Raw genomic sequence first — 71,912 nt, forward strand, 5'->3', positions numbered from 1 at the left:
ACATATGGCAAGAGTTCGCGTACCACAAAACGATTTTTGTACCTTTGGCCCCACAACACAGTTTAATTTACCTTATGTGCAGTCTAAACGCCAAGTCTTATCAGTATTGATTAGTATTAAAACGTTAAAGAGACAGTACTTACCTTTCAAATGATATTTTAGATGGTACATAGACGATCCTTCCTTACAGGTTCAAGCCACCGGACGCGTGCTACATTGAGCTCATGAGGTTCCGAGTGCGGCCCCCAAAGAACAGAGAGCTTCCTCTTCAGCTGAAGGCAGTGTGGGTCGTTACCGGCAATAAGGTAAGTTTGCCGTTAATTCGTCAAATGATACTTTCAAAGCGGTTTCCATTAGCAACAAAAGGTTAGGGGTTACCGTCGTATTTGTATCATTATCATCATCACCAACAGCCTTTTACAGTCCACTGCTGGACTATGAGCTTCCTCCACTATAATGGAGGGATTTGCCATTGTCCCCATGCTTGGCAGGCGGGTTGGAGATCACAGTCTAAAAGATTTTTTTCAGAGAGCGCTGCTGCCCGTGATCTGTTTGATGTGTAGTCTAAGTCGCCTCTTACGACACCCGCGAGAAGAGTAGGGGTTGGTGACAAATATATTCTAAAGCCTGGTCCGTGAGCACGTAGAATTTTGTCCAATAACCCCAAGCTACCCATCCTTATCGCTTGCGCGTAATTATATTGCTGTCGCGACTGTGCGACGGGCGCCCGCAGTGAGTGTGCGAGCGCGACAGCAACATAATTACGCGCGAGTGATAAGGATGGGTAGCTTGGGGTCATTGGACAAAATTCTACGTGCTCACGGACCAGGCTTNATAACCCCAAGCTACCCATCCTTATCGCTTGCGCGTAATTATATTGCTGTCGCGACTGTGCGACGGGCGCCCGCAGTGAGTGTGCGAGCGCGACAGCAACATAATTACGCGCGAGTGATAAGGATGGGTAGCTTGGGGTCATTGGACAAAATTCTACGTGCTCACGGACCAGGCTTTACTCTGTCGTGAGCACACGGCGTATTTGCATGGTTGAGCTCACAGTTTCTCGGCTCAGGTGGAGCTGCGCGCGGACGCGCTGGTGCCGGGCTTCGCGTCGCGCAAGCTGGGGCAGGTGCCGTGCGAGGACGTGTGCATCCGCTTCCCCATCCCCGAGTGCTGGATCTACCTGTTCCGCGTCGAGAAGCACTTCCGCTACGGCTCCGTCAAGTCGGCGCACAGGTAGGTACCGCTTAGATATTAAAAAGATAAAATTACTTAGCTTAAAATTTCCGCTTGGTGACGCCGGCACAAGTACCCAACTACACTATCACACACAATACCTGCACGCACTGACTGACTGTGTTATAGTACAAGCAAATGCAAAAAGCACCGCCCGCCCTCCCACAAATCGTAAAGTACTTAGTACATACTTACTTACTTAGCAAGGCGTTACTTTGCGATTTGTGGAATTTTTACAGGTACCGCTTCTTGTGTGCACATGTGTTCAATACTTGTAGGGCATAAACACTTGCTAGAAGGCGGAAATGTATCACCCTAGAGACCCACCCTAAACCTTCCTAACGTCAGGTATGGTTGAATTGAACCTTTTATGTAAAATACTAAACAAATAATTAATGTAAAAAAACGCAATGAATTGCAGACGTACGGGTAAGATCAAAGGCATCGAGCGGTTCCTGGGCGCCGTGGACACGCTGCAGGAGTCGCTGATCGAGGTCACCTCCGGCCAGGCCAAGTACGAGCACCAGCACCGCGCCATCGTCTGGCGCATGCCCCGCCTGCCCAAGGAGGGACAAGGTACACTTTCTGCATGATTATTTTTGACATCGAATTGTAGGTACGTGCACAAGTATAAGATTATGATTGACCAATCTCGGCGTTGCAGGCGCGTACACGACGCACAACCTCGTGTGCCGGATGGCGCTGACGTCGTACGACCAGATCCCGGCGGAGCTGGCGCGCTGGGCCACGGTGGAGTTCACGATGCCGGCCACGCAGGTGTCGCACATGACCGTGCGCTCCGTCTCGCTGCAGAACCACGACGCCGACCCGCCCGAGAAGTACGTGCGCTACCTCGCGCGCCACGAGTACATGTGAGTGTCTCCGTCTCTCGTCTTGTACTGTCTCACGTCACGTGTGCCGCCGAGCTATAAAGCCTTGATCACACGTACCGAGTAATCGGGCGAAACAGTGCTCTCGGCCGAGTATTCGGTGCGTATGAACATAGCGCCGAGTGATCCGCCGAGTGCTCGGCCGAGCAAAGCGGCGAGACAGTAGCTCGACTCCCGTTCCACTTACTAGGCCGAGTGTCCACCCTCCCGCTTCCCCGCACTGTCTCGCTCGCTCGCTCGGCAGGTCTGAACGTGCACTGTCTCGCCACTCGCCACTCGGCCAAATGATTGACGTCACGTCCACAGATTAGAGAAAAAGAAAAGTCTCAATAGAACTGAACTGACTGTGCTAATTTCAGAACACGTGTGAACAGCTACTCGTTTACATCACTGTCTCGACCGAGTAAACATTTGACTGTCTCGCCCGTTTACTCGGTACGTGTGATCAAGGCTTACCGAGCGCCCCCGTTGTTGCAGCGTGGGCATCGAGCGCACGTCGGGGCAGTTGGCGCCGGCCTACGAGTGCGCGGCGAGCGTGCCCGCGCCCGCGCCCGCCCCCGCGCCCGCGCCCGCTCTGCCGCCCGTGCCCTCCTCGGACTCCGACTCCGACTAAACGCCGCGCCCTGCGGCCCTCCGCCGTCTGAAGGGCACACGCCACGCGAAACCTCAACGCGATCAGAGTCCCGATTACGGTAATTTTTAACGTCTACAATCCAGACACGCTTCATCGATTCTGCGATACGATTGGTCAAAACAGCTGACGTACGCTGTTTACGCTGGCGTACGTCAGCTGTTTTGACCAATCGTATTGAAGAATCAGAAACGCGTCTGGATTGGAGACGTTAAAAATTACCGTAATCGGGGCTCAGTTGCGTTTCCTGAGCCCGATTGTAGTCGAAGGACCCGGTCCCGGCGTTTATGTCGGAAAACATTAATATTGATGCGCGTGTAATGATCTATGTTATTTTAATGTATGATACTTCTTTGTCATGTATGTATACTCATTAAAATTATATCACCTTTCGCTTGCCACTAAGTTGAGTGATTAGGTTAGAAACGGTTTATTGGAATAGATATCCAATCTAGAATGAGGACTGAAGATTACATGGCTGTTCCTGATTGAGACCGGAACCTCCGACAGAACACGCGATGTGTGATATGAACGAAGTAGGTGTTGTAGCGAGTGGCCACTATACGAACGAACGTTGTAACCCCATTCTCGTGTTGGATTGTAACATACGGAAGAAAGCAAATCAAAAACCTAAAGTATTAAGACTTGATAGAGTAGTCCAAGTAAAAAGTGAGATTTGGAATGCGAATATACTGTTTAGTGAATGAATACGAGTAAATTATAATGAGAGGTCTTGAAGTGCTTAGTTGGGTGTAAAAAAACTAGAAGAAAATTATATGAATGTAAATAAGAGCGCTTGAACGTGACCAGTATAAAGGTAGGGAGTAGTAGTAGAGTTTTAAGTACGAGTTTAAGCGTTAAAAGTTGTCGTTTTTTGTTTATTCTTAAATGTAGAGTTAATTTTGGCAGGCCGTGAGCGAGTAAGTTTGTTATTATAAATAATTCAATATCCGTCGGAAAAATCCCACCGACTTCATGATATTGTAGTCGCATCACATACTCGTAATATCTGAATAAGATACGCATAATTACTATGGTTTTAAATAAACCTACACCTATATGGATTATAAAAATGCTATTCTGCAAATAAATAACTTATTTATAGACATCTCTACACTGAATTAATGCCTTATTCTCGACTATAACAATAAACTTAAACCTTACGTTAAAGTATGTCTATCAAAGATCTCACATGAATAACTTATTATGTAATATCAATATTATCTATTCCATTTTTTGCATTAATTTCTTATACATAAAAGACTATTATTTCATTATATTAAACCTATAAAAATCAATATTACTGTTGTGTAAAACGACTTGACAAAGCTGTTTATTTTTTTCTCTAACGCGTTTATGTCTTTACCTTGAAAACTACAAAGCTAAATATTTAATTTGTATTTATTATCATAGTACATTCGTGTTACAAAATAAAAGTATTGTTCTTCATTAGTAGATATTAATAGCCATACTAAAATTTACTAAAGATTAGATTTACACTAATAATATGTATTTTCATACCGTTACTGGTTGATTTACCAATAATAACTATGCAAGTAATGATATTTCTATTAAATCATATTAATAACTTTGAATATAACGTGAAAGTAAGTAAAATACCTTGCGTAAGCTAGTGCGTGAGCCAATCTGGCTATTGGAATACTACATCAAGTGTTTCGTAGAAGCCCGTAGCTACGGAGAGGCCGTCGCGGTCGGTCGTAGCAATGTACGCGGCTGCGGCCGTAGCTCGTAGCACGCGCCGCGCTACGACGACGCTACGACGGCGCTACGACGCCGCCCGCCCTATATCTAACATTGTGATAATAATAATCTCCACTTAGTTGTTGATCTGTTCTTAGAGATTTAAGCAATAAAGCGAACCTATTATAACATAGGATGTAAGTATAGCCGTTTTTTTCTTGTCGGATATAATGTATCAAATACAGTAGTCATAAATTAATTATAGCACAAAATATATATGTGTGTAATAAAAATCTAATTGAATTCGACAAGCGCTGCCTATTTGAGTGTTACGATAATAGTTCCATTAAATGCTGATGTAGTGATATTGCAAAAAATGGTAAGTGATTGGCAACGAGTGGCGCGCCTCGTGCAAGAGTGAAGAGCATAATATCTTCATAAATGCATGAATTGTTATGTTGCAGTATTAATGTTAATTTTATAATTGCTCGTTCATGACATTACATGTATTACAGTAAAAACATTTATCATAGAAAAATATAATCATTGTCCAAGTAAATATTTATGAGTGAGCTAAAACTTGAATGTACCTATCCTTTAGATTAGGTCGTGTATAAAGCTTGGTAGTTAAAATATTTTATCTTTACCTACGCGGTAAAACTGGGTATGTACATGCCTATACATATAAAAATATAAATTATGGAAAATAAATTATATTTATTGATACAACACACGTTTGTTTGTATGAATATAAATAGTTAGGCTGTTTGAGATGTGTTGCATGTACTACTACACGGTGGACCCTGTTCTGTTAATAAATAATCATGACTGTGAACCTTTGCTCTTTGTTTACCCCATCACACCCCAAGACCTACTAACTACTAAGCCTATTTATATAAATAATTCTCTTTGACGGGGAACTCTGTGCAAAGAGAATGCCCTTGAATGTTTGATGGAACAAACACCCCTCGGGCATTACAAGATAAAACTTTAACATTACATGTATAAAGAAATACAAGTCCAGGTCTTCATTCCATAAAGTGCTTAGTACTCATCTAGGAAGAAATAGTACAAAGTAACCGAACGCCTTCTTACCGAAACGATTGAAGGTGGTAAAACAAAGTAGCGCATTAGAAATAAAGCTTTCGAGTCACCGCTGAAGCTCTACATATTTTCACGGATGAATGCCGAGCGAGCGTTGAACCCGTCGCGCGGTGACGATGCCCGATTGATCAATACCATGAAAAATGGATCCCCCGTCCCGACAAAGGACGGGTATAAATACACGTAAATCGATATGCAGACGACGCATCCAGTGAAATAGCGGACGAAGGCACGCTACATGATTAGACGGTCGTATTTATGAGTAACGAATAAGTACTTATGTACTTAATTAACATGCGTCAAAACAGAACAGCCAGAATACAGGTACAGAAATCTCTGATAAGGTCTCTACAAAAATATAAATACCTATACAATGACCTATTTCAAAGTTACCCAAAAAATATTCGTTTAATCGATTAACACTTAAATCTACTTGAACAGAAAATACAAAGACAACATTAAATTAAACTCTAAAGGGTATGGGAAACTTGCCAAAGAGAATACATATGACATCATCACCAGTTGCAGTGAAACCGAGATCGAGTCAATATGTTTCGATTGCAAGGTGAAAGCTATATCGAACAGTCCATCAGTTGTCGATATAGTAAAAACCCTGAGTTTTAACACGATATCGAAGTAATAAGGCGATACCAGTAAGATTGGCCAGTTCATCCGAAGATAGGTGACGGGGGAACATTGTGTAAGGTGAGTGCAAGGCCGTGGTCGCTCCGTGGCACGGTGGCCTTCGGGCGAGTCAAGAGCAGTGCCGTATTATCCATAAAGCACTTTAGGCCAGTGCCTAGGGGCCCACTATGACCAGGGGCCCAGCACTCCCGATTAAAAAATGAAAAATAAAAAACATATGTTAAATATCAGAAAAGGTCAATTTTCAAGAAGTTTTAAACGATTTTGTATCTAAAAAAATTAGAAGTATACCTTTGCAATGTTGTGACTAAAGTCTGTTGTTGATAATGATGGTACCTTCATTCAATTTCGTAATGTAGACAGTAAAAATTTCCAAATTGCGTTGTTGTGGTCTGAAAAAGGGGGGCCCGAAACGAGTTGTGCCTAGGGGCCCCGAGATGGTTAATCCGGCCCTGGTCAAGAGGGCGGCGCAAGTGGGGCGCGCGGGCCGGGCGCAGGCGCGTGTTCCGCGCACGCGCGCCCGCCGCGTCGATGGCTGACATCACGCGGGGCTCTGCGCGATGAGCCCGTCACCATCAGGTACGTTCCGAGCTGAACCGCCGCCTCGGGCCGCGCGGGGTGCCCCTAACCTCTCGTGCTGACCAACCCTTTTGGGAATATTTTCGTGAGTGAATTTCGAAAGGCTGGCGGCCGCGGATCGCCCGTAAGGCGGTCCAATGTGATCGGTCGTGATCGGTGCTCCCGTCGATTCCTTTTTTATTATAGAAGATCTTTAACATGGTGATACAGGATTAAGTGACAGAGGAATCGCCAAATCTTCATGCATAAACTTGTTCCGACAAATTGTTGGTGCCATGAGAATATCAATGACATATCGCGGGAGTGTAGTGCGGGATTATCTAAATGACGTGCTGTCGAGTTGTAACGCCCGTAGCGATATGGTAGTCGCGTGACTTACAAACGGGCCCCTTAGGTTATAAATACAGTATGTGGTATGGCTATTACTATAGTGTCGATTACACAATGGGTCCAAATTATATTGTCGTGTCTTTGATATCAATGTGTTAGCCGTTCCGTTCAATTAATATAATTTTAACAAATTAATGCAAGTAGTTTTTTTTTTAATTTGTTGTCTTGAGTATAATGTAGAGAGATATGTAAGTAGACACATACATCACCATCATCAGAGTCACATATAATAAGATATTTAAAGAGAGAGATGACATTCCAGTTCCTTCCAATAATATTATGATTAAACTTTGTCGCAAGTAATAACGTTATTCAGTAAATATTATGTTTCAAATAAATATTTACTAACGTAGGAGTTATAAATAAATGTCTCAATAATGATATTGACGACACTAAAACTCATTAAATCTACAAAAAAAATGTGGTTCCTTAAAAATTGCAAAAATGTTTATATGGATAAATTCTCAATACAAAAACACAACTTAGTTCAACAAGACCTAAGCAAATTAACTTGCATGAGATTCATCTTCAATTTAACAATTTAATTTTATGACAGACAGTATTCAGAGAGTGGAATAAATAGATTGTCCCCTTGAACAAGTGGCACTTTTTGATCGCTGCGAAAATCGAATCCGCTGACGGAGCGAAGTAGTTCCTAACAAAATAAAACCGACTCCAAAAAACCTACACTAAAACGTAGAAAAATAATTACTAATTACCTACTTATTTATTAGGACGAATTATTAATATTTATGTAGGTATACCATGATTGATACTTCTGGAGTCGGTGCCAAGATTATGAAACATGTAAAGTTTGCCTGCACCGACTCCAAAAGTATCAATCATGGTATACCTACATAAATATTAATAATTCGTCCTAATAAATAAGTAGGTAATTAGTAATTATTTTTCTACGTTTTAGTGTAGGTTTTTTGGAGTCGGTTTTATTTTTTTTTATAAAATTTTACTTATTTCTTGCTTTTTAGTTAACTAATTATTACCTTGATGTTACCACTGAAGGTAGGCAGTACACTGAGACCAAAAAAAATTGGTTCATAATCGGCGGAGATATTGCGTATAAAAAAGTTCATCCCCAATTTTCCACCCTTGGGGGTTGCTTTTTTTATTATTAAATTTAAATGGGACCACCCTTGAGGTATTACCTATACGCCGAAAAAAGATTTGTTCAAATCGGTTCATAATTGGCGGAGTTATCGCGTAACAAACATAGAAAAAAAAAAAAACACATACGGGTCGAACTGAGAACCTCCTCCTTTTTTGAAGTCGGTTGAAAAAACGCAAAGTCCCTTCGAAATTACCACTGTCAGGTTTTGCCACTTGTCTAGGGGGGCTGATCTGATATGGTCTTAACATTGCATGATTAATTATGATTATGAACTTCATCGTACGGGACGAACTGAAATTGTTATGAACACTATGCTAGAACTCGTATGTCCTAAACAGCCCGTACCAAGTTTATCAAATAGCATAGTATTTCTAAACCGTCACGAATGAAAATCGCGCACTAGCAAGCTCTCGAAATACCAAAGACTTGGAGGTTGGAACCCTGTTATTTACTTATGTGTTATATGATTGACGGCATGAGTTGAGCATAATTTTAGGCTCCATTCTTACAATGCGTGCCACCAATCACCAATACCTATATTATGCATGGTAGCCAGCTTCACATGGAATATTTGTACATAAGGAAGGCATTACTCGAAAATCTATCATTTTGTCTGCCTTTGATGCTCGTATAAGGGTGTACAAGATGCCCAAGTCTATGTGAGGTTAGCGGCTGTTTTTATTTATATAATTATTTATTAGGTACACCAACAAAGTCACATACATGTTTGTTTTGAGCGTTATCAAAACCTTACGTCAACGCGTAGTACCTACTGACATATTCGTAGACTACGATACTCGTAGCACGGTAACACTAGTCCTCGTAGCTATACTCACTACGAGTCGTAGCAAGTAGTTATTTTTTTATGTAGTTGCATCAATTTTTTTTCTTTCTTTTCTTATTAAGGATTTTCCATTTTGTAAATCTCAATGTATACCTCTGTACATTCACTGTTTTTAAAAACATACCAACCGAAGCATCGGTATCGTCCATCCATACTTGGTGGGCATCAGTATTTTAGTTTCGTCACATGTCTTAATTATTTTTACTATCTTAACGAGCACCGATCATGTCTCAAGACCACGGATATATGGGGCTAACTCACCAACCACTCATGGCCTTAGCAACCTTGGTTGCACTGGTTGAATGGCGAGCGAGGTGCGCGGTGCCTTAGGCAGATTGCACTTCACCGAGCCACAATTATGTTGACTACAAATTCTTAATCTCTACGTTCTTCACTGTCTTGGCATCTTCTGGTTCGTGCATTTCATATGGGACAGTCATTAAATAGTAGATGGTATGGTTTCCTCAGAGGGCGGGCTCATAGTGGCGCGGAGCGGCGCGATGCGGCAGCACTAGCGGCGCATGGCGGCAAGCGGCGCGCCCTCGCGCCCGCCGCGCCGCGGGCCCGCGCCCATCGCCTCCTTCGACCACGACGTCTCCGACGAGGTGAGGCCTCCAGTATGTATCTCTCGCTGTCTCCTTCGCACACTCTCTCTCTACTCTCTGTCGAGCCACCCGCCCCCCCGTTTCCTCGAGAAACGGCCGGCGGGCGGTCGATTTTCCACGCGTTGACCGGGCAACGATTGAGGAGCAATTTTTTAAATTCTCCACAAAGTATTTCGCTGAACACGCGGCGGGACGTGATCGCATCGACGGTTGCCCGGTGAACGCACGTTTCGACCTCGCACCCGAGTCTCAAAACGGTCTCATCGCCGCGTTCACAGTCGAGCCCCGAGACGAAGCAATCTTTCCGCCTGCCGGAGATCGTCGAGGACGCCAGCTCGACCGGCGGCGGGGACGCGCTAGCGCCGCCCGCGCAGCGCGCGCGCTCGCAGTCCACGCCCGCGGCGGGCGCGGCGGCGGCGGGTGCTGCGGGCGCCCTCGCCGCGCCGGCCGCGCCGCGCATCGACATCTCGCGCGCCTCCAGCTCCAGCCACCACGACTCGCGCGACAGCTCGCCCGAGCTGGCGCTGTTCGCGGGCGCCGCGCCGTCGGCCGCCGAGGGGCTCGGCTTCCGCGAGGACGGCGCGCTGGACCTGCGCTCCTCCACCGAGGAGCTCGCCTTCCTGGAGCCGGCGCCGGCGCCGCCGCCCGCCGCGCCCGCGCGCCGCCACTCGCGCAAGGACTCGCAGGGCTCCGAGGCGGCGCTGCTGGCGGTGTCGGGCCGCACCAGCCGCCTGTCCAGCGTCGGCTCGCAGTGCTCGGCGCACTCGGCGCTGTCCGGGCTCAGCCGCGTCGGCCGCCTGTCCGTCGCTTCCGCCGCCTCGCGCTCGCCCTCGCCGCACAGGATGCTGCTCGAGACCTCCTTCTGCGGGCCCAAGCCCATCGAGACCGACCCCGAGCTGTGCGCCGCCGCCGTCGAGGAGCGTCTGCTCGAGATGGCCAAGCTGAGCGCCGCGACGTCGCCCACGGCGGCCGCGCCCTCGCCGCCGGTGGACGCGCGCGACCGCCGCGAGGTGCGCACCGAGGCGACGGTCGAGCGGCCCGCGCCGCGTCAGACCTCCGCGCGTCCCGCCCCCGTGCCTTCCGCCCCCGCCCCCGCCGCTGAGCCCGCGCCGGCGCCCGCCCCGCCGGCGTCCGATCCCCCGGCGCCCGCCGCCGACGACGAAAAGCGACAAAAAGAAACCAGAAATCGAGTCCGAGCCGAGGAGAGAAGAGCGAGATCGCGGGAGCGCCGCGAGGACCCGGGCGAGAGTCGGACAAAGAGTCGATCGAAAGACATCATTCGGATAAGGCTGAAACCGAGCGAGGAGTACGAGGACGACGACGACGACGACGCGACCGAGTGCGCGGCTCGCGGGCCGGCGCCGGCGCCGGGGCCGGGCCCGGGCCCGCGGGCGGCGCGCCCCACCGAGCTGGCGGCCGAGCCCGCGCCGCCGCGCGTGCCGCCGGTGCCGCGCGCGCCGGCCGCGCCGCCCAGCACGCCGGCGCCGCGCGCGCCCGCCGCCGAGGACAAGATCCGCATCAAGCTGCCGCGGCGGCCGCGCACCGCGTCGGCCAGCGCGGCGCCCCCGCGACCCGAGCGCGCCCGATCTCGCAGCGGGAGCGAAGGTGGGTAGCTATTTTCAGTCTTGTCTCGAACGCTGAACCTGAGCCCTCTGTTCGTCCGAAGCATTGTTATTTACGTAAAATGTGCGACATTCTTCTGTAACATGCGAATTGTAAACAACTGTTGAGTTTCCAAATAAATAAATTCTGTCTGATCGACACGCATTCCCCCAGGAATGGAAACTCGATCGAAGGCGGAGTGGATCGACTTCGAAGAAGTACCTGAAAAACGAAAGCAACCGAAGCGCATCCAGACGCTGCCGAGCGCGGCGGTGGGTGCGGCGGGCGCGGCGGCGGCGCGCGACGTGGTGTTCAGCTACGTGGCGCCCGACGAGTGCCGCTGCGAGTGCCACGCGCGCGCCGACGACGAGACGCCGCTGCTGCTCGACGACGCGGAGCCCCGGCTTGGGTAACTATTTATTACTTAACGAATATGCAAAGCCATTTCACGTTAACGCAAAAGCTATCGACGCTGCTGACCTAAGATTTAGTTGTATGGAAAAGTGGTCGCAAACATTTTCAATTAACTTCATGTTAACAGGATTAAATACGGAAACTGGCGTGTGTGCTTTAATTTCACTACCTTTTTGTGCGGTAGTCGGTACAGATGAGGTGACATGATGGCTGCCCTCTCGGTTACGAAATTCCCGCATAAGAAGGTACTTAAAATTCCGCCAGACTTAGCGGGCGATTGTCCTGTTGCAGCATGTCGCCCGAGGACGCGGAGGCGGGCGCGGGGCTGGCGAGGCCCTTCACCGCGGACCTGCAGCTGCGGCACGAGCCCGCCACGCCGCAGGTGAGCCCGTCTGCCCGTCGTCCCCTTCGTTCGTTTCAGCCAAATGACGTCCACTGCGGGACAAAGGCCTCCCCCAAGGTTTTCCACAATGAACGGTCCTGCGCTGCCCGCATCCAGGTTCTTCCCGCGACCTTTACCAGATCGTCGGTCCACCTAGTAGGAGGCCCGCCCACGCTACGTCTTCCAGCCCGTGGTCGCCACTCGAGAACTTTCCTGCCCCAACGGCCATCGTCTCTACGAGCTATGTGCCCCGCCCACTGCCACTTGATTTTAGCAATTCTGCGAGCTATCGGTTACTTTGGTTCTCCTGCGGATCTCCTCGTTTCTGATTCGATCACGCAGGGAAACTCGAGCATAGCCCGCTCCATCGCCCTTTGGGTGACCTTGAGCCTTCTTATGAGCCGTCGTCCTGTATCGTCAATTAATAGCAAAGCAAACAGCAGGTAAATACTACAGAAATGTCCCAATATTATAACAATGTCCCGCGTTGCAGGAGCCGGCGGGCGCGCGGCCCTGACCCGGCCCAAAGCACGCCGCCAGCACGCTCGACGCCGCACAACAGACGTCCCTCTTCGACCTTTTATAAATTATATTCTCTACTATTAACTCGTAAAGAGATGTTATCATTTTGAGATGTAAATTTACCCGGTTCATTAGGTGTATGATATTTATAGCGTCGTTTATATCTCTCCTATTAGCCACCGTTGACCTTTGCATTTTTTGATGTTTATTGAATTGTTCGAGGTGTGTATATTTGAGGTTTTTATGCGACCGTGTGTGATAGAGATGTATGGTATATTCGCGAGCGCACGCATAGCCTGCCTCAGGCGGCTCGCGGCTGCGGCCGAGCGCTCTGAGCCGGGGCCTGCAAATGTGACTGGACTGGAAATTATCACCCGAATCACGTGTATCCCGGCAACCGGAAGCCAGAATTCCATTAAACTCGTTGTTATAAGATTTAAATACGTTTTCTTGCAAGAAGATCGATTCACTCATTAACCGGCAGCCGCCCAGTCGCATGCAATGGGAGAACCGAATTGACATGACTTCCGAGTAGTGACGAGGAGCCGCCCGGCCGCGGCCCGGCAGCCGGCACAGCCCGAGTGCTGCACCAGTTGGCATCCCGTTTATACATTCCTGTCTGTGTACTCGTAGCAACCACTGTCTTCTGTTTGTGTCTAACGATAAGTGTAAATGGCAATGCAATAACTTAGTTACATACATTGATGATTTGTGATATACTTCCTAGGTGAAGCGATGCATGTTTTAAGTGTTATTGTTATTTGCGCACGAGCCTTCGAGGCGGCGGGCCGTGCAGGCCGTGCGGCAGTGTTCAGGCCCGCCACGGACGCACCGCGCCGATAGAATGGATAAAAGATTTCCTCTGCATGATCAAATTCGCTCCTCATGAGTAATGCCTCTGTGAATTCAAAAGATGCTCTTCCTCAGTGCGTTTCAGTGTCTTTTAGACATAAGTATTGTAAAAAGAGTAACAATCATAGTATCTATCCTGAATCACCAAACCCTTGTGATGACGCTCTTGTTTAACTTTGGTAACTTATATCTTGTGCTTTCAAACAGGCAGACCCATCCAGTTGGTATAAATTATAAAAATGATTTCTTCTTTTATTTACGAATTAAGTATGTTAGTAGTCGTGTACCATGCATCTTGAACGAATAACAAACAGTGACTGCAACAGTAGGCTACACTGCATCGTAGGATGAAGAACGCTCAAACAAACACATAGTGTGCAGTCGCTGTATGTTGGAAACCAACTCGTTCGACATTAATTTGCCGTGACTATGTTCCGTGAATATGAGCGCGTGGGTGCGTCCGAGTGCGAGTGCAGCGCGCCCGTACTGCAGCGCCACAAAGATGCATTTACTGTTTTACGTCTATTGTATTCGATAACTCCATGTTTTCTCCACTACCTTCGTTCGCCACACTACAAGCCCGACGTTGAGCAGTCGTCATTTTTGCAATTATTTTGACAAATACTAGCTTAGAATAAGCCAGGAGTTAATTGATAGTTCTAACTTCTTACAGCAATAAAAACTGCATTTTACCCAGTTATGGTGACAAATTTATCGATATGAATGACATGAACGACGACGGCTCGCGGGCGGCTGTGAGGCGAGCGAGGTGTTGGATCGCTTCTCTTACTGTGTACCTGTCGTTTCGCTACGGACTTTTCTTTGGCGACTCGCGATTAGTTTGTTTCATTGACGCAATAATAAATAAAATGTATGTACTAATGTTAAAGGAAATAATTCTATCAGTTTAGAAAAAGTCTGAAATATGAAGAAAAAATATAAATTTTTGCTTTCCAACATGTGATTTTATTTTCCATTGATCGTCACACACAATACAACCCGGTCAAGTTAACTGCGCATCTCGCTGGAATGCGTCTCTCCCTTGCACTCACTCGTGTTCGCCCCGTCCGTACCACCGTCGATGTGACGTCACGGCTTCCAGGTGCGCAGTAACTCGACGGGTTGTAAGTAATCATGTAGTTCAAAAGGAATATTAATCTATTTATCGACGTGTTAACTGGAGATGAATATTTGAGTTAATGCCTCATAGGTAATCATGAATAATCGCTTTAATCGCATGAGTGATGATAAGGACGCATCTCAAGCATCGACTCTTCGCCGTCGCAACGAGTTTCGGATTAAACTAAAACGAGCATAATATAAATAAAAACAATTTTATTTTTAAATACAAGCTGGCTTCGTAGAAATGAGATATTTATCGATCACGGTTGGACCTGGACGTGGGTGTCGAAATAAATGCAACGTATTTTACACATAAATAAGACACTGGTCGTTCGGGGCTCGCGGCTGCTCACTTGAAGATCTTGCCCTGGTTGAACTTGCGGCCCTGCTTGTCGGCGCCGCTCCACGAGAAGTAGTCCTGCACCAGCCGCTTGGTCTCCGGGCTGGCCGGGTCCAGCTTCTTCCACTCGTACGACTCGTAGTCGATCTGCGGACAACACGCACTTATACACCAAGTGGTCTTTGTGGGATATGTCAGTGACTGATGCTACTGTCTACTACGAAATATTCATTTAGTTGTCTGATGAAATGTAAAGCCTAGGCGCAGACCACCGATTTTCAGTCGGCCGATAGTTGGGTCGGGCTGTTGATCAGTATAGAGATGTATGAAAGTGCGCACATTACACCGATTTGGTATCGGCCGATTCTTCATACAAATTATAATCGGGCCCAACTATCGGCCAACTAAAAGTCGGTGGTGTGCGCTTAGGCTAAATGTGATTGAAATCCCTCTTCCACGCATTAAATGAGCTCATGATCGTCATGCTGAACCAAAAATTAAAATTAATAACTGATAAATACATAGAAATTGGGTAGTTGCCGCGATTGATCAACTTTTCGGAGAATTATTGTCAGCCCTTTCGATTGAAATTCGATTTAAAATTCATAAAATTACTCAATCGATTTGGCGAGTGACGTCGGAACGTCGTATACAAAATCATTACTTCAATCGATTATACTCTGCGCAAAGACTCGTGGCAGGTGGTGTCAACATAAAACAGTGCATATCACATTTTCTCTCGCACTCACACTGGTTATGGGTGACGTCACACAGAGGCAGGTATAGCGTTGTTTATAATAAGTAATAAATTAATAAAATATTAGCGAATGTGCATCTACTTTTCAAAAATGGCCCCGCCTGCCACGAGTTTGCGTCGAGTATTAGTGGCGTCAACTACTCAATTGCGATAAATGAAAATAAAAAAAATAAAAACATATCTGAGTGATGTTTGATGATGACACAAACAAGAAGAAGCAGAAGCAATAAGCATTTTTGAGTCAGTCTCCGGATCTTCACACATCTTCATACGCGGAATAAGTCATGATAAAAAGAGACCGTTTACTGGACGCATTTTAAGTTTTAAAAACATAACAAGAATGGCAATATACGAGTAAATATGTTTGTTAAAATGTTTTTTAGGAAACGCAATCAACAAGTTTTGGATAATAAAAACTATATCATAAACTAACGCAACTAAAAAGCGTCGTGACGCAACGAAAATACGACGTATTTTAATTAATAAAACAAGGGTTGCACAAAAAAAATCAATGTAGAACAACTTTGTTTAACAAATCAATAAAGCATCATGCGTATGAACATATCTGGAGTTAATAAGGCGTGTATGATTTGAGCGTGTAATTTAGTGGAAATTCCCGGCCCGAAAGCACTCGTCACATTTTTTGGTAAAAAGTATGTATCAAATTAAAGATTAACGAGTCCGCAAACATTTTTTAAAATTCATCAGTCGAAACTAAGGCGGTTATCACACTGCGCCGCCGCGGAGCGCGTGATTTTCATATAAAAAATCACGCGCGCGGACGCGTTGTCAGTGTGAAGTGCCGCGCGTGTTTTCTATACAAACTGAGGTACTCGCATACAATGATTAAATATGTCGCCCCGCGCTCCGCGGCGGAGCGCGGCGCAGTGTGATAACCGCCTAAAGGTGAGCACAGTATTCGTAAGTGACGTAATGTTCCTACGAACGGTAGAATACAGAGGGCTTAGTGTGAGTTTACATCAAACGTCGTCACTAGCGAGCGCGTTAAAACTATATGAAAATTTTAGTTCTTGAAAGTTTCCGCTAGGGACGCTGTACAATCCGGCGTAAATTTAATGTCACTATTTTACGCAGTCGACGTCGAATTCGTTTGACGTGAACTCACACTACGCCCCCAGATAAATGCGTCAACTCGAGCCATGCGGGCGAAGAGAGAGACAGCACGCACCTGCCAGTCGGGCGAGAGCGGGAAGGCGAGGTCGTGTCCGCGCCACACCCACACTCCCGAAATGCTGGAGTTGTTGTCCTCGCCGAACAGGCACACCGACGCGAACGCCTGCTTGCGCATCTTGTCCAGCCGCTGGAACATGCCTGGAACAGAAAGTATACATATTTACTATCTCGACGGTCCCGGCCATAGAGATATAGAGATGCCAACTAATGCGCTGAGTTCGAAACTCCCTGTTGCATTAGAAATTCACACACAAAGTAATCAAAATATGTGCTCTTTATCCACTGCGGTATCAGTACTCAACGTTCTACGCAAGCAATGTATAGTTCCAAAATACTGAACTGTCCTATCCATGACATTGACAGTGGGGCGCCACCGTCAATACCGGATCGCTGGTTCCGATTTTTGCCATGTTGGAAACCATATAGTTGAACGATGGTAGCGCCCCCCTGTCATTGAGTTTGGTGGGACAGTTCAACGTGGGTCATCTATAAACTGTTTACATTTTGACGTCGCTGCTGTCATCATTGCTGTCATGAGCAATGTGTTCTGTTGCTGTTGGCATATTGCTGCGACACCTGCCCCGATCCCTTGTCACATCTCCTTTTGGTTTCTGTGATCTGTGGTCCCGGCAGAATGTGTGACGATATTGAGTTTTTGCCGGGACTAATGGCGGACGTGATGTGAGAAAAAGCCACTAAATAAACAATTTGAAAGGATATTTCCATACTGAGTGATACAAATAGATAGGATTCAATTTTGCACGCGTAACATAGGTACGGTGTTCCCCGGTGGCGAAAAACAAGATCACCGCTATTAACAAAAGGCAAAGAAGTGTTCGATGCGCATGTGAGAGCAAGAGGGTAAATATTTTATGGAAACGCTAAGTGATCTCACTCGATTATTTCTAAAAGATATGGAAATACTGGTTACTGATCATTAAAGCGTCAAGCTCTTTCAAACAGTACCAATGATAGGTTACAGAATAAACTGGATCTATCCATAAATGCAATGTTTCCAGCTTGTATAGAAGCGCGAAGGAGCGGCGACTCACCTGTGATGAGGTTGCAGCTCATGAAGACCTTGGCGAGCTCCTCGGGATACTTGTACTCGGCGTACCAGATGGAGTAGTTCTCGGGGTCGAACTTCTCCCAGAAGTATGGGATCGACTTAGCCTCGTCCTCGTTGGAGTAGCAGCGTTTGAAGTCGTCCATGTTGAATGTTCTGGAGTCATTTTCCAAATTAAATTTAGCGATTTTGTATAACGTCGTTGGTAATATGGGTAAATCGGCATTTGAATCATGTATTTTTAACCTTTGTACATATTTAAAGTTGAATGAAAACTGACCAAAACGGTATTTTAGAAAGTGTGCGAAAAGTGATTGGAAAACATTGCTATTTTTTTTCTTTTTTAATGGCAACCAAACCTCTCTGGGAGGTTTATTTCTGCCAATGTAGAGTGAAAATTGACATAGTTATCAATAGAACGTGGGTGTTTCAGTTCTATTGATTTTTCATGGATTCCGTGGAGTTAAGTATGCCCGTAAGCAGGTTTCAAGACGCCACCGGGTCCAAAGCGGGTTGTTCATACGACAACCCACTCGACGTATTTCAATGTTTTTAATAATTTATCACTTCACTGCACTTTAGAACACAAAATAACACCAAATTTGTACACTAAAGTCCAATAAATAATAAATTGAAACCATTAAAACAGATCGACCACGCTTCCCGTTCAACTACCCTCCACGGAATCCCAAAATATTGCTAAATTGTGTCAAATGTCTAATGACAAGTATTTGTGTAGTTAGCAAACAAAGCCTTGGTACTGACCCCTTGGGCATGGCGTCGAAGGGGTCCTTGGACTCCTTGGGCTTCTCGTCGAGCTCGAGGTCGTCGGCGGGCGGCGCCTCGGCCTTCTTCTTGGGCTCCTGTGGTTTCTGTTCTTTCTTTTCAGCCTTTTTGTCTTTTTTGCCTCCATCCTGAAAAATCACTAATAACATTAATATTAAGTTGGTCACTATAATAAAGTGGTATGCATGGATAAAGGATGGATCTTTCAGCTAAATTTCGTAAGGAATGAATTACGAAATGAAGGATTTGGTGGTGTAATGGGAGGAGTTCCTAAGCATAAATCTAGGAAGGTGCTGGATGCAGACAGCTTCGAACCGGTCGTTATGGAAATCATTGGCTTATGTTCAGCAGTGGATGTCTTATAAAGCCTGGTCTAAAAATTTTGTCCAATGACCTCAAGCTACCCATCCTTATCGCTCGTGCGTAATTATATTGCTGTTGCGACTGTGCGACGCGCGCCCGCAGTGAGTGTGCGAGCGCGACAGCAACATAATTACGTGCGAGCGACAAGGATGGGCAGCTTGGGGTCATTGGACGGGATTCTACGTGCTCACGGACCAGGCTTTAATCGCAATAACAGTGTAATAGTAGGAGTACCTAAGCATAATATCTCCGGTCATCAACATCAACTGGTCATTATGGAAATCATTGGGGGAGGCCTGTGTTCAACGGTGACGTCCTATATCTGAAATGATGACGAGCACAACCGACCTTCTTGGAGATCTCTGCGTACTTCTTGGGGTCGTAGACGGGCGGCGCGGCGCACAGCGGCGCTGGCGGCAGCACGCGCGTCACGGCCGGCTGGTGCGCCAGCGTCGAGAACCAGCGCGACACGTTGCCTAGTGACGCGCGCACGCTCGGTTCCAACACGTGCTGCGAAGACACAACCAGTTAGGGGGCGTCCATTAATGAGGGCTATCGTCAGGGTGGAAAAAATCATGTTTTTTTATTTTAATCAAAAAAATCAGATTTTTTCAAAAAGTCACGATATTTTGATTTTTTTGGTTTTTATTAGATTTTGCGATCATTTCTTTACTTTTTGTTACGGAAAACATTTTTAATTACGTAGAATTGATGTATAGAGCTGGTAACACCACCAAAAAATTTAAATTATGTAATTATCTAAAAAATCGCAAATATGTTTGTATGGAAAAAATATTTTTTTCAGATTCTCCATGCAAAACGACAATTTCATATGTTAACACCTAATATTATCATTGTTTTTTAACATTACAGTTGATTAATATAAACTCCCAGCCTTTCGTTAATTCCATTTTCAGTCTTTGTAAATCAATCAATGATTTTTATAGAAAAAATCAAGCAATAAAAATTGTGATTTAAATCATGATTTTAATCAACGTGATTTAAATCATGCAACCCTGGCTATCGTTTTTATACTTACCAGTTGGCACCCCTGGCGATTGACAGGACCTTACTCTACAGTGGCACCATCTTGATGAGTGAAAATGCGATAGTCCTCCTATCAATTTAGCGCTCACCGGTTGGTGCCACTGTCTTCGCTACTAGCAAGTGACAGGACCTTACTCTACAGTGGCGCTAACTGGTGAGCGCTAAAACGACAATTTTGGCTAATTTTTTTTTCCCCCCTTGGTGAGATTTCATGAGATTTTTCCTGACCCCCTCCCCCACCCCCTAATCTCACGTGAGATTTTCCAAAATGCCTATTTGCAATGTAAATGAGATAATACATGCTTCGGAAATATTAGATTTCATATAAAAAACTCGACCTGCGTAAAAAAAATAACTTTTAGTACAATTTTTAACTATTAGTTTAAAATTGTACTAAAAGTTATTTTTGGTCGTCGTCGGTCGTCGCCTAGCTGCCAGGCACCGGATGGTGCCAACGTTTGAGTGGAGTCCGTGCCCCAGAAGGGGGAGTGGCAAAGAGGGACAAATGGACGAAGAATAAAGAATTTGTAGAGAGTCAAGCATCGTGCGCGGTGGAGTGCAATCTGCCCTAGGCAGCCGCAATTCCGCGCGCATCTCTCAAGATTCGGCCACAATAACCGCGAGGTTGGTATGGCCATGGGTAATGGTGAGATTTGTTCCACGACCGAATACTTTTATGTAGGAAAATAGCATGAAATAAGACGCCATTGTGTTTAGATTATGTGCTGTCGTCTGTATATCATTAGTCTTGAATAGACCAAAGTTTAGACTTCTAATGCGTTATTAGAATGAAGCATAGAGTGGAAGGAATCTGTCTACCCGATGATTACTATTATGTAAAAGGAGGGCATCCTAATAAAATCAGTCAGCGGCAGCGCCGCCAGCAGCGCGCTCTCCTTCGTCGTCGCAGTCAGCTAAAACCTGGTCCGTGAGCACGTAGAATTTTGTCCAATGACCCCAAGCTATCCATCCTTATCGCTCGCGCGTAATTATGTTGCTGTTGCGCTCGCACACTCACTGCGGGGGCGCCCGTCGCACAGTCGCGACAGCAAAATAATTACGCGCGAGCGATACATTGGACAAAATTCTACGTGCTCACGGACCATGCTTTAGTCACCTGGAAGGCGTGCAGCAGCGTGGCGAACACGACGACGTCGGCCAGCGACACGCGCTCGCCCACCAGGAACGTGCGCGTCAGCAGGTGCGCGTCCAGTTGCTGCAGCGCCGCTAGCAGGTCATTCTTCGCGCGCTCTACGTTCTGCGGAACGAGAATACAGTCAAAACAACGCTAAAAAGAAAGATCAGTTGGAATAAGATATTACAGTGTCCCACTTCCAGAAAACTTGCATAAAATGCTAACACAAATGAATAAAAAATTAGCTTCAAGTAAGGTCAGTTGAAAGCTACAAAAGAGTTCTACAATCAGACTAAAATTAAAATAACCACAATGAATCGGCAGAAGAGAATTCAGTGGACAAAAAATTAAGAGAAAAACTTGGATGCCATCAACTGTAAGTCTGGCCGCACGCATACCACCGACTTTTAGTCGGCCGACAGTTGGGTCAGGCTGATAAATTAGTATGAACATGTATGAAAGTTCGCACATTACACAGACTTGGCATCGGCCGATTCTTCATCATCATCATTTCAGCCACAGGACGTCCACTGCTGAACATAGGCCTCCCCCAATGACTTCCACATCGCACGGTTGGTAGCGGACTGCACCCAGCGTCTTCCTGCTACCTTTATCAGGTCGTCGGTCTACCTTGTGGGTGGAAGTCCCACGCTGCGTTTTCCGGTACGTTTATTCATACAAATTAAAATTGAGCCCACTAAACTTCGGTGGTGTGCCTAGGCTAATAGTCGAATCCACTCAATGGGCCCACCTGCTTGTTGAAGGGCATGATGCCGAGGTAGGGGAACACCCAGGCGCAGGAGGCGGGCAGCAGCTCGCTATCAGCCCACGACATCCACTGCAGCACGCGCGCCTGCGACGCCGGGTCCGCGCCACGCAGCGCCGCTGACGACACTGCACCACGAAAATTATTATTGAACAAACAAAAAACTGAACTACGTAAAAATTAACTAATAACTACAGTCTTTTTCAAAATGGGCGATAACGCCCCCTTGTGGGCGCTGCAGGCTTAAAGGGCGATAAGAGACCCAGAAAAAAAATCGGGACGTTGTGTAGAGGCTTGGGAGGCGTCATCTACTAGGAGGACTCTTAGACATCGACTGAGCTCGACTCTTGACTACAAAAATGGGGGGCGCTAAAAAAGAATTTATTCTCAAAGTGGGCAGTAGACTAAATAAGTTTGGGAACCACTGAACTACTCAATAGGTTCTGAGAAAAAAAATCTTTTTTAAGACATTAAGGCGCCTAAAATCCGCTTTTGTTTTTTTTTTTTTTTCAATTTTAATATAGCCAGTGTCACTCTCACGATTAAAACGAATCTAACGACACCTCTCATGCTAAAATCGGTCAAGCCGTTTAGGGTGTAGGCCGTGCCAAAGAAATATACATACATTCGAAAAACATAACCCTCCTTCTGGCGCAGTCGGGTAAAAAGTCTAAATGGTAAGCTATGTGGACAATGTGACAGCTTTGTCAATTTATTATTATGGACACAAAGCGGTTGAGGACTTAGTAAATGGGACTTACTATATTTTCGGATCACTGTAAGGGGAAACTTTGGCTCTAATCATAAAAGGATCTGACATCTCACCTTTTCATAATGATGTCGATAAAGTTAGTACACAATTCGACAGGGCACTGTTAGATAGCGTTACCAATGCCTATTTATTTTTAGTTTAGCTAGATAGTTTACTCAATTTCAATAAGTTATGTTGAGCCAAGTTGCTCTCTAGAGTTATCTACAGTATTTATAAAATGGCTAACCATGAAAATATATTACTTAACTTTATTGTAATTAGTTCAACTATTTGAGCAGTTGTGCTGCAGTGAAGTACATTAGTGTATTATATACTTTATTTTTGCTGTAAACAATTTAAAAAAAGTCCTTTACCTACTAAACCAATCAATAAATGTAATCTGTCTGGATTATTATTACAATCCTTATTTAGTTATGCATAAAAAGACATTATTTTAAAAAGTTCCACATAATGCACTAAATTTTGTTGCAAAATAGCAGCTATTACAGTGACATAGATGCCACAGTATTTAGCTTGATATGCTGTGTACTTAATGGTTGGTCAGCTGTTACGATTCAGTAGGAAATGGGAGTATTTTATTTCATAATAAACTTACTCTATTAAACTATTAAATAAGTACTCAAGAAAGTGTCATTTGAAAGCCACTTCACTTCATTATTCAAGAATACTTAGTTCACTGAAAGATAAAAGAAAACTTATCTATTAAAAAAAATACTTTTTTTATCATTTCAAGAATGATTAGTACATTAAAAATTTCATTATTTTTCAGAGGTTCAAAATACATTATTTTGATAACAATCGCAATGAACAGTTTAGACCAGAGGTTAGGTTGGTTACCGATAATAAATGATGATGAAAATCTTACCGTAGTAAGCGATGGCATTGCTTTCAGTCAGGAGGACCTTTCCATCGGCACTTTCATATGCAGGCACCTAAAATTATTGCAAATATTACACGTCACAGCCACAAACATATGATTACTACCGGTTCACCATATTTCACATTCTTATAACTTTATCACATCCATTGAACTCACTTTTCCAGCGGGGAACTTCTTCAGAAAAGCTTCTGATTTGTTAGTTTCGCCAAAAACAAAGTTAGGAGCTACTTTTAGATCTACTCCGGAATACTGTGCGGCGATCAACGCCTTGTAAGCGCGGAAATTTTCCGGATAAGTGTAGAGTACCTAGAAAATAAAGATACACAGTAAAGAGGATCCTTTCGAAATTATTAGTTTTTCATTTACCACAAATCAAATAACTCGATTATTGAGATATTTCAAGGTAAATTTTGACCTACCCCGGCCGCCATGGTTATTTTTTCGGAAAGAGAGAAGGGGGAGGGGGGGTGACGACAGAACTACTGTCAGTTTGATTTTGACGTTTATTTTTTTTAACGAAAATGGTAGCAAGAAGAAATTCAATATTATTCATCTTAAAATTCTGTAGCTTGCACTTAGTGTAATTAATATTAATAGTTACTGTTCTGTGATTAAAAAAATGTTAAAAGTATTAGATACAAATAAAATACCTAAGCAATTATGAATTTATTTAGTAATAAAGGTCTGAGCAAGGTGCGGGGAATCTAAAATCGAATCCGTCAAAACTCCATACAAAAAAAGGCCTTTCGACCACTTTTCTAGTAGAAAAGTTTCTACTGCTTTGCGATTTTATTGTGCATTTTGTCAAGCTTTAAGTACTTAAAGGGTCTGTATTTTTTTTTGGCAGAGCACCGTAAAAAAAGCTGGATATTTTTGATGTCTTGGTTATTTTTAACTATGAATGTTAAAACTATTTATGTCAGAGCCCCGATTACGGTAACTTTTAACGTCTACAGTCCAGACGCGTTTCTGATTCTGCGATACGATTGGTCAAAACAGCTGACGTACGCTGTTGAACGACCAATCGTATCGCAGAATCCAGAAGCTCAGACTCAGATCTGGTAACACTGATTGATTATTTTTACTCTGCGCTGCGCGTTTTATTTAGATCGATGGTTCTTGCGTGTTTAATTTCTCCTGCGACAAGATTTTGTCGTAGAATTCCGAATCAGTGAAAGAATTCGTCATTTTTAATTGTTACTCACATTAAGTAAATCAATTCATCAAAATGGTGAGTAAAAACTTCACAACTGAGGGCACTCATCGCGCGGGTGTCACCGTTCTTGCTGCGATCATCTGCAGATAGTAAAATGAACTGGATTTTCTTATTATCATATGTTTTGTCCTTTTATTTACTTACATCTTGTACCATTTTATTAAACTCTATAAAATGATACCATGATTAAGTCCAAAATTCATTCATTCAGTAGGCAGGTACCTTACAAAAGTTATTTTCCTACTAGATTTGCTTGTATTATTTTAGCCATCTAAATTAATGACAATAAATTCATGATAGCATTAATGTACATTTCAGGTTTGTGTGATGCGATGTGAGATTTAATAATAATATTAAAATAATATTGATTAATGATTACCCAGATAATCATTTTATATCTGTATGGGCACTAACTTGGTACTATAATTTTTCAGGGAAACGAGAACTCAATTCCTATGGAACTATGTTCGAATTGTGAGTATTTCTTTTAATTTTATGATATTTTCTTCTTTGTACTTTCCACTTCTATATATTTTTTCTAATTTTAATTTACAGTGAGCTCCTAAAGCTTTATATGACTATTTGCCTTTAATAATATACTCATTCATAAGTATCTTAACTAGCTTGTGTGATTGAATAACAACAACTCATGATTTAATTATTGTGTCAATATCTCAATAACAGATTGCTTTCTAATTTCTATGTATGTCATTGAGTAATTGCTGGTAGGGCAAAAAAAGAATGAGACATGTATAGGCTCCTTAAGAGCATTTGACGATTTGCAAGAACTAATTTAATTAGTCTAAACAAATAAAGATAATTTTGATTTGATTTGATTTGATTTGAGTATGGCTGACTAAACTATTCCTCATAGTAATTGAAAAGTATCAGCAGTACATTATGATAGCAAGGATCTAATGTAAGAATATAGGGTGTGCAAATGAAGCGTAACAAGAGGTTTGTTTTCAGCACGTGTTAACTGCATTGATTTTAAGGTGGAGAACTGTGAGTGTCGTAGTGTCACTCGCCCGGCTCCAATGTTCATCTACATGTTAGCATATCGCACTTACACTGTTACAGTCCAGAACAATTTTTCAACTTGTCTTAATCAAATCGTAACATTAACTTCCACCAGGATTACACAGTACTAATCTTACATGAACTCAAGTTTTTGGGTTATTTTCATTGGCGTAATGATGAGTTCTTCAAGGAATGTACCAGCCTACTAAGAACCATTATTGTATTAATGCTCTCTTCCTTTCTCTCTGATTTGTGTTTTCTGTACTATCTCTATCTTCGTGAGCGGTCTTCAGCTGTGACTTGGAACACAACTTATTAGACAGTAGTTGTGACATTTATTGTTTAGTTCACAGTTACATGACACATTGTACGCATAATTCCTCCACCTTGACAATAAATTACGAAAATTGTTCTGGATAAACATGATAGCATTTTAATTGCATAGTTTTGTTTGGTTAGTGCATCTCTGTCACATTTGGCCTCTAGTGGATAAGGTGTCATTAGAGTATTGCTATGGATGTTTACAATAGTTGGCTACAATGCTGTCACACAGGTGCGAGGAATCTATGCAATTGGGAGAGGTCAGCTGTCTAGTAGGGTTGAGCTTGCTAAGTGAAGGTTGTGGCGTGGCGCTGTGTGAACTAGGTGCATGGAGTATGTTGATGTCGGGTTCTGACCAATGTTTTAGCTGACTATACAATCATTATTGTAACAGAGTTTATTAGAAACACTTATGTTGACTTGCTCGTCAGATGTTCTATGATTTTTTCCATAAATAGAATTAGAAAATTAGATTTAATGTGATGTGTATTGTCATTTTATATATTTTTTTACTTTATTTTTCTCAACAATTCATGGGAATATACTATAGTTGATGCATATTCATAATTACCTAATAAGTAAAAAGAAAATTTTATCAATCTTTAAAAAAATTGATGGCCCCATTTGAATATCAACTATATTATACTTTTATTGTTTAACTGTTCTTTCATAAATGTTAGGAGTAAACTAAAGTTTCTTTGTGTTCAATGTTTAAATGTCACATGTGTTTCAATGAACAGAACGTTACACGCGACGGCCTTCGTTTAGGTATTTTTGTATGATAATAATGTCATTACTACTGCGACGCCGCTTGCAGCAACAATGCGCACCGTCACAGCCTGTCGGCAACAGTCCACCCAGTCCGATAATGGAAAAAAATATTTTATAACGATTTAATATTGTCGCTATTATTGTTCACGTTGTAACATTGATTCTCTATAATTATTGTCTGGGTCATACCTATTTCGAATGAAGTTCTAGACAGATTTTAGCTCAAGGAATAATCAATTTAAAAGAAGCAGTGATATTTCAGAAGACTTCTTTATACAATCAATCAATGGAGCTCGCGTTTGGGCTGTGGCAGTGTGTTAATGAGCGGTATGAGGACACAATCTCGTTGGAATAGGTTTTGGCGTGGCTACAACCGCTGACCTTTCTCAGCTTCTTAGTTGTTGTGTGTCGCCACACCACCGACCGGCCGACTGTAGGCAGTGCGTGTTCACATCGCGCCCGCGGGCGAATTCGGGTGCGGTCTGACTTTGATACTTAATCCCATCCCAACTAATATTATAAATGCGAAAGTAACTCTGTCTGTCTGTCTGTCTGTCTGTCTGTCTGTCTGTCTGTCTGTCTGTTACGCTTTCCCGCTTAAACCTCGCAACCGATTTTGATGAAATTTGGCATAGAGATAGTTTGAGTCCCGGGAAAGAACATAGGATAGTTTTTATCCCGGTTTTTGAAACAGGGACGCGCGCGATAAAGTTTTTCTGTGACAGACAAAATTCCACGCGGGCGAAGCCGCGGGCGGAAAGCTAGTGTTTTATAAACAAAATGTTACCAACATTTAATCAATAAGTGAACCAGCTTGTTTAACCTTATTGTGTGGCATGGCCCACTGTAACGGTTTTTAAATTTCATACGCCATGATTGAAGTCGCTGGTCGCGGTGTGGACACGCGCTCGCGCGGGCTCCAGCCGCGTGGGATGTTCGTTCGCAAACAGATAAGGACTCGGATTACCGCCATGACGCTTTTGCACATGAATATATGTGTAAATTATCGCTTTGTATGCCTATTTATAGAATAGCGCAGCGAGCACTGAATGGCAAAGTTTTAAACGCTGGAAACACCCTCTGGGTGCGATTATCTGAAACCTTTCAGTTTCTTGCTTATTTTAAAACGTTGCAATTCAATGCGTTCTGTTTTTATTAATAAATGTTTTCGTTTATATCTGTATGTATGTAATTACGTATGTATTTTATTTATACAAAATGTATGATAGATGAGAATAGAAAGCGGGCCGAATCGGTGATCGGACTGTGAAATGGTTTTTACCTCACCGCCGAGTGCCGAGCATCCGTCGGGTTTTCTTAGTCGACGCTAGCGTCACCCAGATGTAGTTTACATGTTGTTGTCGCTCACACTTGGCCGCCTTGAATCAGTACAAATGCCTTGCCTTGATTCAGTTCAAGCGATGTTGGAATCCTTCGACACGTTTTCCGGATTTCTATTAACTGTATTATTGTGATACACAGTTAAATCTCACGCTCCGGAGCAAAATGATTAGCTTATAATGGGCTTAAAGTGCTCACAAACGATTGTAAGTAGAGATAAAGTAGTGGCATCAAGGCTGCCAAGTGCGCGCGGCGTACTCGCGCGACCCCCGCTAACCCCGTGTGCCCGCCAGTCGACGCGGACGAGATCCGCCGCCTGGGCAAGCGCTTCCGCAAGCTGGACCTGGACAACTCGGGCGCGCTGTCCATCGACGAGTTCATGTCGCTGCCCGAGCTGCAGCAGAACCCGCTTGTGCAGCGCGTCATCGACATCTTCGACGCCGACGGGAACGGCGAGGTGAGCTCATCTTCTTCAGTTGTCTGCCATTTACCTAAAACCTTCACAGCCAATAAAACGCAATACGCTCCTTATGCTCCGAAGATGCGGCACTTTTGGTGAAAAAATCTCGATGATTCAGAGCGGGTTAAGAAGTAGTAAGATTTATTACTCAAATGAGCTAGTTACTGGACAGATACATAATTGATATTTCGTTTTTTACTTTTTATAAATCATAGTACTTTCTACACCAATCCACTACCTAGGCCCAAATTAAGCATATTACATAGGTATGCTACGGCCAACTAGATATCGTATATAAACATACTTACTTACTTAGCTCGAAACAAAGGAGATAAGCAATTCAGTAAGAGCAAACAATCCATTCATATCTTAAACCTAATTCCAAATGTGCCGCACGTTCATGATGAGATAACTGCACCGGTTGGAATAAAAATAACAACATTGCTCCTTTTTCCTTGTTTCTATGATTTACTATTGTCCTAACAATAGTAAAGTTCTCTAAAATAAGCTTCTTACAATCTCGATAGATTTATTTTGTTGATAAACAAACCGTTTTGCCGCATTGCGTTGTTGTCGTCACTCGTCAATCATGGCGGTGATGCGCGACGAGTTGATTTACGACATGTCTAATTTAATGGCCCTTATCGATGTGACACACGGTGTTTTACGATAAATAAACTTGTATCTTTAACATCTTCATGCTCGTATACTACGGTTATGAAATGCGAATACTTTTATTACGTTCATATAAACCGCGAACAGAATAGGATATAAAAATTCACAGAAATGAAAGACGGTACGGGGAGACTGGGTACGGTTGTAACAGGGAACGGTTGGAACAACTCGACTGCTGCTCGGCAGGTGAGGGGTTCAAAGGGAAGGGTATACGAGCGACAAGTCAAATAAATAAGGTTGTTGTATGCCCTTCTTGTACCCCTCACCTATCGAGCATTGTCCGATAACATTCGAGTTGTTACAACCGTACTACATTGCGTCGCGCGACGGTTGCAGGTGGACTTCAAGGAGTTCATCCAGGGCGTGTCGCAGTTCAGCGTGAAGGGCGACAAGCTGTCCAAGCTGCGCTTCGCCTTCCGCATCTACGACATGGACAACGACGGGTACATTTCCAACGGGGAGCTGTTCCAGGTACGCTGCGCCTCATTAGCGGGCATAGGGTCCAAAGGAGAATCTGAAAATGATTCTGGTGTTATTTGAGATGCATAATTCGAAACTCTAAATCATCCTAAAGTAAGTTAGAATTTGGAGGGCGCTATTGAAATGGTCCGTCGGAAGACCAACTTCTTAATAACGGGAGCCTATTGGCGCAGTGGCCCACTAATTTTCTTTTTGTTTCTCGTATTGTGTTGTTATTGTTTATAAATTGTGCTCACTGTGTTCAATAAAGTCCATTCTATTTTAAAATGGTCCGCGCGGCGTTGCAGGTGCTGAAGATGATGGTGGGCAATAACCTGAAGGACACGCAGCTGCAGCAGATCGTGGACAAGACGATCCTGTTCGCCGACAAGGACGAGGACGGCAAGATCTCCTTCGAGGAGTTCTGCAACGTGGTGGGCAACACCGACATACACAAGAAGATGGTCGTCGACGTCTAGGCGCCGGCGCCGCTCGTCTCTCTCGCTCTAGCTAGAACACTATCCAATTGCGCGCGGCCGCTGAGCACGCGCGCGGCACACACGGGCTCGATGTGCATCCTAAAGGAACATTTTACTTACAAATATCTAAATTCAGAATTATTTTTCCCGATTCGATTGATTTCGGGTCTAGTTTGTAGATTTCTCGCCGTCTTCGTGTAAGGAATTCGGATTTTTATCAGTGTGTGCATCACTCGGGCCTTCAGTCGCCACACCCAGGGTCCTATTACCGTAAATACCACAGTCGCTGTGTGTCGGAGGCAGCCGAGACGCTGACCTGAACGATAATCAAAAACAGGACACACAGTGGAGCAGGTTTGTGCCATACGCCGGCGACGCGCGCGCCCGGGCGATGCACGTGTCGCGCTTGTTCCTACGTTTGACGTCAGACGCTTCCATCGCCGTTATGAGCGCTAGTCGCCATCCCCTATTGTAGTGTGATTTGCAAATTTCAAAAATCTCGAATTATTATTGCATTTTGAGGCGCTATCGTTTAAAAAATTTCACTACTACTTATTCGGCTGACGCATACAGACAAGCGACATCTTTATCGTAGTATTAGCGTCGGATCGGAGCGCGAGCCCGGGGCCGCGCGAGGCAGCCGCCGCGCGCCCTCTATCGTAATTCATTAATTTACATTTTATCTCTTAAGATTTACATATGTTTACAAATTATATATTATACCTAGGTACGTTAGAGAAACTTTTATCGTAGTCAAATCAAATGTAGGGTTTTATTATTTTGTTGTGGTAATTTTAGTTGGTATTGTTATTTAGTATTTTATTTTGTACACTTTTATCGGAGCCCGGCGGCGCTCGGCCGCCGAGCTGGCCGGCCGTCGGATCGTCTACTTATTAGATCTTAGCGTAGCGTCGTGTATTTATTTTTTGAGATATCATGTTTTACCGTAACCAGTTTTCGCTAGTGTTTTCTCGCTGCATAATTTAATCTGTGGAATTATATAAAAAGACATTTCTTGTATAATTCGGGTCAGTATTTTGACAACCAAAACACCGAGGGCCAAGCCTCGGAAGAATCAAATACTTTCTTCGTCGTAGAAGGCTGTCAACCGAGCCCATCGGTCGGGTCGTTTTACTGTCACATTACTGACACGGAATAAGTAATCTTCCAAGTTCGGTTAGTCTGACAAGGGTGCCTCGGAGCAAGCCCGCGGGCGGCGGGCGCCGCGTGCGCACTGACCTCGTTGCCTCACCGACTCGTGTACGAGCGACGTCGCCAAGTGAGATACGAGTGAGTGCCAGCGTGATGTCTGTCGTGCCGTTGGCGTCTTACAGTAATATTTTATTAAGGATTTGAAACACCGGATGCGTTCGGTGTTAAGGTCAGGTTAAAGTGAACGCAGCCCGCATCGTGTAAACAACGTTGTCGGCCAGGCCGATCAGCGGTCCAGGCAAAACGATCTGTCAGCGATAGTGACGAAAAGATCTGTCAGAGCGGTGCGTTCTTGCACGTTCCGTGCGTGATACGAAATGTATAGAGATCGACAAAGTTGTTCATACATGACGCTGGCTGCGTTCGCTTTGACCTGACAGCTCGCAGAATGCATCCAGTGTGACAAATCCTGAAGGTGTTAACGAGCGTTGTGCTCAGTTCACCGAAGTCTTATCACTACTTATTCTAAAATATTTTTAAATAGTCGAATGTAAACTTTTAATCCTGATGAAATCAGAATGACTTGTGAGTGAACCGAGCATATTTTACGAGTAGATACTTTGAGCGCTGAGAAGAAATCCAAAACCCTCCTTTCTCTCCCTCACCGATTCCTACTCGAATGTTTCCATAAGTCACATTTTCTACAATGCATTTGTGCCATTTTGTGAAGCCACGATAGGCGAACGGTGAAGGGGTCTGACTGGCCGACTCGTGATCCGGGGAACGCGGGTTCGGACCCCGCCGCCGCTCGACTATTGTGGTGAGCTCACTCGTGATACAAGCATATTTAGCTTAGTACGAGGGCAACGGGAATATTAGTAATTTATGTAATAACAAATTACTAATACCTAATCGTTAAAAAAAAAATGTACAGTCTCGATGTTACAGCTAGACTTAGGGGCTCGCGTCTCAGTCCAGTAAAAACCACTGGCGAATACATACGTGTTCGCCTTTGCTCTGTCTGTAACATTGCAGCCTGAGCTCCTTCGTGGAAACATTCGTCCCTCCTGACCCTCCTCTCCCGCAGGTGCTGAGCGCGCTGAAGTGAGGCCGGCCCTCGCGCCTCGTCCACGTCTTACCAGTTCTAGTTCACTTAGATTACGTTGGTTATTGTACAAATTATTATATGTATATTGAATAACAATATTGTTTTGTGTTATATTTTATGTAATTTATCTAATATTATAGGAAGAATCTAATACAGTAATAAGAGAACATTTCTAATAGCAATACTTACGATGTAACCGTTTTCGCTGCCGGCGCAAGTCGGCGGGTCGTTGATACTGTCCGCTCTGTTTTGTCTAAAGTTTTACTTTTTAGGGTAGTCTCACTGAGCAGTGCGGTGCTGCACACGACACGGGCCTTCTGGGCCGTTAAGCGAATGTACTGAGTGCCACTTAATTTGTAAGTTTTATATTTCAAGTCGCGCATCTCGGCTGATGTCATAGCCATGATCGACTATCTTTGGGAAAATAAATTGGCATCCTTTCTCATTTGATGCGCGCTGTTAATTTCTGGCCGTGGCGCACCGCACTGCGTAGTATTCGCACGAGAATCTTGGTAATCTCTAGTCACAGCTGTTGTGCGTTATACAGAATATACTTACTCTTAGCGTAACCGGGCGGCGTGCGGCCACCGCACTGTTGATGTAATGTTTGTCCTCTAATGTGGGTATCGTTCGCAGCTTTAACTACGTGAATTTCAATTGTAGCAATACACACTTCGGAGCCTTACTCGGGATAGAACTCTCGTTAGTAGTTCGTCTCATAGATTTTGTATTTTACCGTGTTTTTAACATTCGCAGTATAACTGGCGCACATTGCTGTTTTTATAAAACTGTGTGGTTGTCGTATCCGAATGTACACGTAGTTTACTTAAGGCTATTTACATACGAGTATCAGGTGTAAACGCTTCAATGTTATTCTATTTAAAGTTGAGATTGCAGCATCCTGTTTCAGTTTGTCCCCAGTCAGCCGTTCGTAGTAGTCGAACTCGATGTGGAGCTAAGCAGGCGATCGTGGTTGTCGAACTGGCCTCGTGGCTCCCGCCAGGCGGCGCCGGGGACGGCTGAGGCGGGGTGCCGCGCCTACTCACTTAGGGTTGAATGTAAACGTTCATGTGTTGTCTGCTCATCTCCATCATTAGGTAGTGTCCTACTTAAGTCTACTCTAAAGTGGAACTGATATAAGTTTTATTAAATATTGCGATTTCAATTTGTGTTATAATTTACCACCTCCTTTAAATCATACAAATCAATTAATTCTCAGGAATGTTGCTGGTTCGAACCCTGCCACTACTGGACAATGAAACTTTTAACACAAATGTTAGCTTTTATCAGGATTTTTAATGGAACTTGTGCAATACAAATTAATAACATTTCTAATAATATGTTCAATACCTTATGGTAGATAAAAAATATCTACATTGTTCAATTTAACATATTTGTTTATGCATAGATAGATATGGATAGTAGGGTGTCCCGTCGTTGTATGGGAAAAAATTTTTTTTGAGCTACGGTTACGCAAGAGGTATCAAAAGTTGCGTTTTGACATATAGATTACGATTAGCATTAAATTTAATGAGATATCTGTCATCTTGAGGCCTCTACCTGTCCTTAAAATTTTTTTAAATTGCTATTTTAGGGGTTCCTAACATAAACTATTAATAATACAAAAATAGCGTTTTTATGAAATTTGAGGGTACACAATGAGTCACAGCAAGGTTTAAAATAGTTTAAAAACCAATAAATCCATAAATACTTTCAAAACAGAATTGGCTTTTTGACCAGAATTAGGCATTTACGCGCGCGATTTTAATGTATTCCTAATTAATCCATGGGTCAGCCAAGTTATCGATTTAATTTGAGGATACTCAATTCCCTTCTCACAGCAGGTTAATAATTTTATTACGCTATTATAAAACAATGATTGGCATCTCTAAGTGGAAGCTAACAAAAATGGCAGTCAATTCATTGAGTTATAATGTACTACGTACTAGAGAAGACATGTCAACTAGACTGTTTCTGGCACGCAAACAGGTCCATGGACCGAAATTCAATTAGGGGTGTCCACTTTGAAAAAACATCGATGTTTTTTTCGATTCGATATTTTGAAACTGTACATCGATTTCTTTCGATGTATTGGAAGAAAACATCGATGTTTTGTATAAATCGAGTACTTTTTTAAGACTTTTTAAAATCCACTAATTTAAGCATTGTATTATTAAAAAACAGTAAAAGCCATACATGAGAAAAATCTTCATTATACAGTGTGAGTCACGTTAAAGTGCACATATGAAAATAGGTGAAACTAGACCTATTTTTATCGACAAAAAAGAGGTCAACAATTTTTGAGATTTATTTTTATTTTTTATTGGATTTTTTTTCTTCCAATTACTTCTCGTAAAGAAAACGTAATAACTTTTAAACTAAGAGGTATATCCTTATCAAATAAAAACAGTAATAATGCTAAATAATAAGCGATACTAAAAAAATACATATTAAATACCTAGAAAATGCCAACAAATAATAAAAAAATATACATTTGAAAAAAATCTGCTTTTAAAATTCGTGTTTTTTTGGTTATTTGATAAATTTCTCCAAATAATGCCCCCATAACAGGTGGTTTTTATTACTTTGTATTATTTTTTATCGTATTACCTTTGTAAAACCAAAAATCGCATGTCACTATCCCTATCACAACGTTTGCAATGATAGTTTGAACTAAGCCTCTCCGGGCGGGCCATTCAACGCTTCGTTAACAACGAAACTGAAACTGGCTCTAGATTTGTAATTTTGATAAAGACGAGTTACATTTCAAATAAAAACAAAAGATTTCGAAGTAAAATAAGCATTTTAGTTAAAATTAAAATTGTCTCCACCTGTAGTGGAGAATAATGTGGTGGCAGGCCTTTGTTTAAACGATCATAGCAAATGTTGTGATAGGGATAGAGACATGCAATTTTTGGTTTTACAAAAGTAATACGATAGAGAATAATACAAAGTAATAAAAAATACCTGTTATAGGGGCATTTTTTGGAGAAATTTATCAAATAACCAAAAAAACACGAATTTAAAAGCAGATTTTTTTCAAAAAGTATATTTTTTTATTATTTGTTGGCATTTTCTAGGTATTTTATGTATTTTTTTAGTATAGAAAATACCAGTTAACTATTCTCAAGGCGATTATCGATTACATTAGATTTTAATCGGGAACAAAAATAGTTAACGGCTTAAGCATCAGTATGAAGCCCATACGCACTTGTAGCGATTAGCCACAGTCCCCTCAGTTGTGAATTCGGAATCGCTAGTTATAATTTTAAAATCGCATCACAGAGTGAAGTAACTAACACCAAAAAACGGCAGAGCGAAGTGATTTCGAATGTTTCAACTGCCACGTTTTGTCACTAGATGAACATTTTTGCTATTGAGCAGTATGAAAATTATAAATAACACAATTTAGTCGATTTGTTTATGTTCACAAACGATTTATAATGTCTATGATGAGGCGACTGCAGGAACGTCACTATTCGCGCAATCCTAGCAATGAAGTACGACATTTTCTGGTGCAGATTTTATCGCCATAAATTATGAAACTTGATAGTCATGGATTTGACTGACAGCTGTCCGTCAAATTCCCGCCCCGCACCCCGCACTGCACATATTTTGTTCGCGATGTCTGTTCTATACGTAGTAATATTACTTCAATGAGTCAATTTTAGAAAATCAACCATAACTTGAAAACCATATGTCCGATTTTATTACTTTTTTATTTAAATGATAGCTCTACGTGTGCGCTTGATATTTTGTATAATAAATTGTATCGATAAAATCAACCTTTAGTTAGTAATTAAAGGAAAATTGATTTTTTTTACATTGTTGAGATACTGCTTTTTAAATCATTTTTTTACAAAATGTCTTATACTCTACTAAATGTTTTACACGAGCCAAAGAAGTGTATTAAATTGTCTTTAATTTGATAGATAACATGTATGCGTTTCATAAATAAAAATATATTTTTACTTCCGTTGAAGTTCACCATTAATAAAAACCTGCGTAGACAACAAAAACTTCAGCTAGAAAGTGTATGTAACGTACATAAATGTTATTTATATTTAATAGTATGCTAAAACTATTTAACATGTCAATTAGTATTCTGTTTAAATATAATATTATAAATATTTTTGGCTAGGTAGTTTTTACCTGAAAAAAATAAAAAAGTATATTACTGCCATATATTGCTATATTTTTATTAAATTTATGCTAAAAGTATGTAATATTATACCAAAAAAGTGCGGTGCGATACCTTACAGCAATAAAACCTCAACAGAAATAATACCAACAGCCTCGCCGAAGGAGTAGAAAATTTGAGAAAAACAAGTCAAAATATGAATTCTGCTAGTTCGAACCAAACCTATTCCTCACTGAAAACAGTCTGCCATTGCCTGCAAATCATATCTTAGGGTTCAACTGCCACTGTTATTACAAAATAATATGAAATAATTGTGGAAAAAATATATTAGATGATAAACAGTGAAGGGCTGATTAAGTGATTTTTTGAGACATAAAAATGCCGGTAGAGCCCTTGAGACATTATTTTATATTTTTTTAATTATTTTTACGGTAATCTACATCTTATGACGCAACTTTTGAGGGGTCTTGTGTAGCGAAAATATAAAAAAAGATATTTCGGGACACCCTAATGGATAGTACCTACACATCTTTTTTATAGGGCACTCAAGAAATAAAACTGCCCTACCATATACAAAGAAAACAAGTTGTAACAGTATACAATTATTTATTTACACTACCTACTTAAAATAAGCTATAAACAATTAGATGAATTTAGTGGCTATCGCTAATAACTTGGTGTAGTCGGCGCCCTTGGCGTGCGTGCGCTGCTTGAGGATGGTGCGCAGCACGGTCGGGATGGGCACGTGCACGCGGCTGCCCAGCGGCGTGCCGTTGTCGTCGATCAGCACCACGTTGTTGCTGTCGAACTTCGGCACCTTCACCTTTTGCGTCTGCTTCAGACCGACGAGGATGCCTTTCTTTTTTTGACCCTTGATAGCGACCATCACTTTATCTCCGATATATCCGACTCCTGGGGTGAAAGAGTTCATATTAAATTGTATAATTAATATCCAACAAACGATAATATTCTTCAAACTCATTTATTCAGGTATTATTACCATTAAGTAAGGTGAACTAAGGGTTAACTGAAGAAATGGGTGTGATAGTATAGATATAATGTATTGTCATAAAATAATTAATAAACTAGTATACAAATACGTACGCTTTTTGTTATAAACACATATTACTTTAGGCGGTTTCCCTTCAGCCATAGCTCGTTTACCTATCTCTGAATTATCTACGACTCTCAGTCGAGTTAGCAGCCTCACTTCATTTAGACAGGCAGTTGTATGAAATCCACAAGAAGGTGAGAGTGTAATTACTTTATTGAGTAGATTTCTGAACATTTTAACTTTATTTTTGAGAAGAAAATCAAATCAAACAAAATGTGAGGTTATGTCTTTGTTGACACTATTGACAGCAGCTGCTGGGTGACATTTACCTTTTTTTCGAAATGAAGCAATGAAGTTAGCGTTTGTGCATCCTCATGTTCCGGAATTTTATATAAAATATCACAGATTTTTTTTGAGAGCAAGTGGTATCTGAGTATAATTATTTTTTATGTTTTGTGACCGTAGCTGATTAAAATGGGAAAATTTTAATGTAGGTTATTATTTTAGTTCTACCTACACTATTATCACATTCACATTCGAGAAAATAATAACTTTACGTTCCGGTAGATGGCACTACTACCATTATTAATTCATTTTAAAATTAATTATTACTGAAATAATTGTACTTACATTAAATTGTTATGTAATTATTGTAATAATTGTTATGTTATGAGTGAAACTAAATTTGCTAGGTACCTACTTGTTTTTCATAAAAAATAATAATAATTATGTACCTACAGTCGCGTTAGGTTAATGGGTTTATACCTACATAAAATATTTAACATCAACAAAGTAAATAGAAAGCAAAATGTTTGATTATGTCGATAAAAATAAAATTAACTGCCTATTGTTACACTGGATTTTTTTGCGTGGAAGTGAAGCGTTACTATATGTAATATAAATTACTTATTTGATAAAATAAAAAAATAAAAAAGAAGTTATTGGATGTCTGTAAATAAACACCTTTGCCTTAAAATCTAAGTGAAATAAAAAAAATATTAAAAGAATTTTGTTTAAAAATGGGGGTAGAGTAGAGTAGATTCGATTGGTTAGCATTATTGATTTGTTACTTTTCTAACTTAATTTTTACAAGTTTTTAGATAATCTATTAATACAAGTAGGTAAATAACCTACTTGTCGGCCTTACTCAATTTTACTCGTTTATTGCATCAAATATTTTTTACGAATGCGTTGCCAATTTTGTGAAGTTCTGTGAACATAATATCAGCCAGCCCAACAAATAGAAGAATGAAGAAAAGGAAAGAACAATGGATAGCAAGGTATAATACCTACTTTACAACCCTAGCAACCTATATTTAAGTATCTCGTTTCTAATACTCCAAGTAGGTATTTACAAGAACCTACATAACCCTATCTAAATAAAGGTCAACACAAGTTTTGGACTCCAGTGAGACTGTCATTTTTTACGACATTTATTATCTATAATAAATTGGAGTGCTCATCTGTTAAAGTCTTGGAGTAAAATAAATTATACCTACCTAAATAGGTACTAACTACTAACTAGGTACATAACATAAGTAGGTAACATGAAGTAGACAGGTATCTTAGTAGACGCAGGCCGATACCTATAGAGAAACCCTGACAAGTTTAGATTAAAAGGTCCTTCCTTCCTACGTCTTCATTCATCAACATCATTCAGCCATAGGACGTTCACTGCTGAACATAGGCCTACCCTACCACAATGCTTTCCATGTAGATCGATTGGTAGCGGCCTGCGTCCAGCGCTTCCCTGCTATCTTTATGATGTCGTCGGTCCTTGTGGGTGGACATCCCACGCTGCATTTTCCGGTAGGTACGCGGCCTCCATTCCAGAACCTTGCTGCCCCATCGACCGTCAGTTCTGCGTACCTACCTACTATGTATGTGCCCTGTCCATTTGCCACTTCAACTTGCTAATCCGTCGGGCTATGTCAGCTATCAGCTACCAGCTACTTTAGTTCGTTTACGGATCTCCTCATTTCTGATTCGACCTTCCTATGTAATTGACCCTAAATATACATATAGCACGTCACATAATGTTGTACCTAGTTACATAATATTTTTATCAGAAAGACAAACGCGTCAAATTATGTAGGATCCTACTCAATTACTTAGTGTCCAATATTTACACGGTAAAAATGACATCTGCACAACAAACTAGAAAGAAACCATAATTATTTGATTTTTATTTAGATACTAGCTTTCCGCCCGCGGCTTCGCCCGCGTGGAATTTTGTCTGTCACAGAAAAACTTTATCTCGCGCGTCCCTGTTTCAAATACCGGGATAAAAAGTATCCTATGTCCTTTCCCGGGACTCAAACTATCTCTATGCCAAATTTAATCAAAATCGCTTCAGTGGTTTAGGCGTGAAAGCGTGACAGACAGACAGAGTTACTTTCGCATTTATAATATTAAGTAATAGACTAGTATAGATTTGTAATAGGTACTTAACTACTACTATTGTTGTAACAACTAAGTACTAACAAAACCCGATTGTCAACTGTACTGGAAAACAACAGAATTATTATGTTACAATTTATTTCATTAAAATTATTTACACTGATAAGTAAATTAAATCAAATCACATCACATTTATTTCCATTCCATGTGTGGTTTAGTACTTTATATGTAGCTATCATGTTACTTACTACATTGCCTACTAGCTTTTGCCCGCGGCTTCACCCGCGTAAAATTTAGTTCGTCACATATCGTCTAAGTACCTATGTGTTATTCTGGGTTAGATAAAAACAAGAATATTGTAAAGTTTCGTCATCATCCGTTCAGTAGTTTTTGCGTGAAATACATAACAAACGTGTTAACATCCAGACATCCATACAAACTTTCGCATTTATAATATTAGTAGGATTATAATATTAGTAGGAAGTAGGATTAGTAGGAAGGATATTAAAATAAAGGTTGGATTGTTTTGTACCTATATTATTGTTTTGATTTATAATTCTTGTTTACAGGTAGGTGTCCTAACAAGATTTGGAAATTATCAGCTGTTTGAATAGGTAAGATACTTGTTCTTTTATTTACCGATCAGGTTTCCGACGCACAGCATGCAGCGTATGGATCAACTTTGACTTGACGAGGAAGGACTCTTTGTAGTACTTTGTACCAACTAAAAATGACACCTTAATTAAGCGGTAAGTAGGTGAGCACTCGTTAGCCGCCAGGAGCTCCATCTGCGAGTTCGGAACGGGATTCAATTACATTTTTATTTGATCGAATCAAAGGAGTATTGATTACACAATCAGAAAGGCGATTGATGGCGGGGTCGTTAGCGCCGCGACAATGATTAAAGGTGGTAACCCAATAAGGAGCGGGCGAGGTTATCGGAAACAAAACAAAAGAGTGCTGGCTCGATTTACGTCATTAGGGACGCCTCACACCTTTGGATTCTTATTCGCGGCATCCGGCGGCTTTGTGGCCGTGTCAAAACACCGCGCCCGCGCTTCTTCCGGATCCATTACACGACGCATCCTGAATTGAACACTATTGAGCTGCTGCTTGTCTCGCAGACGTTTGTGCGGCCACAATGGCTTTGTCTCGGCATCGAACGCTGTCTATTGTCGCTAGACTAGATCGGGTGTCGCTCTTTCTTTCGTTTTGTGCTTCCTAATGCTTTTATTTAATCATCTATTTATGGTATTTTGGCACTATGGTGATTAAGATTGATAGGAATGTTCCTATTGTAGTTCTATTTCTGTTTACTGAAGCACCAAGTAAAAACAGGAGGATAGGCATGCCTAGGCGTTAAGTATAAGACTATAATTTGACTAAATTACTTATTAGCATTGAGTATAGGGTTTCTGCTCGAGCTTTCTCGAACTCGAGAAAACTCGAGAAATTTGGCTTCATTCGAGACGAGAAAAAAATTACCGGAGCTCGAGAATTCTCGAGTTTCGATTTTGAAGCTTTAATATTCTTGAAAGCCTATTTTCTTAGACAAAAGTAAGTTTTTAATTATTTAATAGGTTTACGTTGCGTTTAGACTGGCCTAGTCTTTCCTTTTTTTAACTAATTTGATTTGCAAGTAATGATCTTAACCGAAACTAATAATGTTCACCTACGAGTATGCTATATTTTATTATGTTTGTATAACTGACTGATTTAAAGACTGAAAATTTTTTGTTAACAATCTGTTAGTTTAGGTACTCGTAAATACGTTTATTCAAGTCGTTATCTTTAAGTTTAAAAATTTATTTAAAAGTTTTTTTTTGTTTGTAAATGTAGGTTTATTATAGTAATTTTTCAATTAATTTGGACTTGTGTTCTTTGGAAAACAAGTGATTCAATTGGAGCTCCAGATATTTATGGTTATTAATCCTTAAAGTACACGCGACTTTATGACTTTTGTTCCTTTAGTTAATTACTAAGTTATAATTATCCTACTAATATTATAAATGCGAAAGTTTGTGTGGATGTCTGGATGTTTGTTACTCTTTCACGCAAAAACTACTGAACGGATTTTGTTGAAACTTTACAGTATAATTGATTATAACCCAGACACATTATATCATTAATAAAAACCCGCGTTTTTATTAAATTTCAACCGATTTCAACAGTTTTAATTAAAAGACTCGAGACCCGAGAAAACTCGAGACTTTGGCCTCGAGAATTCCCGAAACTCGAGAAAAAAAATAAGTCGAGAAATCAGAAACCCTAATTGAGTAGCATGGTTTTTAACCTAACCTAAGTACCTAAATTGTTTACAGTATAACATTATTAGTTTATATTTTGCATTTATAATATTAGTAAGATTCTACATCTTCAATGAGAATGAGATAAAAGTTTTTACTGAAGAACAGATTGAAGAGTTGAGCGGTCTGTCCGTCCAAAGGACACAGAAGTAGAGATGCTAAAAAAGGAGAATATGACAGGCATGGTCAAGGAAGTGGATGCCATTTCGCATGAAACAGCTAATATGGCCTGGAACAAAAAAGAGAAAGTAATTATTTGTGAAATAAGCAGGCATAGTAGTTTTATGTCAAATACCTTATAGTCCAAAATTTTTGAAATCATTATATTATTTTTTCTTACATTGCGTTTTTAATATTTTAGATTGGTTGGCATTGCATTAGCATTGACTGATTGTTGTATTCGGCGTTTAATCAATGGGGAATAACTTTCATAAATAATGTTCATAAATTGCTCAACATCTAATTAACTAATACATAATAATAACTCAAATAGTAGATTGATAGTTTGAGCATTAGGGCTTTATTCAATCTCGCAATATTGCAATCTATATTTGAGATTGCAACTAATAGCTTTTGAGTTTTGTAACATCCGACCTACTTAAAACTGTTCATTCCGAAGTTATTCGACAGTTTTGTTCAAGCAGTTAAAATATTTGTAAGTTTTTTTATACAGTACATACCAATTTCAAGGTGCGTGTAGGGTCACAGAAGCTTACAGGCAAGCTTTCACATAAGATTTTAGACATACGCGTTCTATGAAATTCCTTTCAATTTATAAATTCATTTAATATAGGGTACCTACATAATAACTTGTTTTTGGTTAAAATAGATTTTGATTTAAGTGTAGGTAATTAATTTATTTAAACCTTAATCTTCCTGCTTTTCCATCACACTTCTATACAAATTTATTTTACTAAGAGCTATGAAAACATCTATTTCAATGTAGACAGAGTCAGATTGTGTTTAAAGGTAGACAACATAGTTAGTCTAGATGCAAACTGTAATGAGCATTACAATCACTCAGTCAGATTATGATTTTTGTTCTTTGGGCGCGCTCTCGACATCTGATTAGAGTGCGGCAGAATGCACGCGGATCGAGGCACTCTGTTCACGCGTCGCGATTTTTTTGCCGCCATTTTGAAAGAGGTGGCGAATCAAATAATGGAGAAATAATTTAATCAACTGTTCGCTGGGGCTTTTTGGATTTTGTTGCGCTTGTTTAGGGTTGATAATCGCGTGTGGCAGGATGAGGGGTGGTGAAAAAAGTGCTCGTGTCGTGTGTGCAACCGCCTTAATAGGTGGGCCCGAGGGGCGCGCCCCCGAGCTTTGCGGTCGCAAATTGAAATGAAATTGCATAATTCGCGCACGCAGGCGAGCCGCGCGGCCGAGGCGACGCGGCCGAGACGTTTTTTGCCTAATGAAGTCCATTTAAGGCCCATTCTGTGCCCGCGGGCGCCGGCGACGCCGAGGACGTAATTGTCGCGACATTATGCGCGCGAAACGGCCTCAATAGCCAGCTGTAACCTAAATTAAACTCCGAGCAATCATTTTTCTCAACGTGTATTTAGCTTTATTTTATTGTGAAGAATATCTAATTCTAGCTTTATAAAGCGCTTACTACTTACTTTGTCAAAGTAGATAATGCTATGAAAGCTAATCCTTATCCCAGAGACAAAAATTATACCTGGTCACTACAAAAACTATTCTAGGAATGATATTTTTTTTGGTCTAAAATATTTCAGGAACTTGTAGGTATGCTCTAGTAATCATATATCTATCCATAGTTAATATTTAGGTAAAACTCTACATTATCTGATGATGTGTGGTCAGTGCCTGCTAAGTCATAATTAAGAGCCAATAGCAACTCGAATTTATTTGTGTTAAAATATGTAGAGTTCATTTATTTTCAGTCAGTGATTACTTGTAAGCACTTGGACATTGTTTAAAGAAAGCGTTTATTTAAAAAAAAAAACATACTTGGTTCTATCAGACTTTCATATTATATTTACTTCTACTATATTTATCTGTAAAAATTAAATTGTATTCAAATTATTTTTCTAATTACATTTTTAATGGTTTTTGTAAAAAATAACAATAAATAGTTATCGCAACGAATGACATTAAAAGTAGCTTCACAGTTCATTTATGAAAACCTTTTATATGTTCGCAAAAATATAGAGCATATACGAAAAAGAGCGATTTGCATAACTTTAATACAAGAAACAAAAATAAACTTGCCGTTCCAAATTTCAGACTGCATAAGATTGGGAATTCATTTATGGGGAAATGTATTAAATTATTTAATAAATTACCACAAACTGTTGTAGAACTACCCATTCATAAATTCAAAGCACATATTAAAAGTACTTTAATGAAAAAGGGCTACTATAAAATCGATGATTATTTAAAAGATAAAAATGTTTGGGATGCGTAACTGCCTAGCTCGCATAAATATTTATAACTATGTAGGTATTTTGAAAACCTGTAAACCTTTGAAAAAGAGGCTGACAATAGTGTCAGAGTTTGTTGCGCTGCTTCTTCTCAGCACTGGTCCATTTATTGTCCTGAAGCAGTGGTAGGGTTAATAATGGGACGTGTAAAAGTGCTTTTTTAAAGCCTACTTACAGAAATAAATGAGTTTTTATTGAGTTTTACTTATGTAGTGTACGTACAGTCTGCGTCAAATAGTTCGAGACACTAAAGTGGCCAAAAAGTTGACAACACCACCTTACTCCAAATGCATTAAAGACGTGTTGCAGACTTTTTGACTGTAATACCTACATCAAGATTATATTCCAAATAAACATTGTAACGAAAGCCAGAGACATCTTACTAATATCAAAGGCGAAAGTTTGTATGGATGTCTGGATGTTTGTTACTCTTTCACGCAAAAACTGCTGAATAGATCTTGATGAAACTTTACAGTATTATTGTTTCGCTCGTTCGTTTCAGCCGAAAGATGTCCACTGCTGGACAAAGGCCTCCCCCAAGGATTTCCACAAAGACCGGCCCTGCGCCGCTCGCATCCAGGCACCTCCCGCGACCTTCACCAGATCGTCATTATTCATCAGTATTATTGTTTATCACCCAGAATAACATATAGGTAGGCTATAATTTATGACGATCTGTGACAAACTAAATTTCACGCGGGTGAAGCCGCGGGCAAAAGCTAGTTTGAAATAAGCCGTGTTCTCGAATGTAGAGACTCCGCGGCGAATCCGTGAGCCCGCAAACCACCCCTACCAGCTTGGCTCAGCGGCGCTGCCTCGAGCGGGCATTGGAAATTACTATTGAAAGCTTTTCTAGACAAAGATTATTTCTCCTGTCATTTGGTTGATAAAACTCATAGTTTAAGATGTTAGATTCAAACTAGGATCAACGTGGATCAACGCTACGTCATGAGTGGAATTCAGTTTCATGTTTAGCTGATGAAGCTGCTGGGAAGTCGAACCTTAATTTCGAACTCCTCCTATGTTCTTCTGATTAATTTCGTTGCGGGTCCAATGACAGTTTAACTTTCCCCCGGGACAAACTTGACCTTCATTGGTTGGGTTTTTGTGGCGGTCAAGCTGTAGATCCTGGCTACACAGGAGTTGCAGTGGTGGGAACGAGAGGTGGGAATAGTCCCGTTTAGCTGATGTTCTTTTGAAATTATTATAAATACTTTATTATTTAATAGCTTTTGCCCGCGGCTTCACCCGCGTGAAATTTAGTGTCACAGATCGGCATAAATTATAGCCTATATGTTAATTTGGGTTACAAACAATAATACTGTAAAGTTTCAACAAAATCCGTTCAGTAGTTTTTGCGTGAAAGAGTAACAAACATCCAGACATCCAAACTTTCGCATTTTTAAAATTAGTAGGATGTTTACATCTACATGTGGACACTCGTAATAGCTTCAACAATGATGATTCGTTAAGTACTACTGGTTGATTGGGAGAGAATGCCTCCAGTCAATAAGTTCGCCAATTGTAAAATAAATATTTACTGCGTTAAAGAATTATAATTTAATAACAGATGATAAACGGTCGAGAGTGTTAATGCAATACGTCTAACTAACAAAAATACTGAGATTAACTTAAGACAAACTACATATTAACTACTCTAGGAACGCAAGCATTGACTATATCGCTCACAAACAAATTATATTCTCTCTGTGCTTGTGTTTATAGTCTCTATTAGCTGCTTGGTCAAGTGATTGCAGGTTGTCATGGACTACCTCAGTAATGAGACAAAAACGATTTACCATCTTACTCTAGCTACATTATAACAAACGTCAAAAATCTGTCAAATTCCATACAAAAAATGCCGGTTAGGTGGTGCAACTCAGCCTAAAAATTGCAGACTGCGTAAATTTAATTACTACTTGATACATAATTCCGTGCCGGTAGACGTAGTGTGGGTAGGCCTCCCACTAGGTGGACCGACGATCTGGTGAGGGTCGCGGGAGGTGCCTGGATGCGAGCAGCGCAGGACCGGTCTTTATGGAAATCCTTGGGGGAGGCCTTTGTCCAGCTGTGGACTTCTTTCGCCTGAAACGAACGAACAAAATTCCGCTGTTAATGCGACCACGCCTTTCCCAGTGACATATCTGGAATAAAGGACTGAGGTGAATCACGAGCGGGTGATCGAGAGCTGCTCGATAATGATAATCAGAGGGTGCGCCGGGAGGGGCGAGGGGCCGTAATTGTAAAGAGATAAAATGTGAAACAAGTTTTATTTGACGATTTGTTGACACGGGGAGTTCTTATCATATGCGAATTCAAATCTTCGGTATATTGGAACCCGAATTGTTTTTTTGGTAAAAGTGTGTTATTTGACTAAAATAAAAATCTAACTATAGTTTTATATAATCATTACACTTAATAAGGCCATGTTTGCACATAAAATAATAGATACAGAAAGCAATCTTAATATCATATGGCATTCTCACCCAGTAAACCTATCAACTAAGCTAAAATAGAGATTTGGGAGTGCAAAGTACTTGTACCGAATAATGAAACTAGTAGAGAAAATAAATGAACTCTACGTTTTAATTTTAACAGTAGCGGAGAGATACAACTCTCTGATTATTATAAAAAAAAAATCAAACTTTATTGTTTAGTAACCCTAAGTAGTTTTACCAATTTATTTTAACTGATTTTAACGCGATACGCTGTTGGTCAATAAAGAACCAGTAGCGGCGTAAGGGGGGGGCGGTGGGGGCGGTCCGCCCCGGGTGCCAAGCATCAGGGGGTGACACAAGTCGCGCAGATTAGTACTCACTGGCGCATCTGCATTCCAAATCTGCGGTCTATGTCCATGGATATGGGGGGGGGGGGGGTGCGATTGTCTTTCAATCTTTGAATCGATAGGTAACCCCAAAATCCTGTGGGGTACCAGGGGGTGCCTTAGGACTTATGACGCGGGGAAGGGGGGTGACCGCCCCGGGTGCCAACCCATGCTACGCCGCCACTGTAAAGAACTCTACATATTCTTAAAATAAATAATTATAAGTCATAATTTCTATTTGATTATTGAATTAAAAATCAATATTTGGAATTTAACCTACTGTTTCCTCATGACTATTTTCTATTTCATCTAATGCTTAACAATAAATTCTTGATTTATTAAAGCAGTAGCAGTAAGATTAGTAAAAAGTTTAAGGATTATAGCAAACCATAATCATAATATAAGGTGATCCGTCTGCTCGTTTGCCTCCTATCACATAAAAAAAAAAAAAATTAATCCAAATCCATCCTACAACTGTCTGTTTTCGATCAAAATATAATAAGTGTTCTTTAATATTTTTGAAATAGTCTTACAAACAATATTAAAATATAAAAACATCGAAAACAGTAGACATTTTGACCAAAAACATATTGAAAATTGCCACAGCCACCCGGAGTAAATTATGTATGTATGACACCATAGTGTCTTTTTAAGTATGGACAAACAATAATGATTGATTCTACTGCTCAACTATTAATTTTGCTGTTACGAGTACTTTCAAATCAGAATGTGGGTAAAAGTTTTATAATATTATCTTGGGTCGAAACATCACTTTATAACGGAAGTAGATACTTTCTTTTATTTATCTTATGTTACAATTTAGTTTTGGTTGTTGACGAGTAAAGACGGGTGTTTAAAGTTAGTAAGGAGCCGGGACTAGCAGGCTGATTAAGGGCATGATTCTATGTCAATTAGTTAGGAAGGTACAAGTGTCTTACACCTACCTCTTTTTTACTATCACGTCTTTTTATAAACAGATTATTTTAAAATAATACTAAAATTAAAAGAAAACTGTGCACCTTTCATAGAACTAACTTATCAGTGGCATAATGTCTGACCGCTACCGCTACGGCGCCTACGCTACGGCATGCACCTTCGTAGCGCTAAGTGCAGATAGCGAATGCCACAAGCTTTATTGCAGCTTAAATTGCTTTGTCAGCAAATGTAGCAAGAAATTGGCTAAGTGCGTATCGTGCCACGCGCAGTGTAGGGTTCCGTAGTTGTCCGTCGTTAACACAATATATTTCAGAAGCCAGCAATTACTTCATCTAAAATCACTTACAATATTTTCTTCTAAGGAGATTTCATTAGGTAAGAAATTGTATAATACATGAGTTAAACGACTATTACCTACTCTTAAACTAACTGATATATCTTAAACGTTATAGTTTTCCTTGAAAGTTCATAAAAAGCACTAGGATTATGTTTTTTTCCAGATTTTTCGAGCCAAAAGCTCGGACAGACAAACATGACGAAACTATAAGGGTTCCTTGTCAGGATTACGGAACCCTAAAATAGTATGTGGTGAATAATTGTTTAAACAATTAATTGTCACAAAATTGTATTGATACAGTGATATTATTTCATTTCAAGGGTTTACAGTAGACTAGGTTTTAGCATTCAGTAATAAGGATATAAAATATGCAAACTCTAGCTGATGGATCTGAGTTCTGACACCTTTTTGTGGATAGATGTCCAAAGTAGGGAAAGTTGGTCGCAGTATTTAGAAGCTTACAGAGTCTTGAAATCGGGAAATTGGAGCCTAGCATGGATTTTCTTAAAGGTGAATTTATTTTGGAATAACATACTATTGACCACAGGTACAACGAAGAGTCTTGGACTAAATGGAGTTGGTACATGCATGATAGAAGTTCCGATTTAATAAATATATCTTACTATTTAAACTAATTTACATAAAAGGCGCGTAAAAGTCTAATAATTAAACTAAAATAAATATAGTTCATAATATAATAAATAAAATAAATCATAAATACAATAAATACACAGGGTGAAACGATAAATGATCCCACTCGATTATTTCTAAACTATACAAATATCAAAAAACTAGTACAGTACGGCTAGCACGAAAACCTTTCGAGTTCAAATCGTTTGCGTATTCGAATCGCCATCAAAAGATTTAGTAAGAAAACAACAACAGCGCCCTTGTGAACGTGTCGTAAAGTGAACTTAGTATGAGATGTGGTTGCACGAAACTTATTTTAAGAATCAAAATTGTCACGTTATCGTTTAATTCGAAGATTGAGTATCGAATTTTATCGAATACGCAAACGATTCGAAGACGAAAGTTGTTCATGGTAGAGGTACTAATCCTGAAAGTGCTTCATGAGATCTATCAAAGGTTACAGAATAAACTGGATCTATGCGAATGTAACTCTGTCTGTCTGTCTGTCTTGCTTTCACGCCTAAACCACTGAACCGGATAGTTTGAGTAACGGGAAAGGACAAAGGATAGTTTTTATCTCGGTTTTTGAAACAGGGGCGCGCGATAAAGTTATTCTGTGACAGGACAGACAAAATTTCACGCGGGCGAAGCTACGGGCGGAAAGCTAGTCTATATATATAAAAATGAAACCCGTTTCGCGTTGTCACGGCATCACGTGTGAACGGCTGAACCGATTTCGATAATTCTTTTTTTTTAATGTTTGTGGAAGTCCAAGGATGGTTCTTACGGAAAAAAATATTAAGAAAATCTCTACGCTAAGGCGGTACGAAGTTCGCCGGGTCAGCTAGTAGTTTATAATAATCAAAAGACATAACTTCTGATCTGATCTTTGGAAACATTAACGTGATAATACAGTGTGAGTCACGTTAAAGTGTACATATGAAAATAGATGAAACTAGACCTATTTTTATCGACAAAAAAGAGTTAAATTTTTTTTTGAGATTTTTTTAAAAAAAATTATATAATTTTTTTTCTTCCAATTACGTATGGTAAAGATAACGTAATAACTTTTAAACTAATCGGTATATCCTGATACAATAAAAACAGTAATAATGCTAAATAACAGGCAATACTAAAAAAATGCATAAAATACACAAAAAAGGCCAACAAATAATAACAAATGATACTTTTTAAAAAAAATCTGCTTTTAAATTCGTTTTTTTTTGGTTATTTGATAAATGTCTCCAAAAAATGCCCCTATAACAGGTGGTTTTTATTACTTTGTATTATTCTCTATCGTATTATCTTTGTAAAACCAAAAATCTCATGTCTCTATCCCTATCACAACATTTGCTATGATCGTTTGAACAAAGGCCTGCCACAACATTATTCTCCGCTACAGGTAGAGACAATTTTAATTTTAACTTAAATGCTTATTTTACTTCGAAATCTTTTGTTTTTATTTGAAATCTAGCTTGTCTTTATCAAAATTACAAATCTAGAGCCATTTTCAGTTTCGTTGTTAACGAAGCTTTGAATGGCGCGCCCGGAGAGGCTTAGTTCAAACGATCATTGCAAACGTTGTGATATTGATAGAGACATACGATTTTTGGTTTTACGAAGGTAATACGATAAAGAATAATACAAAGTAATAAAAACCACCGGTTATAGGGGCATTTTTTGGAGAAATTTATCAAATAACCAAAAAAACACGAATTTAAAAGCAGATTTTTTTCAAAAAGTATCATCTTTTATTATTTGTTAGCCTTTTTTGTGTATTTTTTTAGTATTGCCTGTTATTTAGCATTATTACTGTTTTTATTTTATCAGGATATACCGCTTAGTTTAAACGTTATTACGTTTTCTTTACAATAAGTAATTGGAAGAAAAAAATTCTATAAAAAATAAAAAAAAATCTCAAAAATTTTTTGACCTCTTTTTTGTCGATAAAAATAGATCTAATTCATTTTCATATGTACACTTTAACGTGACTCACACTGTATAATGCTTAATTCAATACAACATACATCTGTTTCCGCAATTTATTACACCGATCTTGTCGCGACAAGGAAAAATTTCCGTGCTTTTAAGCGATTTTGTGAAAATATTATTGGCAGGTAGTTGCCCCTTAATTGATATTTATTGTCCGTGGTGCATGGTCTTTTCTTAAAGGTTTTAAACCTTTGTTTTTCACCTGTCATGCGCTTTGCAATGGAGGGAAGTCGAACCTTAATTTCGAACTCCTCCACATTCTTCTTATTAATTTCGTTGCGCGTCCAATGACAGTTTAACTTTCCCCCGGGACAAACTTGACCTTCATTGGTTGGGTTTTTATGGCGGTCAAGCTGTAGATGCTGGCTACACAGGAGTTGCAGTGGTGGGAACGAGAGGTGGGAATAGTCCCGTAGACATCACTTATCGTTTCAATCCTGTATACGGCTGAAACTACTCTATAGTTAATTCTTCTCTTGATATTTCTTTGCAAGACCTACAGAAATGTACGAGTAACCATGGAAGCTTTACCTGTTTCGTGTATGTAATGACAGTGTAAGTGCTTTGTATCAATCAATAGTACTTTGAATCAATTTGTAAGTTCACTTGTAAATGTTTAGTCCATGTAGGTAGTTTATTTCTATGTATAATATTTTAACTTTATTTATTTAATAGTAATTAATGAAATAAAGCCTTAAAACTTGCAAGATTGAAAGTAAATAAATAAATAAATATATTTCTTAAACGTTACCTATTGATAAACGCTCGTGACCGATTAATTGGCATTTTATTTTGTTTATTTATTTGCCTCAGCCAAGCTTCTATGCTCCATACAATATCTACGAAGATTTATATTTTCTCAAGTGGTGGTCGTTGATTATCGCTGATTGGTACACAAATGTTGATGCTTATGATGTCAGCTATTAAGTCACTGGTGTTTTACACCGATTCATATCTACGCGTACGATTGTTATTTTTGAAGTTTGTTGAGTCGGAGCCATTATGGTTGGAAGTAGATCATTGCATGTCGTACTTTCATACGAGCTCGAGCGATGGCAACTTCAAAAGTAAACTTTCAAGCTTTTTATTAATCCAAAACGAGGAAGCTCTTGTACTTCATCTCAGCTGATGGAAAGTGATGATCGGGCTAAAGGTGGATGCCAGATTCACTCGGAATCCTTAACCAAAGAGTAACTGGTTTGCTTCATCTAATCTAAGCTCCTCCTATTTTCTTTTGATTAAAATCTTTCCAAGACCTTTAGCTATAAATACTTTTGGACTATTCAACCTTCACTGATTGTGGTTCATTAGAAATTAGGCTGTAGATTATGGCTATACAGAAGTTACAGTTAGCTAGGAAACAAAGATGGGACTGGTTCAGTCATATGTGATTTTGTTACTGAAAACGTATGTAGATTATGAATCATGTTTTTCATATTTAAACTTTTTTACATCATACAATATTGGAGATGTAGACAAGTGCTATAATTTCCTACTCAGTAACAATAGTTTTCCTGAATGTCCAGATAAAAAAATAAAAACTAGGTTAATAATTATGCTGCCTTTGCTTTACTAATTTTGCTCTGCGTTTATTACGGATGTAGAGTTCTAATCGCGCGAACATAACATAAGGTACATATTTTCGTTGTTTAATTGTTTCACGGCTGTTATTTAAGCCATGACAGGACTGAATAGGTATATCTCGCGTTAGTAGAAAAAAGTCATTTTTCTGTCACTCATACTCATTGCTTCTCACTAGATTAGGTATGTAAATACAGTTCAGTGCCACTGTTCGGTTTTATCCGTAAGAAAAAACTAAAAGTCAGTTTCTTTTAAAAGGAAGAAGTCACAAAGCATGATGCGCGTAATCAGTAGTACCTAGTATCACATTATAAGGAAAATATAAGTAAAGGATATTGCAGTTTCTTAATGTACCTAGATTATTTTAATTTCATCACGAAAACCCTAAAATTTGGACAAAGTGTTTAGCAAAGCAAAAGTTAAATCAGTTGAAGTTATTATGCATTAAAAGCATTCCTTTATAATGGCGTCCGCTCTGACGGCGAGTGCTTCATATTTACATAATAGTCGTTTGCTTTGTGTCTTATGTACTTACACATAAACGAGACGGAAAATAATTCGTGTTTTAAGCACCGAGAGCGAATATTTCCCCAATGATTAAAGCCCGCGTCACTCCGCACTCCATTATGCGGAACTGTAATCATGAAACTATCCGGGGAGGCTGACTAAGTAACGGTAAAAAAAGGAAAACGTGAAAGTTTACGTTAACTTTGTGGAGTGAAAGTAGATGAGAGGCGAACGCAAACGCGCGGCCGTGCGGTAGAGACTCGCGAGGCGCGTCGAGTTCGCCTACATAATTATTTAAGTTAATGATATACTACACCTTTCTTGGCATAAATGATTTCTTTTCGCGGTGTGTGCAAGGGGGACGGCACGCTGGAGCGCGGCGGGCGCGGGACAGGGACGGCGGAGGTGGTGGCCGGCCCTGCGGCTGCGGATTATAATATCGCGCTGAGAGGCGCTTTTTAATCTCGCTTTATGTACTCTCACCGCAGCTATGTACCTTTGAGCGTTATGAGAGCAGGTATCATTATTTATTACTGTTGTTTTTATGTACGATGACGATAATTATTTACGAAAATGTTTCAATTTTTGCGCAATAAAATACCCAATAAGGGATTGGTACTAAGGTATATTTCAGTAGTAGGTAACTTATACCTCATTGATGGATTGATTTTTGATTTGAGTGACGGCGATATAAAGGTCCTATGGCTACGCAAAGTTAATAAATAAGTATTAACTTAATGGTAGACGAAAAAATCAAGTCTTATTGTATGTCATACTAGCTTTTGCCCGCGGTTTTACCCGTGTGAAATTTAGTTTGTCACAGACCGTCATACATTATAGCCTATATGTTATTCTGGGTTATAAACAATATAATACTGTAAAGTTTCAAAATCCGTTCAGTAGTTTCGGCGTGAATGAGTAACAAACATCCACACAAACTTTCGCATTTATAATATTAGTAGGATCGTTCGTTAATTTCAGCCAAATGACGTCCACTGCTGGACAAAGGCTTTCCACAAAGTGTAGGTATACTCAATACCTCAATACTCAATACTAATAAATCGGCAAGTGAATTGAAAATGCACACGCACATTCGACACTTATTTTCACCATCCAGGAAAAACAGGGCACTCTAACTTGTTTAATATTTTTTTGTGTGTGGTGTAGCCAGGATCAGGACAGCTTGACCGCTAATCACACCCACTAGTGAAGTTCAATTTTGTCCTGGGGGAAAGTTAAACTGTATTGGATCCGTAACGAAATTAATCAGAAGAACTAAAAGTTCGAAGTTAAGGTTCGACTTCCAAAGTTCCTTGACAAAACAAAGGTTTAAGTAAGTAATCTTTAAGGAAAGATACACACCACGGATAGAATCATCTAATTGTGAGCAATTAAGGTTCAGCCCTTTGGTTTAACTGAACCTTTAGCTCCCTGCCAATAATAGTTTTCACATAAAAAACAAAAATGTTTACTTGTCGCGACAAGATCAATAATAAATTACATAAACAGATGTTATATTGTAATTGAATATACCATTATCATGTGATGGGGAACTAACATCCCAACTAATATTATAAATGCGAAAGTAACTCTGTCTGTCTGTCTGTCTGTCTGTCTGTTACGCTTTCCCGCTTAAACCTCGCAACCGATTTTGATGAAATTTGGCATAGAGATAGTTTGAGTCCTGGGAAAGAACATAGGATAGTTTTTTTCCCGGTTTTTGAAACAGGGACGCGCGCGATAAAGTTTTTCTGTGACAGACAAAATTCCACGCGGGCGAAGCCGCGGGCGGAAAGCTAGTTATTGTATAATTTAATTTCCACATACATTCCATTTCCATTTACTGCATACGCCTGCAAGGTAGAATTAATTACTATCCTGTGGAATGTTATTATTATGCCGTGCCAATATTATTATTGTAAATCTGGCGTTGCAAATCTCGTTGTAGATAGGTAAAGTTGAAAAAAGTAAAAATCACTCATAACCATAACTTTTTAGTAGTAACATAATGAACTTGGACCAAGGTGGTTGAGGAGTGAGGGACCGAGAAAGAGGTAAAAGTGACTGTAAGAGGCAAATCTAAACTGAAAAAACTCAAATGTAATAAGTTCAAGCCATGCTTCACATTTAACGAATCCTAATCTCCTCTAATTTTTGCTGTTCTTGACAGGGTCCATCCATACCTACTGTTCAATATTATTCTGAAAATAGTAATTTAATGTGTGAATTAGCAATAAAGAATTATTGAATTGAAAGTCTAGTTTTAAAGTTTAATTTTTGTAGTGTTTCTCACAGTTAATAATTTTATGCAACTTTCCAAGGCATATTATAAAATAAAATTCATTTATTTTTGCAAATAGGCTTTAAAAAAGCGCTTTTACACGTCCCAATATTAACCCTACCACTGCTTCGGGACAATAAATGGGCCAGTGCTGAGAAGAAGCAGCGCAAGAAACTCAGTCACTATTGTCAGCCTCCTTTTCAAGGTTTTACAGTCTTTAAAATATACAAATTATAGTCATAAGTATTGATGCGAGCTAGGTAGTTAAACATTCCAAACATTTTTATCTTTTATATAATCATCAACTTTATAGTAGCCCTTTTTCATTAAGGTGCTTTTGATATGTGCTTTAAATTTATGAATGGGCAATTCTACAACAGTTTGTGGTAATTTATTGAAAAGTTTAATACATTTCATATACTTAGGTACATAATAGTTAGTACATAATTCATCATATACTTAGGTACATAATTTTTTAAAACTTCAGAATTCATAATTTTGAAGTTCTATTAGTTTGCTATCTTGCCTCTATTAAAATTCAATTTAAACTTAAAGTGTAGCATCGTAGTTGTAGTTTTAACAACACAATAATTCAGGAAAAGCTACAAAGCAGACAAAGCTAATTATTTTCTAGCCCTAATATTTTCTATACAAAGTATTTTTTATCGGATTACAACATAATATATTACATTTTATATAGTTTCTTCCGAATCAAATCTAAATAACTTTTATTTGCTAAATTTTAGATGTGAACCCGTTTTGCAATTTTAAAAGTTTGTTTCGGATAAGTTTAGCGTCTAAGTTTTAATCTTAATAACAGTAACAATAAACTAATTTGTGAATTATTAAATTTTAAAAGTAACTAGGAGCGGCTTGGATGATTTTATTCACGTAGTTAATTCACAGGAATTATTTCCCAACTTTGTTTCACGTGAAAGACAACTGTATTGTACTGTAGGCTCATGATAATATTTTTCATGCTACGGTAATCCATAAGTACTTTAAATGCGAAAGTAACTCCGTCTGTATCTGTAGGCCTGAAAAAATAAAAGTTCACGAGTATTCTATAGCGGGTATTCTGATTGTTGACAATAATTAAAATACTGTTATCAGGATTTAATCCCCAATATTCAGCTGCACTATTTTGAAAAAAGAAAATAGTAGAACTTTATATTTTCAACATTTTCATCTTAGTATACATGAAGCAATAAATAATATTTGAATTTGTCGGTAAATATAGAGCTTAATGCTTTCGCATAATTTTTCCTATCGATTTGTGTACCTATCTATCATAATTTACGAAAATAAAATAAAGATCATTCATTCTCAAATACTTTGGTCCATAGTTTTACTGGACAGAGTATCTCCCTAGACTAAAATACACTTAACAGCGGGTATGCGTACTGTCCTCAGTCATTTTTCATGATACCTGCAAGTTAGCTTGCTTAGATGAATGGATTTATGTGTTTAGTTATGGTAAATAATGTAGATAATTTGTTTTTGCACTTGGGAAACGTTATTTTATAGATACTCGTATGAAAATGTAGTAGTGTAGTGTAGTAGTAGAACATTTTGAAAGATTTTCAGTCCATAACAAAATATAAACCTAGGTACAAATGAAAGCTACCGAAATCAAGGAGTTTTATAAAATTGGGTGTACGCATACTTACCTACCTCAGCGTGTATGCGTATTGCGTACCCACTGTGTATATTCTGTTTACTTAGATTATACTTACCCGTTTCCATTAATTATATGTATAATGTGTTTCAGCACTATAATGTGTTTCAGTTTGTATTATTAATTATTGTCTAATCAACATAACCTGTGCTAACTAGAAGTGGAAATAATTTAAGGCAAATGAGTTACTTATTTGGTTTGGTTTATATGTTTTATACATGTTGCTGTTTATTTCCTTAATAAATAAAATAAAATAAAACAAAAAACATGCATAGATATAATTAACTACAGTATTACTACTTTTACTTACTTACTTAAAGCTATTATTTACTTACTTATTACTCCTGTAAAGTGTTTTTAAATCGCAAAGCTTTACCTAATTTAATAATAATGTTGAGATTATTATTTAATAAGTACATTTTGGATTCTTCTCATAAACCGCACGCACTACACCTTTTTGCGTTGTGACTTGTGATTTGTAGTGCAAGCTAGGAAGTGTGTACTTACCTATCCTGAAATATGGCATGAAGTTCGGTAGCAGATATTTCAACCATACAAGTAAGAGTGAGAATAGAGAGTATTTCTTAATTACAATTATTTATTTACACAAATTCTACAATTATTATTAATAACATTTTGGACATTGTCGAGAACTTTCGGTTCGATTTATTATGTTTGTGATAGAAAACTGCAAAAAAAAGATTTCCTTATAGGTATCTACACCTATTTAATGTACCTACCTACAGTACAGGTAAATATTACATACAATCACGAGAACTGTTTACTGGTAGGTATGTTTGCGTTCAAATATATTTAATCAACTGTGGGCTTAGTATTTTTTTTAGTATAGTGGGCGTTTCAAAGGGTTTTGACAAAGCACCTAGGTACATAACTCATTGCATATGTGCGTTGGCGAAGAGGCACAATAAATATGTATTCATCTTTCACCATTATTCCGCGGTGTGGGCGAGAAGTTCGTACATAGTTCCGCACTCGACTGTACGAGTGAATGACACTTAGCATGTGCTCACATAACTATGTCCAAGATCAACTTACACGCCTCATTTCACAGCGGGGACCGATAGCAAGACAAACTTATTGAAGCCTAAGACGAGAATCTTATAAATTCTGATATGACTTATGAAGGGATATAGGTACCTATTGTGAATGAATGACAACATGTTCTGTTGACTTCTATTCTGAACTGAAAATGAGTGGAATTTCCTTCAATCACTTGCTTTTTAAGTGATGTCAAATTCCCAAAAAAAAGTACAAGTGTAAGGTACTTAGTAGGTGTTATCGATGGGAGAAATTAAGTTTGCGTAGCGGTAAATATATTGTTTTTTTTTTTATGAAAACTTTCTTTTAATGCACTTTCACGTCTTAGTACTTATTACTTTAACTTACCTCTTCTTCGAGACAATAAATGGGGCAGTGCTAAGAAGAAGCAGCGCAAGAAACTCAGTCACTATTAAAAAGTAAAGAAATGAATAGTAAAAATATGTTTTCTTGCTGTCCGTACTGGAACGAGCACATAATGATATGGGCGCACGATTCCACCGCCCGCGCCAAAGTGCACACGCGCTGCGTTATATAAAGCTCGCTGGTCTTTGTTTAGTGTGCCTACTACCTTTTTTATACAATAAACTAATTATAGAATTAAATAACGTACTTATTTTGAATCCAAGTAATAATTAATTCACATACATCAACATAAAAAATATGTAATTTTATAATATTTTGAGTATGTTTTCCTTAAATAAATAAATAATATTTATGTTTAAATTATCAAACCACAGCCTACCCCGCAAATGGCCCACAGCCCTGCGCCCGCGCCCGCGGCTGATCAAAGCCGCCGCGTCCAAACGCATTTAGCGTCAATATAATTAGATGAATCGCGTCAATCTCCTCATTTTCCCCCCAAATCTGCCGTAATTTTCTAAAACGCAATATTCTTGGCTTTCACGTAATAACATCAAAATAATTCATCCAAACCGTTTTCAACTTTAGCCGCTTATAATAAGGTTTAAAGCTGAGTAGTTGTTTACACCAGGGTTGCCAGCGCGGAAGATTGCTTCCGATCGCGTTAGCCTTCACACCGGCTGACGGTTCGTTTCGCTCTCTGTGAGGTAAAGTCGTTACCCGACAAATTGGGAATCAATGTGAAACGTGGTAAATATCGCTGCCATATTTTGCGCCAAGATGATGAACTGTAAAGGTCAGGTTTTAAACCTTTTTTTTACTAAACCTCTTATTGGAAAGTATCTTCTTTATGCGTAGGAGTTTTAAATGGTCGGTGAGAAATTAATATTATGTAGTACGAGATAATCGTTGTAATGTTTCAAAAAATAATGGCTTTTATTTTCATGTGTAGTGATAAAAAATATATAATACTATACTGCCAAGAGATAGCACGCGATTTACCCTCAATTATTTTGTACTCATCTCATTATTGTTAACTACAAGCAAAAACTGATAAAAGAGACATTGCTTGGCTTTGCAAACACACGAAAAACGCACTTCCATCATAAACACTTGTGTAACCGAATATAATTTTGAAAATATCTAATCAAAACTTACGATATTTAGAACATGTTACGCATCGGTAAGATTATACCTATAACAAAGCATTCAGCGCCGGTCCACAAATTGCGTCAACCATGGGCAGCCAGCCCTATTACTGGATTAGGGCCTTGTTGGCGCTAACTCGGTAATTCGGACCGGACCCGCCATTTTGTGAGGGGCAGGCAGGGGTCTGCATGTGTCCCGTAAGTGTGGCATTTTCTTTGACCAACTACGAGTAAGTAGGTAGAACCAAATAGGTCTTAGTAAATATCATAGTTACGTACCCTTTTTTTGTTAATTAACTAGCTGTGCCCGCGACTTCATACGATTAAAAATAGAAATATTTTCCGTTTTTGTTACAATTTTTTTTACTGCTCCGCACCTGTTTGCGATGAAAATGGTGATGCAAATAATGCAAGCGTTCCTTGATAAATAGGCTATCCAACACAAAAATATTTTTGCAAATTGGATCAGTGGTTCCTCAGGTAGCGCGTTCAAGCAAACATAAACTCTTCAGCTTTAGTACAGACTAGCGGCCGCCCGCGACTTCGTACGCGTGGATCCCGTTTTACCCCCTTCATCTATCTTACGCGGTTTAGATTTTTTCATACAAATGTTTTTCCCCCCTAACTCCCGTTCCCGTGGGAATTTTGGAAAATCCTGTTGTAACTAAGCTTTAAGTTTACTAAGATACCTACGTGCCAAATTTCAAGCGTCTAACTTAAGCAGTTTAGATTTTTTCATACAAATGTTTTTTCCCGCTAACTCCCGTTCCCGTGGGAATTTTGCAATATCCTGTTGTAACTAAGCTTTAAGTTTACTAAGATACCTGCATGCCAAATTTCAAGCGTCTAACTTAAGCGGTTTATGGGGTGGGAATTTCTAAGTATACTAGGTATAACCTGCCCAGGAGTATGAAAAATAATTAATGATTAAACGAACTTAAAAAGTGAAGTTCTATCATAATTATGCGAGGGCTTTGTCCGAAGAGATTAGAAATAAGAACTATGTAGTATCACGTACGGTGATGCCAGTTTACGCACTGTTAGTTGAGGATATTTTTTTTTTTTTTTGTGGGTATCTCAGTTTACATCCCATTTGACATTGGTATCCGTCGTCAGTTAGTTTGGAGTAGTAATTTGTATTTTTTATCATTTCACTAATATGGGGGTTTGTGTTTTTAATAATATACCTACATATGAGTATATGATTGTTAAAGACGGGTGGGAGGGTTTCTAATCTCTTCGGACAAAGCCCTCGCATAATTATGATAGAACTTCACTTTTTAAGTTCGTTTAATCATTAATTATTCTCATTTTTTATAGCGCCATTGGGATGCAGCCATGTCCACTTTCGCTGTTTTGGCTTCCTGAAGAAGGAGTTCATCATAAAGAGGCCCTCCCTCTCCATAAAGCCAGCCAGCAGTTGGCCACGTGCGTTCCTCTCTCCATACCCAAATTGCCCCACTTTCAGCTCATTATCGCTTCGTCTACCCAGCTTCGCGTTGAAGTCCCCCATCACAACGGTAAAATGGGACCGGGAGCTATGTATGGCTCTGGAAATATCCTCATACATAGTCTCCACTTCGTCGTCGGGGTGTTCCGTGGTCGGTGCGTATACCTGTATGACCTTCAGCGAATACCGTTTGGTGATTCTGAGTATAAGGTACGCTACCCTCGCCGAAACACTCTCGATCTGGACCACGTTGTTGACAAGGGACTTGTGGACGATAAACCCGACACCACCCTGGGACTGCTGGTCGCCCTCCCGGAAATAGAGCAGGTTTCCGGATTTCAGGATTATGGTGTCCTCCCCCTCTCTTCGGACTTCGCATAATCCTACGATATCCCACCGCAACCTGCTCAGTTCTTCCTCGAGTTCGGCGAGCCTCACGTCAGTCCGCAGCGTGCGAGTGTTAAATGTTGCCAGGGCCAGAGGTCGTCGGGGTTGGTAGCCTGTCGGTACCCGGTGATTCTTAGCACCCCTCGCCCCACCGTTACCGTGACCGCTACCGTGGCCCGGGATAGTGGGGCCGCCGGGGACTAGGGGCCGTGTATTTTTGTTCCTCTCCATGGGGGGGATTTGCCTTAATCGCCACGCTTGGCAGGCGGGTTGGCGATCGCAGTTTTTTATAAGGTTTCGCACGCAGACGCTGCTGCCCGTCCGGTGCTGCAGGGATTTTGTCGCCTCTTACGACACGCCTCCTGTTGGCGGTGGGGAAGAGTATTCTTTATGGCCGTCCCCACACGGCACCAGAAACATATTAAGTAAAAATCAAGGAATGACTTTTTACCATTAAGTTGTACATTTATGCACTTTAAAACACTAATTTAATTTTGATTTGTCAATTACAATTCGTGACCGCGGCGGCAGCCATTTTACGAAAATTTCAAAGAATAAAAATCGCAGACTTGACACTGACGCATAAATTAGTATACGAAAGGAAGGTTAAATAAAGCAATAAAAATATTTTTTAATGATAATTAGCAATTTGTATTGCACAAAATACTAATAGTCCCGTCCAGCCCCTCGTGTTAAGCTAAATAAGCTTGGGTTATGAGTGGGCTCACACAAAAGTCGTGCGGCATCATGGATCAAACTTGTTCGAATCCACAGGAATCTCACTGCTGTTGTTCGTATGCGACTGGTTAGTTAGTAAATCACCCTAATTATTGACACCTAGTTCACGAGATAGGCTAAAATTATAATAATTATACAGTGTGTCTGATCACCAGTGTCCGACCCGTTAGGGCGCAGTAATAATTATGATCAATTTTATCGACAAATCCACTGAAAAACACAACTGGCATAAAGAGACAACCCGGGATGGTTGTTCGCATTATGGTAATGTGTAACGATGATCTTCCGTTCGTCGTTGAACCGCTTGAACGACGTTCAGCACCCCATATCTTCTGCTCCAATTTATTTATTTTCTTCAGCAAATGTTCCTTATCCTCATTTGACGTTTTTCGTTCGGCATTTTGACGACACAAAAACACTATTTTTAACACTGGGTACGTATTTAAGTAGAAGAAGTGCGAACTGGCAGAGCACTGAATCGTGACTGACGACGGATACCAATGTCAAATGGGATGTAAACTGAGATACCCACAAAAAAAAAAAAAAAAATATCCTCAACTAACAGTGCGTAAACTGGCATCACCGTACGTGATACTACATAGTTCTTATTTCTAATCTCGAGGACAAAGCACGAGCATAATTGTACTAAGTTTCGTTAAAATCCGTCGCGTAGTTTTTGTTTCTATAAGGAACATACAGACAGACAGACAGACAAAAATTTTACTGATTGCATTTTTGGCATCAGTATCGATCACTAATCACCCCCTGATAGTTATTTTGAAAATATATTTCATGTACAGAATTGACCTCTCTACAGATTTATTATAAGTATAGATTAATTTACCCGTTATAATTGATACCCGTAAATAGTTTTTTAAGTATCTATCTTGATCTTCTCACCATTAAATTGATAAAAATTAAATTAAAAATCGTAGTATGGAAAAATGAATTTTCGTATAATTCTCAATATTATGCCAATTTAAGAATTATACAAGAAGAGTTTACGAATTTTCAAGGTCACAATTCAAAATCAAAGACAAATAAATATTTCTATTTCTATTTATTCAAATTAAATTAAATTAAATAAAAGTAAGGTATCCCAAACATGACCGTCATTAACATTCGTTTAAAAATGCTACGAAATCTCGTAGCAAAGGTCGTAGCGGGCATTTTGTTAGTGCTTCACCATTTTGTAACCTTGTTAAATTTTTCAGGTTGAAAAAAATATTTGCTTTTGGAATTTTATACATATGTAGCACATATTATGTAGTGTAGGTACACAGTTGAATTGACCGCAGTTATACCGATCTTTACGTGAGTGTTTTCGTGCACAAATCTGTATTACGTGTATCATATAAATTTATCACAGCTATGTATTTATGTGTTTGATCAAGTCCAATTCGATGTAAGCGTAATCCTGAAACCTACTTAATAAATTAGTCTACTGAGTTTAGGCGACTACAGGTTAAATGAGTGCAGGAAGACAGACGTTGGGATTTTTATTTCCTTTAAGTCTAATCAGGTACTTAGTTTTTATATTACTAGCTTAGCATAACATTGTTGAATCGCTAAGAATATGCAAGAGTTCATAATAAAAATGACGTACCTACACATTACACACTATATCAGCCGCCCTAGGCATATACAGTGTCATCCACATTGAAGTGCGGTGAGCGAGCGCACGCCGCCTCGTCAGTACATTACATAACAAATGCATAGTTTTAATCGAGGGGGTGGTGGGGCCTGATTACTGCGCTCATTACGAAGATGACGATGACGGCTGCGCAGCGAAAGGAGCGGAAGTCGATAGAAAAATTTCGATGTCAATATGAAAAGTACAATACCTTTTTATTTATTTTTATTTAAAGTACCTACCTTTATTGAACTTTCGTCTTTTAACTACATTTGTAGCATTTTGAATTATTTTATTGCCTTATCTGTGTTACTGCCATCTCAAGCTCATTTTTAATCTTTGGTTTATTAACTTTAATATACAGTTGTATATTACTTATTCAGGCAGTAATTTAAAAAAAATATTTACTCACAGTGAAATAGTTTTGAGGGTTAGATAGCCAGTTCATCTGTAGTCAACTACAGAGGAACTGGCTAGCTGAATTCCTGGTGAATATTCCACCTTGGGTCTGATCATCACTTTCCATTTGATGAAATGTAGGCTAGCTTTGTAGTTAAAAAAATGGCATGTAAAAAAAAAAACTATCTTATATCTGAATCGCAACCGCCCGCCCAATGTCCTCGCGGTGGGCGGGAAGTGAATTTTCATATATTTTTGCGCGAACACACAAAACGCTCATTATGAGATGCATTTGCTAACGAACGGGGAGAACGCAGCGCCTATGTACTACGTCTACTTCTGGAGACATCATGTTTTTCTATCACAACTCGTACTGACATAAAAGAGTTATTTCACATTACGTACCGTTTGCCATGGTCGTTGTTTCAAGTGGTTCTTCATATTATTGAAAATATACTCTTGCGAAGTGATACTTTTAAGATATTCTATGTAGGTATTTTGCGGCTTGGTGCTCAACTTGTTTGTAAATAGACAACAAAAAATTGCATTCAAGTTTTATAATGGCAACAGCTAACTTCAGTATGTGTGTAACTTCTTAGTATAGTTTCTTCTTCTCCCTCTTTCAGTTTAATATTATTACATGTAGGTACGATAATATAAATAATTCATAATAACAATAATTGTAACCTATCTCCTAAACTATCCCGTTCACAAAATGGCCGGGCACATAGCCTTCAGGCTTTGTCTCTAGGTAACGGCGGAGTTCCGCCCCGTAACGACCCCGGTAATGACGCCCGTCATCGCGATGACATTAGCGCCGCCGAGCGAGAGACCACGGCGAGCATTTGTTCCATTACTTTTGTCATTGCACTTGTTTTAGGGAGATTATTTTTTGATTCGAAGTACCTACCTAGGTACACAGCACATAATGTGTGCGTAGCTAAATTTCAGATGTTGCGTTCTGAAATCAATCCAAATATCCTGTAAGATAAATGGGTCTAGTCGAAATAAGACAAGTAACAGTAGGTATAGCAGAAGGCTCGTCATATCACCGGTTTTAGATCCATTGATTTAATGTCTGTTTTGCCTATTGAAAATTAGTTGGTCAATGAAACTGAAAATTTAACACTGAAAAATTGACTAGTTTATTATTTTTCAGGCTGCAGAGGCCTGATTTACTTTCAGTGCCTAACATATTTAGTATCCGACCGAAACTACGTTTTACGACCGAAACCGAAACCGAAAACGAATTTCGGCAACGGTGTCTATTTCGGCCGAAACCGAAACCGAAACCTCCTTACAAGGCTCATATTTTGAGGGAAAAACAAAGAAAACGTTATTATAATCAGACAGTCTTTATTGTTTTCTCTTTAAAATGCATTAAAATTGAACTTATAAAGCGCCTTTTTACTCTAAAAGGTATCAAATTAAGTTTTAAAAAAGAAAAAAAAAGGATTTATAGTCTAGATTTTTTTAAATTAACCGCAATATTCAGGACATCTACAAAACCCGTCCCATGGTCGGGTCTTTTACCTTAATAATTTCTCAAAACAAAATTGGTAGTACGTAAGTTAGTATCTACTGCACTTGGCACTTGGATACCTCGGTGATAAATACTAAAATGAACTTTGAAACTCTGAATCCATAATATCATCACCATGAAATGCACTACAGTCATTACTAACTACCTAACTAATGTTTGTTTACGTATAGCATTTGCGAACCAAAAAAAAATTGTAGGTTAGATTAAACTTGATTAAACTTTTATCAGTCATATTTATATTTTTTTATGTTTACTACCCGCTCTTATGTTATAACGACATAAAACGAGATAAAACTTACCAAATTCAAAATAAATCACTCGAAAACTCGCCACCACAACAAAACTAACAGCAAATAGTGTCCGACCGAAACTAGTTTTACGACCGAAACCGAAACCGAAAACGAATTTCGGCAACGATGTCTATTTCGGCCGAAACCGAAACCGAAACCGAAACTTCCTTACAAGGCTCATATTTTGAGGGAAAAATAAAGAAAACGTTATTATAAATAGTCAGTCTTTATTGTTTTCTCTTTAAATCACATAGATTTTCATGGTAAGACAAGTGTAGTTTCAAACCAGTAATAGTTTGCCTTCTAGGCTCGGAACTTCCTAGTGAATATAATTTATTGCACTGTTTAGATAAATCAGATGGTTGAATCGCCTTGTCAACAATGCCAGCTGCATTTTTTTTGTCTGCGTAAATATGACCATATCTCCGCTTACCGTTCTCAGCTTCAATGGTTGCCTCTCCCGCTTCGACGCAAAGTCAGAATTCTCTCTACCCTTTTTTCAATTCTAAATGATCCCAACTCTCCTTCACATCTTAAGTCTCAGTTTAACCTTCTCAGCTCTACGCACTCACGTCAGCTCCGCTCCTCCAACAAGTCCGTTCTTTCCACTCCTCTTCACCGAACTGGTTTTCTCCCCGACTCCTTTCGTCTCCAGGCCATAAGGCTCTGGAACTCTCTGCCTGAAGAGACCAGGCAAGCGTCTAATAGGTTTTCCTTTAAAAAATCTGTACATAACCACTTCCTTCAAATTATTTCATCTTCATGAATTGTAATTTCAGTTTAACTCAATCATCTATTCTATGTATGTATTTATTTAATGTATATTATTTATGTATTTATGAATCATATTTGTTTTTTTTCTCTCTTTGCACTAGAAGTACCGCCAAACAAATTTCTTTTCTGCTCAACCCAAAGGTAAACTGGTCGAGAATGCTTTAGTGCATTAAGTTCGCCTTAAGTACAAATTTATTTTGGCATTAAAGTTTAAATAAATAAAATTGGCTCTGATCGGATTCATTCACTCATTCAACGCGCCGAACATGACCGACAACAGCGTGGAAACTCCCGAATGCACATTCGGTTTCGGTCGTAGTTTCGGCAAGTTTGCCGCCGAAAACGAAACTAAACCGAAACTCGTGTTTTTACCGAAACTCAACCGAAAACGAAACCGAAACCGAACATTCGGTCGGACACTAACAGCAAACAAACAAGCGAGCGAATCACGACATTGGCTCTGATCGAATTTATTCACTCATTCAACGCGCCGAACATGACCGATAACAGTGCGGAAACTCCCGAATGCACATTCGGTTTCGGTCGTAGTTTCGGCAAGTTTGCCGCCGAAAACGAAACTAAACCGAAACTCGTGTTTTTACCGAAACTCAACCGAAAACGAAACCAAAACCGAACATTCGGTAGGACACTAGGGGAGAGTTCGGTATATTGTACCGNGTATTTAATTAAACTTCGTATAAGTGGCCACTATACATAATTATTGAAAATCATTTATCTTTGTAATTAAGGTCATATAAAAGTGTAATGACTTTTTTTTCACGTATGTACTTATTCATAATAACGTAGACGAATCATTTTTAATTAAATTAATATTGCAGTAAATATTGTCATACATAATACGTGGAGATTTTCTATTGACATTTTAAAATATCGTTTATAATTTTATGGAAAATAATGGAAATTATGCAATTTATTTTCATAATTATGTGACATCTTTTACATACATACAAGGCTTGGTAACACAATTTTATTACATTTACCTTGATAATAATTTATGTTAAAAATTATTCTGTTATTATAAACAATTTTGAATATAGAGAAAAGTTCAACTTTACATTGCTAGTAATTAAAACTCTTAAAAATTCNATATATATTTTTCAACTATTTCTATCCAGCAGTAAAAGAGGAGTAGGCTTTACAAAATGCCCATTTGGCGCGGATTGAGGACTCTAATCGCCTTAAGATCTCACGCGTTAAAATTAAACTGACGGAGTTCACAATTTCACGTTGATAAAATTATGCTTAAGGACTTATAATTATATGTACCCTCTCTTTCAAATATTTATTTGTAAAGTGACGATATTAAAAAATAAACAACCAGAATAAACAAAAAAGTATATTTAAAATTGTTGGTTCACAAAGAGCTTCCTGAAACATTGGCGGATACATCGAATTTTTTGCAGTCTACCGGTATAAGCAATTCCTAGGTAAGTTCCAAAGAATAACGCCGCGTGTGCAGGTCCCACCAATAAGAACAAGAACGGATGATCAGCTAGCACTCGCTTGTCACGTCGTAGTAGCGTCTCTACATATCCTGTTTTATGTACAATGGTTCTTTACAGGACAAAAAAGCAATTCATCTATTCCTTAGTAAATAAAATCATTAAATGCAAATAAATATAGGTGAAAATATACATAATACATGCTACATAAGTTAGAAGAAAGCCATTATTTATTCACTTGTCATGAAAGTAGGTTAGGTATACTTACCTACATAAATAACATTTCAGCGAAAGCTTATAAGTCTTATCGACGACTCATTCCAATTGCTTAGTAAAATAATTACTTCATTTTTCAAACTAGGTAAGTTACGTATAATTGGTAGAAATATACTTTACTGGCTTTCCGCCCGCGGCTTCGCCCGCGTGGAAATTCGTCTGCCACAGAAAAACTTTATCGCGTGCGTCCCTGTTTCAAAAACCAGGACAAAAACTATCCTATGTCCTTTCCCGGGACAAACTATATCTATGCCAAATTTCATAAAATTCGGTTCAGTGGTTTAGGCGTGAAAGCGAGACAGACAGACAGACAGAGTTACTTTCGCATTTATAATATTAGTATAGATAGAAGTATAGATTACGAGAATGCCATTAACAATATCTTTAAAAACGATAGCAATAATAGTCGTTGAAAATAATTAAATCAGTACAGTTTTACTATTCTGACTTGTAGTAGCCGATGAATAAGGTGGAGAATCCTTGGGTAGCCAGCACGTAGAGGAACGGTCGGTCAGCAAAGAACACCCGCGGGGGTTTCGGTCCACAGCGCTTCATTAACACCTTCTTAGCTGTTCCAAAGAAAAGCCTAGCATAAATAAATCAGAACTAAAAACTGGCAAAGCCATGGTTAGTGGGCAGTGGCATGTAGGTACTTATAGTGGAGAAGAAATGTTGAAATCGAACAAAAAATTTAAACAACTGTTTATCTCTTTCTAACTTACCTATATGGTGATGGTGACACATGAAAACAGAGATAGATAATGTTTGGTCAGTACTCATTCTGGCAACATTTTCATGTGACGTCACCAACTACCTGACTCGTGCCCTCGTGCTGAGTACCTTACACGATTTGAGAAAACAATATGGCCGTTATATAGGTAACTAGCTTTCCGCCCGCGGCTTCGCCCGCGTGGAATTTTGTCTGTCACAGAAAAACTTTATCGCGCGCGTCCCTGTTTCAAAAACCGGGATAAAAACTATCCTATGTTCTTTCCCGGGACTCAAACTATCTCTATGCCAAATTTCATCAAAATCGGTTGCGAGGTTTAAGCGGGAAAGCGTAACAGACAGACAGACAGACAGAGTTACTTTCGCATTTATAATATTAGTTGGGATCAGCTGACAACTACACATACAAACCACAAACACAAACATCTGTCAGCTGATTGCCTATCCAGGATATTAGGTAAATTGGTATATGAGCCGACACTAGCCCATGTTAACATAGGCATATAAATGGTATGATGAAGTCAGAAATTAGATATCATCATTTTAATTTTTTTAATTTGCATACAAAATAAATTTTATAATATCCGATTTGTATGAAAATTAAAATAATTAAAATCAAGATATCACTTTTCTGACTTCACCATACCATTTATATGCCCATGTTAACATGGGCTAGTGTCGGCTCATATACCCATTTACCTAACACCCTGTATGTGCTGTAATATAGCGGCCATGTTGTTTTCCCAAATCGTGTATTTATGTGTGTAAGTGTGTGTGTAATGTATGTACCGAGGGCCTAGTGTGAGTTTACATCATACGCACTCACTAGTGAGCGCGTCAAAAAATTACATTAAATGTATGACGGATTGTACAGCGCCCCTAGCGGGAAACGTTCAAAAACTAAAAATATCCTTCCTTTTTTCAAACGCGCTCACTACAAATTAAATGTAATTATTAAGCATTAATTTGTACGTAAATTACCTACATGTTACGGTAATTAATCATATCTGTTAATAGCGAACTATTGACTCCTGCAGTCAAGTCCAAAACACACTTTCCAACTTTAGTTAATGAAAATTGAATTTTAAAGGATAATTATAAATATTAAGGCATATTTTATAACAATTACAATTTTAAAAAACAAATAAGCAGGTATGTAACTCTTTAGTTTTCAAAATTAAAATACCTAAGTCTCCGTCTTTCTAGGACCTGGCTTGTGGTAGCCAATAAATAAGGTGGCGTATTTCTGAGCATCTAGCACGTACAGGAATGGCCGGTCAGCAATGAAAACTCTCGGGCGTTTCGGCAATCGCATTATTATCTTAATCACAGCTGCGTCAAGAAAAGTCTACTATAAATAATCAAGAACTCAAAAATGCGAAGCCATGGTTAATTGTTAAAGATGTTAGTGACGTCAAACAACCTACATCAGGTTTTACATGTTAACCAATTTAACTAAAATATTAAATACTCGTTGTACCTAAATAACATGTTACGGTAATTAAAAATCTGTTAATAGCCAACTATTGACTCCTCCATTCGAGGCCAAAACACATTTTTTAACTTTCAGTAGTAGGTACAGGAAAATGGAATTTTACATAGGTATTTTATAACAGGAACAATTTATTGGTGTATTCAATAATATATTAATAAAATTAAATAAACAAAAATATTTTCACTCACAAAGGTTTCATTATAATTAGTGATGATCGATACCTACTTTTAAGCTTAAAGTCTGTGCCAGGAAACACCGCTCTTCCTTAGAATATTATTTGTGCTTGATTCTTCATGTT

The 71,912-nt window shown here is 39.6% G+C and overlaps 6 protein-coding genes across 7 annotated transcripts in view; 3 read left to right on the forward strand and 3 right to left on the reverse strand.

The window, feature by feature from the left end:
- The window catches only part of LOC114349670 (protein stoned-B-like), a gene marked incomplete at its 5' end in the record, with an annotated part of 3,718 nt that extends 886 nt beyond the window's left edge, over positions 1-2,832 (forward strand). The window contains 5 exons of the mRNA XM_028300132.1: positions 191-305; positions 1,070-1,233; positions 1,655-1,809; positions 1,898-2,105; positions 2,601-2,832. Coding sequence (XP_028155933.1) covers positions 191-305; positions 1,070-1,233; positions 1,655-1,809; positions 1,898-2,105; positions 2,601-2,736 — 778 coding nt within the window. The remainder of the gene's footprint in view (positions 1-190; positions 306-1,069; positions 1,234-1,654; positions 1,810-1,897; positions 2,106-2,600) is intronic.
- Positions 2,833-6,739: 3,907 nt separating this feature from the next.
- On the forward strand, positions 6,740-14,477 carry LOC114349677 (skin secretory protein xP2). The gene is made up of 7 exons (XM_028300147.1): positions 6,740-6,783; positions 9,612-9,760; positions 10,027-11,193; positions 11,260-11,353; positions 11,525-11,759; positions 12,056-12,146; positions 12,640-14,477. Exons 2-7 carry the CDS (start codon positions 9,665-9,667, stop codon positions 12,661-12,663), a joined length of 1,707 nt encoding a protein of 568 aa, XP_028155948.1. The 5' UTR covers positions 6,740-6,783; positions 9,612-9,664; the 3' UTR covers positions 12,664-14,477.
- Positions 14,478-14,838: 361 nt separating this feature from the next.
- On the reverse strand, positions 14,839-24,243 carry eEF1gamma (elongation factor 1-gamma). Its single transcript, XM_028300122.1, has 10 exons — positions 24,168-24,243; positions 23,905-24,054; positions 23,734-23,800; positions 22,082-22,224; positions 21,313-21,453; positions 19,497-19,658; positions 18,765-18,913; positions 17,986-18,155; positions 16,929-17,071; positions 14,839-15,129 (listed from the first exon to the last, which is right to left on the reverse strand). Exons 1-10 carry the CDS (start codon positions 24,177-24,179, stop codon positions 14,992-14,994), a joined length of 1,275 nt encoding a protein of 424 aa, XP_028155923.1. The 5' UTR covers positions 24,180-24,243; the 3' UTR covers positions 14,839-14,991.
- Positions 24,244-24,847: 604 nt separating this feature from the next.
- On the forward strand, positions 24,848-31,464 carry CanB (calcineurin B). Of its 2 annotated transcripts, XM_028300123.1 has the most exons (6): positions 24,848-24,979; positions 25,399-25,438; positions 25,934-25,969; positions 28,711-28,874; positions 29,889-30,023; positions 30,320-31,464. In XM_028300123.1, the coding sequence occupies exons 1-6, from the start codon at positions 24,977-24,979 to the stop codon at positions 30,488-30,490; spliced, it is 549 nt and encodes a 182-aa protein (XP_028155924.1). In that variant the 5' UTR covers positions 24,848-24,976; the 3' UTR covers positions 30,491-31,464. The 2 variants fall into 2 exon arrangements, with proteins under 2 accessions (XP_028155924.1, XP_028155925.1); XM_028300124.1 differs by lacking the exon at positions 25,934-25,969.
- A 6,016-nt stretch (positions 31,465-37,480) lies between these two features.
- On the reverse strand, positions 37,481-38,289 carry mRpL14 (mitochondrial ribosomal protein L14). Its single transcript, XM_028300125.1, has 2 exons — positions 37,996-38,289; positions 37,481-37,803 (listed from the first exon to the last, which is right to left on the reverse strand). The coding sequence occupies exons 1-2, from the start codon at positions 38,177-38,179 to the stop codon at positions 37,535-37,537; spliced, it is 453 nt and encodes a 150-aa protein (XP_028155926.1). The 5' UTR covers positions 38,180-38,289; the 3' UTR covers positions 37,481-37,534.
- A 23,532-nt stretch (positions 38,290-61,821) lies between these two features.
- LOC114349678 (uncharacterized) lies at positions 61,822-62,505 on the reverse strand (the record flags this gene model as incomplete). The annotated part of the gene is made up of 1 exon (XM_028300148.1): positions 61,822-62,505. A coding segment is annotated over exon 1 (684 nt), but the record flags the coding sequence as incomplete, so codon positions are not given.
- Between the last annotated feature and the right edge of the window lie 9,407 nt (positions 62,506-71,912).

This window comes from Ostrinia furnacalis, unplaced genomic scaffold (genome assembly GCF_004193835.3).
Source record: "Ostrinia furnacalis isolate ACB-3 unplaced genomic scaffold, ASM419383v2 OfSCF0695, whole genome shotgun sequence".
Lineage (NCBI taxonomy): Eukaryota > Metazoa > Arthropoda > Insecta > Lepidoptera > Crambidae > Ostrinia > Ostrinia furnacalis.

What these genes read in the sequence shown, in the direction of transcription:
- mRpL14 (XM_028300125.1), bottom strand. Translation starts at nt 38,179, where the DNA reads ATGTTCAGAAATCTACTCAATAAAGTAATTACACTCTCACCTTCTTGT. An exon ending in ATGTGTTTATAACAAAAAGC is followed by an intron (nt 37,804 to 37,995) that starts GTACGTATTTGT and finishes CTTTCACCCCAG; the next exon opens with GAGTCGGATATATCGGAGAT.
- LOC114349677 (XM_028300147.1), top strand. Translation starts at nt 9,665, where the DNA reads ATGGCGGCAAGCGGCGCGCCCTCGCGCCCGCCGCGCCGCGGGCCCGCG. An exon ending in CCGACGAGGTGAGGCCTCCA is followed by an intron (nt 9,761 to 10,026) that starts GTATGTATCTCT and finishes CCGCGTTCACAG; the next exon opens with TCGAGCCCCGAGACGAAGCA. An exon ending in ACGAGCCCGCCACGCCGCAG is followed by an intron (nt 12,147 to 12,639) that starts GTGAGCCCGTCT and finishes CCCGCGTTGCAG; the next exon opens with GAGCCGGCGGGCGCGCGGCC.
- eEF1gamma (XM_028300122.1), bottom strand. An exon ending in AGAAGTTCCCCGCTGGAAAA is followed by an intron (nt 23,801 to 23,904) that starts GTGAGTTCAATG and finishes CAATAATTTTAG; the next exon opens with GTGCCTGCATATGAAAGTGC. An exon ending in ACGCAGAGATCTCCAAGAAG is followed by an intron (nt 18,914 to 19,496) that starts GTCGGTTGTGCT and finishes GTGATTTTTCAG; the next exon opens with GATGGAGGCAAAAAAGACAA.
- CanB (XM_028300123.1), top strand. An exon ending in TATGGAACTATGTTCGAATT is followed by an intron (nt 25,439 to 25,933) that starts GTGAGTATTTCT and finishes GTTTGTTTTCAG; the next exon opens with CACGTGTTAACTGCATTGAT. An exon ending in CCAACGGGGAGCTGTTCCAG is followed by an intron (nt 30,024 to 30,319) that starts GTACGCTGCGCC and finishes GCGGCGTTGCAG; the next exon opens with GTGCTGAAGATGATGGTGGG.